The sequence below is a fragment of the Manacus vitellinus genome, unplaced genomic scaffold (genome assembly GCF_001715985.3).
Source record: "Manacus vitellinus isolate BGI_N305 unplaced genomic scaffold, ASM171598v3 scaffold_5_pilon, whole genome shotgun sequence".
Classification (NCBI taxonomy): Eukaryota; Metazoa; Chordata; class Aves; order Passeriformes; family Pipridae; genus Manacus; species Manacus vitellinus.
The window spans coordinates 32,260,174-32,321,121 of record NW_021940682.1 but is presented as its reverse complement, the minus strand read 5'-3'; the positions used below and the strand labels follow the sequence as shown (position 1 = coordinate 32,321,121).

The 60,948-nt window shown below is 40.1% G+C and overlaps 2 protein-coding genes across 4 annotated transcripts; one reads left to right on the top strand and one right to left on the bottom strand.

Annotated features, from left to right (window-relative positions):
- Positions 1-3,620: 3,620 nt before the first annotated feature.
- MDM2 (MDM2 proto-oncogene) lies at positions 3,621-20,717 on the top strand. Of its 3 annotated transcripts, XM_018080401.2 has the most exons (11): positions 3,621-3,796; positions 3,888-3,960; positions 6,650-6,724; positions 7,083-7,216; positions 7,375-7,424; positions 8,686-8,753; positions 8,904-8,997; positions 11,266-11,426; positions 12,411-12,566; positions 13,836-13,913; positions 15,328-20,717. In XM_018080401.2, exons 2-11 carry the CDS (start codon positions 3,892-3,894, stop codon positions 15,895-15,897), a joined length of 1,455 nt encoding a protein of 484 aa, XP_017935890.1. In that variant the 5' UTR covers positions 3,621-3,796; positions 3,888-3,891; the 3' UTR covers positions 15,898-20,717. The 3 variants fall into 3 exon arrangements, with proteins under 3 accessions (XP_017935890.1, XP_017935891.1, XP_017935889.1); XM_018080402.2 differs by lacking the exon at positions 3,621-3,796 and having other exon boundaries at positions 3,853-3,960; positions 11,269-11,426; XM_018080400.2 differs by lacking the exon at positions 3,621-3,796 and having other exon boundaries at positions 3,853-3,960.
- A 1,372-nt stretch (positions 20,718-22,089) lies between these two features.
- Positions 22,090-54,772, bottom strand: CPM (carboxypeptidase M). Its single transcript, XM_029963383.1, has 9 exons — positions 54,688-54,772; positions 54,392-54,542; positions 35,766-35,863; positions 27,539-27,711; positions 25,869-26,053; positions 25,448-25,618; positions 24,479-24,631; positions 23,313-23,461; positions 22,090-22,628 (listed from the first exon to the last, which is right to left on the bottom strand). Exons 1-9 carry the CDS (start codon positions 54,703-54,705, stop codon positions 22,395-22,397), a joined length of 1,332 nt encoding a protein of 443 aa, XP_029819243.1. The 5' UTR covers positions 54,706-54,772; the 3' UTR covers positions 22,090-22,394.
- Positions 54,773-60,948: the final 6,176 nt, after the last annotated feature.

The following is a 60,948-nucleotide window of genomic DNA, read 5'->3' as shown; positions in this document are numbered from 1 at the left end:
TCAGACCATCTTTTCCAGTCCACCTGAAGTAATTTTACATTTTTCAAAATAAAAGGTTGCTCTGAAGTTATGGAAATGTAGGAAACTGCCGATCTCATATGCAAAGCTCCCACATGGTACATGGTGTGATTCTTGGGGCTGTTCTGTGCAGGGACAGGAGTTGGACATTGATGATCCTTTTGGGTCCCTTCCAACTCAGAATATTCTGTGATTCTTTGATGAAACACTGCAGGTAGTTGAGCCCAGGGTGTGCACACAGGTGAAGCTGCAGAACGCCTACTGTGCCACCCAGTCTGAAGTCGCTGGGTTGTTGGGAAGGGCAGTGCAGCCAGGGGCAGCTCAAATACACGGCTCCTGCACACCAGAAAAACACAAGTTGAACAGCAAAGTAGAGCTTGGTGTTCCCTGTTAAACAGCTGCAATAGCATCGCATATGGTCTTTGGGTTCCCACTGCTGCTGTGAGCTTTGCTCTTGATTCCTGTCATTACTCTCTCTTCAGATTTGCCCCCAGGAAGGCTGCATTCCCTTTTCATTTAGTAGATTTTGGGTAGCATTTATAGTAAGAAGTTTCTGGTACTGACAGACCTCTCCACTGGGATAGGTATTAGCTTATAATTTCCCTGCATCGAATTTGTGATTACTGTCCTGAGGATTTCTTATCAATGTGCTTTTTCTTACACAACAAAGCAGAAAGCAAACAACAAAATTCTCTCTCCTGTATTTGTACAGAATTGTATTGGCCCACTGTCTGGCACATGGGGTCACAGCTGCAGCAGGCAGGCCTGGCAGAAAGTCCCATTAAGCCACACGTGCCCCAGCTGTGTTTCAGCATCCTCGTTCCTACGTCCTTTCATGTTGAGGTGCCTGACAATCTGTGGCACATAACTGATCACAGGTTTATGTCATACTAATAGAGATTGTGTCTAAGGCTTCAGAAAGGATACATCAACACAGTGTAAGGCCCCAGAGGCTTGCTTTGAATTTTTTTTTTTTTATTTTTTTTGTGTGTATGTGTTTGGGAGCAGTTCATAGACAGCACATGAGATTAACCTATCTGATAGCTAAGGAGCAGCAAACTGCTTGGAGATGAGACCTGACAAACCCTGGCCATGTATACCTCTGATCAGCATCTGGCAAGGACCATTTCGTGTATGTGCTGGATGCTTAAGAGACAGCTGCCAGTAAAGGGTAAGTAGGACATGTTGGGGGAAAAAAAAAGAATTACAGTGAGGAACAAGAATCTGAAATCGAACATTTAACAGTCCATCCACTCACCTGAGTTGGGCACCCCTGCAGCACAGAGACCCTTCTTGGGTGGGTCTTTCCTCTGGCATATGACCCTATAGGTAGACCAGATCCATCTCAGAAAGTAATTTAGCTTGCAAGCATTTAACAGTGAAATGTCTATAATTAGAATCTGAATTTATATTAAAAAGGGTGTCACGTTAGTTAACCACAATGTAAAGTGATTATCTCCAGTTAAGGCAGCTGGGCTGCATCTGCTCCAGATATTTTCTGTGGCATTGTAAGTAAAATACACAGGTGGGCCTTGCTGTAGTGATTTCTCCTTTTCTTTTTACAACTTCAAATATTGGGGAAGTCAGCTCTCATAACTATACACGTTTATTACTCGCCCTTCAAGTATTTGTCCTGAATTATCAAGCACAAGAAAATAATTATGCATGTTGATGACACAGCATGTGCTGTACGAGTAGCAAACAGAAGTGTTGCAGCACTGCATGTCAGAAAATATCCCCCTCTCTTCCCAAGCAAGCACAGACAGCATATTTTACCTACCTTCAGCCTCCCCTTACTTGAGATTAGTCTGTTGGAGAAAAGAGAGAATATTGTCCTTGAAGACTGATAAAAATTCTAGGCAGAAATTGTTGGATTTTTTTATAGTTAGCAGTTAATGAATCAGTAAGGGAAGTTATTATTTAAATAATTCCAATTTAATCTGAAAGTCATTTGTCACAAGATGCCCACTGGTAGAGAAGTGGAAAAAGAAAGTCATAGATACCAGTTTGATAAGTCTTGGACTGTAGAAAATTTATTCCTAATTTTAAAAAGCTCCTTAATTTTCCACACAGCCTTAGCAAAATTGCAATGTGCTGAAGACAAGGAACAATAATGTGATAGCTATGTAAACACTGGATTTGTTTTGCTTCCGTTCAGTAAAATGCATTTTGCATAAGACTTAAATAGTTCTCATGCCACATGAGAACACGATTGAGCATTGGTAATACAGCTGTTCAGTAATACGTATCAATTGAATGTAGCCATTTGATTCCATCCTCTTGTATTTTTGTGTAGACAGAATTTTCTCCTACCGATGAAGTTAGCTAGCTAAGGATCTCAGGAATTGGGATGCTGGGTGGAAAGGAGAAGATCTGATGAAGGACATTCCACTTCAAATAGATTTCTGTTTGCCTTGAAATCCCGGTACTAACAGGAGGTGAGCATGCTTTGCAAAATTCTGGCAGCTTCTCAGCTGTCCCTCACTAGACCTTGAGCTTTATGCTCTAGAATGATAACAAAGTCATCCTGAAAATCCATCATCACACAAATATCTAGATTTAAACTGTTGCTGGAATTTTTACAAGGTGCTATGGTTGCTGAGAGTCTGTATTTGGCCAGCAGACAAGTCCAGGCAGTTATCCACTACTTGTTTGGACAAGTTAGTTGTCATGGAAAACTAGCATTACGCTCCCTCTGCTCTAGCGTATCTTTAAACACTGTCTACAGCTCTTATGTTCTCTAACAAGTCTTTTCACTCTTCAAAAATAATTTTAAAATTTCACTATGGACAAAGAAAAAACCTGAGAATTAGAAAAGGCAGCCAGATTAAAAACTAACTAGTTCTGCTTGAAGTGTAGCAACTACTAAGTCCCTATGAGAGTAACATACTTCCAAATACCCTACATTTAAAAGATACACAAAATTATAGAATGAGAGATGACAAGAATATAGGACAACAGCATCCAATTCTCTTTGTGTGTAAAGTTTTCTCCTCATTTCATCTCTTAAATATCAGTGACAAAACAACTTAGAAGACACAAACGACCACTGCAAATCAAAACGGTATCCAAAGGCGTGGTTACCTATTGGCCAGGCAACCAGCACTTGTACTCGTGTGTCCCTGAATTTAAGAGCGACCGCAGGAGCCTTTGCCTTTCCTGCCCCGGGAACAAAGGGGCCGCCGCGCAGCCGCTGCCAGGCCCGAGCGCGGTTCTCCCTCCGCGCGGGCGCCGCCGTCAGGGGGCGCTGGACACCGCGGGCCGCGAGGCCAACATGGCGGCGCGGGCGCGCACGGCGCGGCGGGCCGCGTAGAGCTGCGGGGCAGATCCCGCGCGGTCCTGGCGCGCCAGGCTGCGGAGGGCGGCGGCTGGCGGTGCGTGGGGATCGATCGCGGCTCGATCGGGCCGGGTGGGGGCGGGGCTCTCGCTTGTCGCTCGTGCGGCCTCGGCGCTGGGGAGGGGCTGCGGCGGGGGCGCGCGGGCGGGGCGGGCGAGGGCGCGGGGCCGGCGCTGTTCCCCCGCCGCTGTCCCTGTGCCCTGCCGGCCCCGCGTTCGGCGGCGCGGTGAGTCAGCGCCGGGCCCGTCCCGCCGTTCGCCCCCGCGGTGACTCGGTGGACGGCGCTCCGGGTCATGCTCAGGCATGTCGGGCCGGGCCGGGCCGGCGCGGAGCTAAGCCCTGACTTGCCTCCTGCTGGCAGCGCTATATAAGGCCCGGCCCAGCCCGACTCGACCCAGACACCGCCGCTGGAGCCCAGCGCGGGCTGTACGGGATACCGAGGTGAGTGGGCTCTGCCGGTGTGGCGGCTGCCGCCAGCCCGGGTTGTGTCGCTGTGTGCCACGTTCTGAGCTGGTTCTCCCCTCAATTGCAGGCAAATGTGCAATACCAAGATGTCCTCCCTTACGGATGCCTCCGCTGTCACCGGTTCGGAGCAAGAGGCGCTGGTCAGTAGCTCTGTTGGATGCGCGAGTTTTTTAATGCTTTTTACAGAGTTTTAGCAGCTAATTTAGAAGGACCACTTTTTGCAGCGAGCGCCGGTTGCAGAAAAACCAGGAAATCCGGTGAAGGTGATGTCTCTGATCCTGTAATTGTGAAGCAAATGTTATTCATGGTTGAGAGTTGAGGGTGATGGTTTAGGTCTAGACTCTGTTTCCTGGAGATCTACCATGGGTTTTGCTTTCTTTTAATAAAAAGGATCTTATCATCCGATTTGATCGTGGTAAGTATTTCATGGTGGGAGTTGTTAACAGATCATAACTGAAGAGTTGTGGAAGATCTCCGTTGTGCGAACTGTACTATTTGTGAAATAATCTGAAGGTTTTCTACTTTCTCCTCTATTGGAATTCATAAGCAAGTTGTAAGAAGAGTCTTTATTTGTTTTTATGGCTTTACATATCCAGAGTTTCCATGATACAGTGGCAGTTCTGCTGCCCTGATTTTGTGCATAAGTTTTCCTGAGAATGGAAGGCTGTTATACCTGAAAGACGAGTTAAAAACAGCACATGTGCAATGATGTTTGGACGGGGCTGCCCTGTGTAGAAGGGTAAAGCTTAAAAGGGTAGACTTACAGTAGTATTTCAAAAAAGCAAAACAGCAGAACAGCAAAAACCGTTGGTTTTTTTTGTTTGTTCTTTTTTTCCTTTTTTTTGTTAAATCATCATATCGTGATGCTACTGTCCACTGTCATATCTGAGAGGCCAAAGAATTCATACTTGGAGGAGTCAGGAAGAGAAGGCTGGGGAGTAGAAATGGGCTTAGTTGTGGATTCAGAGATCTGAAACTGTCTTCCTATGCTTAGCTGTCAGTAGTGCTTTAATAAGTTTCTGTTTGCTTCCTTTATGAAACTGTAATATGTTCCGCATGTTCTAAATAATTCCACCCTTAGGAAGGGGTGAATAGACATCTAATGTTGTCCATAAGCTTGATTATTGTTTTTATTATGTGTAGTTCTTGCAACTAATCTCTTGTTAATACACTAACACTTAATGTTGGTTTTAGCAGATCTTTAAAATGAAATGCAGGGAAGTTCCCCTCCTCCGCCCTTCCCTTAAGCATTTATTCCTTGTCTTGTGATATTTTGTTCACACTTCCCTGTATTTTCTTTTTTTTACATTCAGTATTTTTTTTTGTATATTTTATTTTATGGACTATATCAGGATAGCTAAATATTAGCCTGTTCCTAGAATGGTTATGCCATTGTTAAAGGGGCAACCCTGCAATATACTGCACTGGTTCCACAGTGGTTCCACAGGCACTTACTTTGAAGTTATGGCAGCCCTGCATCTGGTTCTCATGGGCTGCGCTGGTGCTGGCACAGCTGTGTGGAACAGTGCAGTGAACTGGATCAGGACACTGCTCTGGCCAGAAGGAAAAAAAAAAAGGTGTATGTATGGGGAAGTGATTTTTTTGTTGTTGTCGTTGAACTTTTCCATCCTCTGCCTCAGAAATTGTCACAGCCTGGCTGCAGATAAAACTGCTGGCACAGCAGATGGGTGGGAGGCCATTGTGGAGGTAGGCATGAGTCAAGTATGATGGGGAGGACAGGGTGTGCTTGTCCCAGCTACGAGAGGTCTTCAGAGATAAAGCAGCCCAGTTGGCAAATGTAAAACCAAAACCCCAGAAACTGTCACAGAAAGAGACAGAAAGAGCTGGACCAGTATATTGCTTTATGACTTGCACTCTGGACCTGACAGTCATGAAGGTGCTTTGCCTTCCTCCCTCCCCTTTGGGAGTCATATAATGGTTAAAGAAGTGAAGCCAAATTCCCCAGGACCCAGCCCTGTACTTGGAACTAATAAACAAATCCAGTAGCTCAAATTAAGGAATCTCTACTTACCAACATGTTGAGGTTTAAGTGCAGCCAGCAACTCAGTAGCACAGAGCTGCTTGTTCCCCACCCCACCTTGGGACGCAGTGGGATGGGGGAGAGAATCAGAAGAAAAGGTAAAACCTGTGGGTTGAGATATGAACAGCTTAATAATTGAAATAAAGTATATTAATAATAAAGAAAAGGGAGAGCAATAAAATCCGAGAAAAACAAGTGAAGCACAATACAGTTGCTCATCACCTGCTTACTGATGCCCAGCCAATCCCCAAGCATCAATCAGTCCCTCACGACCAACTCACCCCATGACATTTTGTGGTATGTTCAGATCAGCTGAACATACTTTGGCCAGTTCAGGTCAGCTCTCCTGGCCATGCTCCCACACAGTGTCTTGTGCACCTTCTCACTAGTAGAGCACGGGACACTGAAAAATCCCTGATTTAGTGTAGCTACTTAGCAACTACAGAAACATCAGTGTGTAGTCAACATTATTCTCCTGCTAAATCAAAAAACACAGCACTGTACCAGCTACTAGGAGGAAAATTAACTATCCCAGCTGAAACTAGGAGACAACAAAAGACGGGTTTGAGCTAAGATGTACGTTTGAGCTAAGGTGTATGAAAAGTTGAGTATCATTTTGTTCATGTTATTTGCTTTTTAACTTTGCAAAGTGAAAAATTTGATTGTGAATTTGTTTTCATATAGTTGTGTGTTTGCATGTCAGATTAATACAGAAGGAGGAACGTAACCTGTATAAGTTATGTTTTCTTGGTGGATAATTGGTGCTGTTTTTCTACTTGCCCACACAGGTTAAACCAAAGCCACTATTGTTGAAGTTGTTAAAGTTAGCTGGTGCAGAAAAGGATACTTTTTCTATGAAGGAGGTGAGAACTTTTAATCACTAAAGGTAGACTACAGTGAGTACAGATACATAGTTTTGTTTTGGGTGACTGGGGGGCAGTGTAGTTCATAGCTTATCTAGAAATTATTGAGACAAGATGTGTTTATTCTCCTGCTGTAACTAGTTATTTAGCTAGTTTCTCAAAAACGTGAACAAAAATTTCTGGTGATTAGAATAGCAGTGTTCTTGGGGAATGATAGATGAAAATCTGTCAGCTCAAAGGGAGTTCTAGGCATTCAGAGTTTGAAGAGCAAATTTCAGTGTATTTAATGTGCTTGTTCTCTTAATCTTGAAACAACAACCTGGGTGTTTAATGTCTGTATATTTCATTTATTTTACAGGTAATATTCTATATTGGACAATATATTATGTCTAAACAATTATATGATGAAAAACAGCAGCATATTGTACACTGTGCAAATGATCTCCTGGGGGATTTATTTGGAGTAACAAGCTTTTCAGTAAAAGAACACAGGTAAAATGAGATTATTTTCTGAGAGTCTGGTTGGGAAATAATGAAGAACACAATGCGTATGGCCTTTTTAAACTCTTTGCATCTTTGAAGATGGTAAACTCTCTTCTATGGTTCCATGTAGCTAACTTGCAACGATTCTTTCTTTATTCCCATTTAAGGAGACTATATTCGATGATTTCCAGAAATCTGATAGCAATCAATCAACAAGGTAAGCTAGTTTAGGAGGCCATTTTGTTTTGAGAAACAGCAGTAGGGAAAATATATAATACATCTTGCAGGTAGTGATCAGATAACGGTGATCTGTCCATTATTAGATATTTGGCTTTACCCACTGCTGTCCAGAGCAGTCATAAATAGTGACTCAAAGCAAACACTGTTTCTTCTGTGGGAGAAAAAAATTCTGAGCAACATTTGGGTAATTTTGTTGACTAAAACCAGAACAAACACAATCAGAGCTGAACAAAAAGAGTACTAAATTGAAAACTTAGTCATTTGCTTGTGTTTGTTACAGCTAAAGTCCTCAACAACATAAAAAATTTTAATACGAAAAACTAGCTTCTTGAACTTGTGCCAGCAATAAAGTCAGGGCCAGTGCTGTTCATTTTTTTCTGTTAAAGTTCTGTTTTAATTTTCAAAACTGAATGTGGAATGTATTTAGAACTGGTCATCCTCAGCTACACTGAGTCTTGTTTTAAAAGATCTGTATACTTTAAAAGAGCTTTGTGATAACTGTGCATAGACACTCTTTGAATGAAGAATTGTTATATACAGTCATCTGTCCTGCAGTATAAAAATGCTCAATATAGCTGTAATTTTTGCCTCAGACAGGGTGTGAACCAGAAGTTAAACAATGGAAACCATTTTGTAAATTGGCTTCTAAATCTGTATTAAGACACCCTTTGTTTCTGATTCTTCCTAAAGGCAAGTTCAAATACTGAAGATGGGAAACATGCTCTCTTTATTATCCTTATTGTTATGCTTGCAGACTAAAATTTATCTCTCAAATTTCTTTTTAAGAGTCTTTATTAATTCAGGGTCTGTCTGGTAGTAAGCATATACCATCAACAACAGCTATTTTTTCTTCTGTTAATTGTCTTCTTAATTCAGTGTTCCCACAACATGATAGCTAGGAGAAAGCACTTTGTAGAGGAAGAAGTGTATTGCATTTCCTGCCTGTATTCTTTCATATCTGCAGAATCACAGCTCATGCACAGCCTTCATTTGAAGCCGTTTATAATGAAATTCTGAGCTGCTTTTCGGTTGACATTTCTTCTTTCTCTCCACGTTCCCACTTCAGTAATGTTACAGGGAAGGTGCTGCACACACCTGAAAAGCAAAGGAGCAGTGTGGTTTTTTCCATTGTTCCAAAATGTCTGGGGGTTAAGTTCTATATAGAATTTACTTTTTGAACCTGAAATTAATTTTTTCTGCTATGTTGTTTTACGGGTTTTGGTTTGGTTTGGTTTCAGACTCTACACTTGGTGGCACACCTGAGGATGATGCCGGATCTCAGCTTGAAGAAGAAAATGTTCTTAAGGTGATACTTTAATTTTATTTTAATAAATGTTCTGAGTTGTAAATTCTGTTTAGTTTGCATGATAGTGTCAATGGTTTAGATGTAATTAGTTGATTCTAGCCTTTTACTTCACATTCTTGCTCAGGTTTACTCATTATTTCTGTTAATCAGGAGTCTATGCAAGAGTTAGAAGAGAAGCAGACTTCATCGAACGTGACTTCCCGACCAACTACATCTTCTAGGAGGAGGACACACAGTGAATCTGGTATGTGCAGATTTATGGTGCAGAGCTTTCAGTAGCATGAACACTTAGGGGAAAAAGTACATTCTGTTGCCTTGATGACTGGAAAGATGCTGACAGACAGTAGTATTCATGTTTCTCTGCTTATCTAAAACAAAATGTTCAGCCTCAAAAGAAAAACACGATTCCTTGCATCGCTCCAGTGTCATGTTACAGTGACTTTGGATATGTTTAGGTAACTGATTGTTCATTAAGCACTTATTAAAACATCTGGTAACTTAAACATCATATTTGTCTCCTTTTTGTCTTTGCTGTGGTTATTCAATAATCACTGGCAAATACATTTTCAAAATATGAAATGTTTCTTTTTATAATTAGCAATAACAAACCAGTCAGCATAAACCTGAATAAGTTTCTCAGTGGAAGTGTTCTCTACAGTTCTACTTAAATACTATTTTGTGGAATTTCTTACATTAGTTTGTTCCATCACTTGTCTTACCTCACGACTTGGTGGTAGTAATTATCTGGGCAGTGATAACCTGTCGCTGCATAGAACATCTTCAGTTGCTTGGGAACATTTTTCAGTTCCTCAGCTTTTGAGTAGTATTTTTTGTGTTCCTTGTAGGCCAGTGTTATGTCAGTCAGTCAAAAACTGTGCTGCGTTGCTGAGCGGTTTGCACTAAATTAAAAGATCGTTTTAATGTTGTAACTAAAACTAGTGAAAGGATGGAAAGCCTCGGTTAAATAGCACAACCTGTAATATTTAGGCATGACCCAGAGCACATGAGGTGCTGTGTTGTGCTTACTTATTGTAGGTCTGTTTATTAACTCTTGTCTTTACATCCATTTATTAGTTTGTTACAACTTTAAAACTTCTTTTAATATAGTGTTTTTATACACTTTTTTTCTAATTTATAGGAAATCTTCCTTTTAAACCACTATTCTTGTTAAATTGGGATAGTAGCGGCTCCTTTGGAGCCCCTTATATAGTGTATAGAAACCTTGTGGTGATACAGTATCAGTACGGCATGGAGCCATGACAACTAAATGAGGACAACGATGGACAGGAGCAACCCTTGGGCCTGGGGGCTCCAAGTTTGGTGGGGCTCTCAGGGCGGAAAAAAGAAAAGAGAGGGGCTGAGCCAAGAAGCACCAAGGGAAAGTAAGAGAAGTCTCAAAGTATGTACAAGTGTTTTGTTCTCTTTTCTTTTACAATGAAAGATTCAAGACTTGAAGACTCATGGATTGTCACAGTGTGTTCTGCAAGGCAAGGGAGAGGCTGGGCAATAGAGGGTGGGTGCAAAAGGCACCTGTGGCGGGGCAGCAGCCTCATACTGAGGTCTGTTAAACCAAGTTTTCAGGCATCTTGGGGGGTCTTCACTCCACTGCACTTAAATACTGAGTTTACAGCACATTTTTTAATAGTTGTTTCTTACCAAACACTCTAAAAGTCAGTGGAACTGAATTTTGACTTACCTATCCCTAAAATGCTGCACTCCAACTCCTTATATGCTGCTTCTGGTGGTTGTTTCAAAATGTGATGTATTTAAAAAGCATTGTCTTTTTGCCTTCAAACCAAGCATACTTAATAGGCACAACATAAAGCAATGCTCTCAGAGTTCAATTTTTACGTAGTATATCTTGAAGATTTTTTTTGCTAGTGTGAGTTGAAAGTTATAACAGATTATTGCAAAAATCTTGTTGAGTGAATACAATTACATATAGTGGAACTAATCACTGGTAAATTTGTTCAGATGTCTGAAACTTGAACCTGAACTTACCTTGCTTAGTACAAGGAATTCCGTATGCCTGTGACCTGGGAGCTAGTTGCTCTGTCTCCCTACAAATTCTGGGATGGACTCAGAAGCTCTCTGAAAGTGCCCTTCTGTCTACTGACTGTAGAGGGAGCAAGGACAATTAAGATGTATTTCATAAAAGTAGGAGGGGTATAATGTGTCATGTGTGGAGTAAAAATTCTTCCAAATTTGTGATCATTTTATTTCCTGCATGTGGATACTGCTATTCTCAAGCTGTACTGATGGGACAAGTGGGGAAACCCAGCCCCTGAAATACTGGCTTCAGGAATGTTTCACACTTTACATGTTTATCAGTGTTATTGTGTCTTTTTGAATAAGTTTTGGTGCCTTTACTTTTTTCCTCAAGAAATAATACTGAGTTATCTTATTAGATTTCTTTATAAGTAAATTATATTTTAAACTGCTGTTAAGAATATTCAAAACTGCACATTGCATAGATGTTTTTGGAGTAATAAAAATTCTTGAATATGCCCAGAAGAAAATTCTTCAGATGATCTGCATAGTGACAGAAGAAAGCGACACAAGTCAGACAGCATTTCGTTGACGTTTGATGAAAGTCTCTCATGGTGTGTAGTCAGTGGTCTGTGCCATGAAAGAAGCAATAGCAGTGATTCAACAGATTCTCTTTCCATTCCCGTAAGTCAAAGTATAAATATAACATATCTTTATGGTACAAATTTTGCAAATGCCACAAGTGCAAATATGCATCTGAAAACATCATGATCTTAATTAAAAGCAGCAGTGCCTCCAGTGCTGTGAGAGGAAGGAAAAGAGGATGAAAGAAAATATAGTGGGTGGGTGGGGTCTTTCAAAGATCTGCTGACAAAGCTGAAGGGAAATTTTTTTAAATATTAACTTTGAGTTTTCTTTAAAACCAAGACCCTTACTGCTTGGCACAGCGTTGAAAAAACTGTCAGATATATTTTGTGTTTTAAAGTAAGTGTTAAGAGAAGAAAAGCAGTCACAGATGTTCCATAATTCAGAATTAGTTGGTAGTTCTGGTACAGCCTGGGTAACTGTACTCAGTAGCATGTATGTTGATGATACACTGTATTCATTTTTCAAGCCTCTACTGTTTCATATTGTTGTTTTCAACAAACACCAAGGCAAGTTACCTGTGATGAGATTAAGCTGTGAAGAGCTAAACTAACAGTATTCCCGGTCACATACTGTATTCTGAATTGACAGAACTAATACCGTATCTTCAGTCTTCCTGTTTTATAGGAAGACTGTTTAGCCACAGTCTCAAATTAAAAGATTAGCAGAGTTGATGAGAACAGAGAATTTAATGACATGCAGCCAAAAGACAGCATCTTCCTGTATCTGTTCTTTCACTTTTTAGGAGAGCCTATGTGAAACAGTAACTGCAGTCTTCAAGCTGACTATAGGCTGACTGCAGCCTCTTATTACAGAGTCAACAAAAGGCTTTCAGATCTAGCTTTATTTTTACCTACCTATAATTTATCTCATAGAAGATGTACTGTCTAACAGCCACTGGTCTTATTTCTTCCATAGCTAACTAAACTGAGTAGCACAGTTTTATCTTAAGAGCTGCTTTAACAGTAATGGTTATGTATATGGACTGGTGAGGTTGAATATGTACTTTCTCTTTTTTCCCAGGATCTTGATGCTAGTTCATTAAGCGAAAACTCTGATTGGTTTGACCACAGGTCTGTTTCAGACCAGTTCAGTGTAGAGTTTGAAGTTGAGTCCATTTATTCAGAAGATTATAGCCATAATGAAGAAGGGCAGGAGCTCACAGATGAAGATGATGAGGTACGTATTTATTTTGCTTGGGGGTTTTTTCGACCTTGGGGGGTTGGTGAGAGGGAAAATTTGCACCCAGTTGTTCCTTAAATCCAACTACATGTCAGTGCAGTTGGGTCACCATTATACACACACCAGGAAGTAACTGAGACGGTGCTGAGGCTTTCTGCAGGCTCTGAAACAGGCTATGTAGGAAAAGTCTGTGTTTAACTTCACTCACTAGCTGTTAGAGTCAAAGGCAGTATGCATACTTGAGTCTTTCTTTATTTTTAGTTATAGAAGTATGTGTTGACTTTGACATTACTTGATATTGAATGAAAACTTACCTAGTAACTCTTTGCAAAGGGATGCTTCCAAGTCATCTGCGTCTGTGAATACAAATGTTTCATATTGATGCTGAGCCACAGTTTTAGAAATTTTCATTAGTAGGAAGAAGACAGTAAAACTGTGATTACCATAATTTTCAAGAGATCTAGATACATGGAACGTCAGGAATTAAGTGAGAATTTATGTGGAGTTTTTTTTCTGGGTTAGTTTTCTGTTACTTTAGAGAGGTTCATCAGCTCATGGCACGATTGGGTAAGTACCAGAGGCAGAATTCACCAGGGACATACATGACTGTGGTACTTGAGAGGCTGAATGGACTGACTGTACTGATGTACACCGACTTGTAGTGTAGCGCTGCAGAGCTGCACCCCGAGATAAGACAGTAATTTGGAGAAAGAAAGGATTGGGGTGTGCTGCTGCTCCCAGCAGTAGTTTTGAGAATTGCAGAATGACTGAGATTGGAAGGGGCCTCTGAAGATCATCTTATCCCCCAGCCCCGGCTAAGGCAGAGCTGATTGCCCAGGTGCATGTCCAGATGTGTTTTGAATATCTCCAAGGATAGAGTCTTTCAGAGATGATCAGGGCAACTGTGCCAGTGCTCGGTCACCCACAAGTAAAAAGTGTCTGCTGACACTCAGAGGGAACCTCCTGTGTTTTAATTTGTGCCAGTTGCCTCTTATTCCTGTCACTGGCCACCACTGAAAAGAACCTGTCTCCCTCTTCGTATACCCTCCTTTCAGCTATTTATTTACGTTGATAAGACACCATCTACCCTGAGCCTTCTCCAGGCTCCTCTGGAGCTCCTCTAATCTGTTTAATAATCTTAGTGGCCCATCACTGGAGACTCTCCAGTAGCTCCCTGTCTGAAAATCTATAAGGTTAAAAATATTTTGGGTTTTTATTGAATGCCAGAAAACAGTTACATCATTATTTTTTTTCCATTTAAACCAGGTTTATCAGCTGACTATTTACCAGGATGAAGATAGTGATGGTGATTCATTTGATGAAGATCCAGAGATTTCTCTAGCTGTGAGTAAAAACTTGTCAAGTAAAACATCATAAATTGGATGAACTGACAGAATAGAGATCAAGTATAGATGAATTCTATTGCTACCAGTGAATTTTTTTTTAAGAATCAAATTAACTTTTTCTTATATGCTTGAAGGTTCCAATGCAATATTTTAATTATCGAACATGTAATTATTAACCTTGATTTTTTTATAACTAGAAAGCTTCCTAAAGGAAATAATTTCCAAAGGAAATTATTTGAAGCCTAAATCTGACTTTCTGCACAAAATGAAAAAATCTTGGTCATGTACATTTAAAAACTTTTCCTATAAATCAGAATACCTAGTTTTACTGTCCATCCTGAATGAAGGTATCTCTGACATACAGATGTGAAGGCAAACCTTTTTTCAGAACAGTAATATAAAATTAAGAGAGGCTTTTTCTATATTCTGTGAGACCATTTTTGAAGTTTGGGAAGAAACTTAGGGTCTTGAAGCACACAGTAGAATTAAAATGCAGGGTACCTCATTTATATTTGCTTTTCACAGTTGAACCTTAAATAAAGTTGTTTTCCAGAACTGTCTGAAGTGTTCCAGTCCCTTGATGTTGTGTAGGACTGAGGGACGTTATTCTGTTTGTGAAAGACAGGGCTGACCACCTTCTGAAAACATAGCAGTACTTGTGTGTGGTAAAAGAGGCCTGTATGTTATTTTTAGGATTTAGAATAGGTCTTTTAAGCTTTTGATGTTACTGATGTTATTCAGGACTCATCTAAATAATTTTTGGGTGATTTTTACGTTTTGATTCCCCCTAGGCTTGCATTACTTCCAAGAATTAAATGTATTTTTAACAAGATATAGTGGCTTATTTTCAGTGTAGTCTATAGAGTATCCACTGAGATGGTGATGCAAGATTTTTTTTTTCCCCCCGCTTTTTTCACTTCTGTTTTTTTATTGGCTGGTGTTTTCTCTTGTACCTCTGTGTCAGAGTGCCCTCACATGGCCATTTTGCACACCAACAGCTTAACATCCTACAGGGGAAAGGTCCCTTCAGTCCTGAGTAGTTCCCATTTCAGAAGTCCATTCTCAAAAAGAAGAGGAATGGTGACCATTTTATTAGAAGTTTTTTGTGAGGTTCTCTGAAGATTTTTGTGGTCTGGCTTCTGCAGTTTTACATAAGAAATAATAAATTGTTATTGTTCTAGTCACAAACCTACTGCAAAAAGAAAGAAAATCAAGAGTTGTTTTAAAATAACTATTGTAATCTAGAACTGTAAAATGGGGCCAAACACTGAATGGCATTTTAAAATTATAAACAAGTCAATAGCTCAACGTAATTATTATTTTGACAGTAGTAAATTGTTTACAGTCTCTGAATACTTCAGTTGTAAGTGTTCCAAGTAGCTTAAGCTGTTCCAACCTTTAATTCACTAAAGGATTATTGGAAGTGTCCTGAATGTAGCGAAATGAATCCTCCGCTCCCACGACATTGCCACAGATGCTGGGCCCTACGCGAGGATTGGCTTCCAGATGAAAAGAGTGAGAAATTGGAAAAGAGCAAATCAGAAGGTTCCTTCCCTGCAGAGTCTGAAGAAGGTTTTGATGTTCCTGACTGCAAGAAAACAAAAATGACTGAAGATAAAGAACCAGCTGTGGATGAGAATGAGGAGAAAGTAGTACAAATTTCCGAGTCCCAGGAAAGTGAAGATTATTCCCAGCCATCAACATCAAGCAGCATGTTCTGTAGCAGTCAGGAGGACTATAAGGAACCTGAGAAGAGAGAAATGCAAGACAAAGAGGAAAACCTGGAATCCAGTCTGCCTGTTACCAGCATAGAGCCCTGTGTCATATGTCAGAGCAGACCTAAAAATGGCTGCATAGTACACGGCAAAACAGGACACCTCATGTCATGTTTCACGTGTGCAAAAAAGCTTAAGAAGAGGAACAAGCCCTGCCCAGTGTGCAGGCAACCCATACAAATGATTGTACTAACTTATTTTAGTTAGGTGGATGTTGACTGGAAAGCTGCAAGAGAAACTATTTTTGTATGCTTATTGGAAAATTAGTATTTTGGGTCTCTTTACATTTGGTATGAAAAACAATTGCTGACATAAATGCACTGGCGTTGTTCAGAGGTTTGCCCAATAGTCATAAATCAACTTGGATTTTCAAACTTGGAGATTTTCAATCCTTGTCAGTAGAAATAACCAAGTTCTGTAAATCACCTCCCTCTCCAGGTGTTTAATGTTCCATGCAAGTTAGTGACGTTTCTTTTACTGTATTAAATACACACATTAAAAACCTCAGTTCAATGATTGTGAGAGGAGACACATGTTGAAGCATTCACTTATGTGAGTTCCTCATCTTAAAAAAGTAGAAGATTCTCCAGGTTCCAGTATTTGTTGCCTGGTGAAGACAACAGGCTCAATCAGACCATACTGAATAAGTCAATAAAATAAATAGTCTTGTCTTAAATTCCTCCAAGTAGGCAAATTATGGGGGAGATCTTACCAGGAAGTGGAGAAAAATGTAATAGAAGATAATTTAAGGCTTTGGAAAAAGAGAAGGGTATTGTATGTCTTTTATTTTTAGTGTGCATTGTAAACTTCAGGGCTGTGTGTCCCCCTAAGAAGTCATTGTTCCAAGTTCAGTCACACAGTTCTCTCTTAAATGTCTTAAGAAACTGACATTTTAAATGCTTTGTGAGTTTGGAGGTCTGTACTATCCCAGGTATGCTTATTATTAATTTAGGAGCATGAGAGAAGACTTGAACAGGCAAGATAAATGAAGGAGGAGTCTCATCAGGCAATATTAGGGGAATAATTTTCTGCAGTTGTTTTTGGCTTCAGCAGAACATTGACTGGAATAAAAATAGAAAAAATTCCATCTTCATCTGCAGAAACAAATAAGCTGTGCAGTTCTAGTTCACACAGACATTCTTTAAATTCAGTAGTCTTTCCAAGTCAAACTGTTCTTTTCTGTATCACAAGAATTCTGAAAATCCATTGTGGGGTGTTAGGTGAACTCAAAATTGGTCTCATTGGATCTGTCCTTTACTGCTTGTAGTTCTTGTCCCTTCACTGTACTTTGTCAAAAACTTGGTGAAACTTACCAGTTCTGTTCTCAAGGGGTCTGCTGACTGACTGGGTTCTGGGGGGTGTCCAAGATAGTTCTCTGGAGCGTGTGTAAGCTCTGGTATCTTCCTGTGGGATACGGTAAAAATCATTCGGCTCTATTTCACATGGAGAGTTTCTGTACCAGTGAGTGATGTTTATTCCTTTGGAAAACTAGATTACAAGAGGAACTGTATGATTTTAGCACCTTTTATTTTTACAGGTAGTTGCTAATCATCTGCCCAACAGGAATGGCAAATAAGCAGTCAGGGGAGTTCCAAGAATGGAGATGTAGCCTAAATGAAGAAATTGCATTGTGTTACTATCCTGCAGGCCAAGGTTCAACAGCTTTCCAATGCCACCAGTATAGAATTGCTGATGCCTGTGTGCTGGCGCAAAGACTTTTACTGCTATCATTGCCTCCAGGTAATGCCTGAAGTGCCTAGGAAAAGGACATAAAGATGTCCAGGAGAGACTTGGTAAATCCTTGGTTGTGACTTGCCTGCAGAGAAATACCTTCATAGGTAAAGTCTGAATTATTGGGATCAGTCACATTTTGTTCGTACATTTGAGCTTTTTTTTTTTTAAATACCACTAAAAGATCCTGGTGTGTCTGAAGTTCTAGCAGTTCATTTTAACTAAACAAATACAACCCCCAGGTGTATACATTTTGTCAAATTCTTAATTGCAAGTTTCTTGCCCCTTGCAATTTGTAAAGCAACAGCAGGTATCTGGAAGTTCTTGGAAGATTTTTGGTCAGCAGAAACCCTTCATGGGTTTTATGGGATTTGATAATCCTTCAGCCTGAGATGGAGAAGGCTTTTGGGTAGATATTTAATTTTTTCAAGTAGGGGTGCTAATAGAGGGCCTTAATTTACACTTCCTATTAATTTTTCTTAATTTTTGATTTTATTTATTTAGCTGCACTGAGGCTTTCAGAGGCTCTTCGTTGCATCTGCAGGTGAGACCAAACAGTGGTCTTGTTGTGGTCAGGGATCTGCAGCTGAGAGAAAACTGTAGGCATGTATATGCAGAAGGCTCAATAACATGGGGACTGTACTTAAAAAGCCTCATCTATAAAAAGCTTTGTCCATTACACTGTCTCCCATGTCTAAGGTTTTTCAGCGTGATCCCTTCTCTGCAGTCACTACCATGGCTGTGTAACTGCCATGCAGGGGGAGCAGCTGCCCTTACCCCGTTCCTACTGGGACAAATTGTACCATCCCACTCTTGTTATTCTATTACAATCAATCCCTTTAAGTGATCTCCATACTTAAAAAAAAATATTTCATCTCTCAGAAAGGGAGGTATGGCCAGAGTGGTGATCCTTGCTGTTCACAATCACTCACCTTTAGGTTTATTCTTCTAAAGCAATTTCCCAGTAACACTTTCTGTTTTGGCAAAAGATAGACTGAGACCATACAGCATAATGAATTTTCCCTTTTATGCTTTAAAATTTTACTTCCCTTACATATCTTCTGTTGTTGAGAATAGCCCTGGAAATACCCTCCAATCCATACAATGGTGAGGAAATGTGGAATTTTGATTTCTGCATCTGCAAATCACTGTGTCAAATCTTTTTACTTCGAGTTAAGATTTTTCTGGCTTAATATTATTCTTAATGACCTCTAGTGCAACTAGAATTTGCTTGGTTTGGGTGTATGCCCTACAAATCGGGGAGTGATGAGTATTGGTGTCTGTTCCAGTTCCAACCAGGGACGGAGCAGGCAGGCACGTGCCTGGGGCCCAGGGGTGTGTACGTGACACACGGACCCCAGTGCTGTGGCCCTGACCCCAGGCTGGAGCCTTTGGCTCTGCCTCCCCCTCATCGCGTGGGCACGAGCAGCGACCCCCTTGTTCATTCTGGCCTGTAAGCACATTGCTGGCCTTGGGCAGAGGCACAAAAGTCAGTAAAATTTTGGTACAAAAGTTGTTGTTGACAGTTGTTGTTACTTGGTGTTTGAGATCCTTATTTAATATCACACACATTTTAATCTTTAATTTATTGCCATTTGTAAATATTCTTGTGCTCACAGTTAATGTTTTGAGCTCTAATTTATTGAATTAGCCTACTGGCATATGTGTAGTCATATAAGTGTGCTTACTTAAGTAGATAACAAGAAAAATATTTAAGAAATGTAGCATTAAAATACAGAGAAATATTCGGATTATATTCAGATTTAAGAAAGGCACAGAAAGATTTATGGCTTTGTTTCCTTTTTTCCGTCCCTTAAAACAACTTCTGCGTTGCACTTGAACATTTATTAGAGATGGAGCTGGTGCAACATGAGCACAGTGAGAATATTTTGGTGGTGTTCGTTTTCCTTTGGAATGCTTTTGTATCCCTGAGTACAGCCAAGGAGCTGACTGGCTGCTTCTGGTGCTGGTAACATCAGGGGTGATGGTCTGGAAGATGCAGGACAGCGATGAGAGATTTCAAGGTTAATTTGCAACGGGTGGTAATGGCTTTTGCTTTTTGACATTTGACCAGGAAGGTTGCAGGGAAGGCCGGATGCTGACAGGATGCAACTACACAATTTTCAGTAATTAATTGTCTTAGTCTCTTACTTCTTGCCCATTGTCTATCTTCCTTCAGATAGACAACAGTAATGTATAAACGGTGCAAGAACTCTCATTTATTCTTTTTAATAAAGTATGATAAACCTACTTATTGTATGTACTTATTTGTTAGTATTGAAATTCAACTCTTGACCCAAGGAAGTGAAGTGCAAAGTGAGGTACTTAAGGCTGAAACCGAAGTAGTTGGGTAGGTGATTGTACTGAACATTCACACTGCAAGGTGATGCTCTTTGTTGAGCAGCACCCCTTGAGTCTTGTGTTGGTGTTCCTAAGGAGCACATGGCAGAAATGTGTGCCACGTGTGCTGTGCTGTGCCACTCCCAGGAGCAGGTTGATCTAGAAAGGATAAAAGTGCTTCAAACTGTTAATTGGTGAAAAGCATTACATCTGTTCTAACAATGTGGCACTCCATACCTGAGTCAAAGGCTTATCTTGAGTTACTTGTTGTTTAAAGGTTGCACAAGCAAAACAAAACTGAGGCCTAAGGTGTCTTTTAAAAACTTGCACTTAATGAACGTGAAAAATTGTTGCTTTTAACTAGTGTGTGGTTTTTTTTATTTTTAGCACAGATGCACTGAAAGCTTCAAGTGAATGCCTCTCTAGTGTATCTGTATCTATATTCTACATGTAAAATTTGTCAGTGATTCTTAAAAAGGTGTTGTCTCACCTTTTGAGTAAATGTTGCTTTAGCTTAACAGCCTGATTTTAAAGGACAGTTCTTGGTTGTGAGCCAAATTATTGGCTGTCTACATGATGATTACTTAACACCTAAAATACCAATAGCTTTTCTAAAACCGGAATCTTTGTTGTCTGACTACACATAGCTGGAATGACTGTTAAACAGAGTAGTTCATAGTGAATTGAAATAACTATGCAATTTTGCCACTACTCCTAGATGAACGTGCTTTCAAGAGCTTGTAATGGTGTGTACCTTTTGGCTACCCAGTGCAAGTACAACCACAGTCAGTAACCATTAAAATACAAGTATCCACTCCACTTGCACAGTGCATAGATCCCTTTATAAAAACTTTCAGTGTGTTGCATTTATCTTTTGGTTTTCAGTTGTTCCTTTTCTAGGGAAACTGAGTACTGTGTTCCATATAAAAGCTTTAAATAAAGATTTCTTTATATACTCTTTGGTGCTCTTTCTTTTTTCATGTCAGTGACTTGATTGCTGGAAGTTCTGGTACTTGGTTTTCATACCGATTCTTGTCCCTGTAAGCCAGCATGCAGACTCTTTCTGCCCTCACTCACCTGCTGAACTGTTGACTTCTCTCAGATTTCTTGGGTTTTGGGGGTTTTACACTCAAGGCATCTCTAGTTCTTTCTGCTATAAGTGACAGGATCAGAAACAACTATCAGTGGTGGGACTTAGTGGATAATTAATCACTTCTCTGACCGATAAACAACCCACAGCAGATCAGAGTGAGAAAATATAGAAAATTGAAATGGATATGATGAAGACATTAAAAAATAGTATCTTGCACATGCAGCCCTCATTCCCAATAAGCAATGCTGTTTCATGTTCTGAAGTGCATTCACACACTGAATGCAGCTGGCTGGCAGACAGGTAAGTGGCTGATGCCCAAGCTCCACAGCCCAGCTGGTGGGTCCTGGTGTGACAGACAGCAGTGCCTCAGGAAAGATTTAAAAAGGATTAACTGCATTCCTGCATTTTTTATTTACTGTATACAGGTAAAGATTGATGTTTCCAAAGATAATCTCTTCTGCTTTGCTTTTGAAATTGCGTAAGAAAATTACTGGCAGATAAAGTTTTAAAATAAACACAGGAGATGGTACTAACTGGCTTTTCTTGATAAATTTTGTGTTTATTGGACAGCTTCAAAGGGCCCGGAGGATGATTCGAAACTGGCCAGGCAAAAGGAATCTGCTAATCCTGCCTGCAACATCTCAGCCCAGCCAGGGGAGTGCTGAAACCAGCCTTTGTAACTGGATCTGGTTTGTGCCTTGCTGAGTATGCCTGCCAGCATGTGTAGCAGCAGGGCTCTGAAACTACTTAAGCAATATAAAGGTGCTGCTAAAGCTATTCAAAGAATCTGAATTATCTGTGATTGTTCCACACCAAATTCAGTTAAAAATGGACAAGGTATAAAGCTGTCAGTGACTGTTTCCACATTGTTTTCAGCAACTCTGCTGTAGGAGAACACAGTTTTCAGAGACACAAATTCCTCCCTTTTCCCTGATGGTGCAGATTATAATCCAGTTTCCAGGAGCGTGGCCCTTCAGCACATACTTACACTTCATTTCCATCTTTTTGTCTTAAAACCTGTCTGTGTTACTGGTCTTACCTCATTTGAGCCCTAAGCAGTCTCATCTGTCCAGGTAAGAAAAAACATATTTTAAAATGCCATTCCTCATTTATAGCAATGGCTTTATTATGAGAAAATAGGATTGATCTGTTCACTTACAGTTGTGTGGCACCTTAGCTGTTGGTTCAGAGAGGAACCTGAGCTTGCATAAAACATTTGCAGTACAATCCTCAACTTTTTTTTGAATTCAGGCAAAGTCTTGAGAATGTATTTGTACTTTCTGCATTGAAATTCTACAGTTATCTCCATCAGCTGTACAAAATTTCTTCAGAGTAAAATACTTACATAGAAAAATATGATAGTCTATTACAATTAAAAATATAGTCAAACATTTGATTGTCAACCCAGTATTTTACAAAATACAGTGAACGTGATTGTGAATCTGAGAATTTGGTTTATAAAAACAGACATTCTTTTGCATATACAAAGCCACATTTGTGCAGGTGGATTTTGCCTGGCCATAACATCTCATTCCTGACTTTATTTTAAAATCACAAGCAGAGCAGTCATTAAAACCAAGACATGTAGGGTTGGTTTTACTGCAGCTGAAGCCCGTGTGAGCTCTTGGTACAGGGGAATTTTGGGACATGAAGCAACTCTTGGTCTGATAGAGACCTCTGAGAAAGAGAAGTCCTGTTTTAAAGCACTGAAGTTACCAGTGTTGTCAGGTATTTCCACTGTCTTCAGCATCGATTTAAATCCTGGTACAGTAGCCTAGGAGCAAACACAAAAGTGTTCTTACTTGGTTTTGAAACATCTGAGTTCAGCTGTGAAACAACCAGAGTCTAATGTGCTTGTTTACACTTTAAATGTACAAGAAAAAATGTTCTAAATACACGTTTGGAAACATGGGATGAAAAAAGGGTAAAGTTTCCACGTTATAGCAATAAGACCTTTTGTACAGGAGAGGGCATCCTGCAGTGATGCTCAGTGTAAGCCCTCAGATGACAGCAGGCAGAGCCTACACTGCATGGATGTTCTCTAACACTTCTGTGGAGAAACCCTTTTGACACAAGGAAATAACTGTCACCAGTGGTGGTGTCAGCCCGGTGCTGCCCTTATCCACCTCCTCACCCTGAGAGCTCTGTGCTTTGTTTCAAACACCTCAAGCTCAAGTCGTTGTGCTCCAGACGCTCATCCCCACTGGCTCCACCATCAAGGTCAGATGGGTGCTTATTTCTGGACATTGAGGACTTGAGATGTTACTATATCAAAAAATTTCCTTTCTGCTGACTCACATTTAAAGGTACCATTTTCTTTTAAATCTGCTAAAGGGTCTTTACAGATCCTATATGTGACTCGAGCAGTTCAGCTCACTCCTGTCTAAGGATGCCTTCTCACTGTGCTCAGGAATTCAAGGCAATTAGAAACAATAATTTAGTAAGGCTGCACACTTACATTGATCACATACGTCCCAGGCAAAAGGAGAAGATAGTACTCCCCTTGTTCATTTGTTCTGTAGGGGCAGATATGAGGCCTTCCCTTGGCTTCCACAATGGCATTGGGAATAGGATCCCCATTCTTATCAGTAACTTGACCCTTGACACCTATGAAAAAGAGAGAGGAGAGAGATCACGATCTGTAACTGTAGTGAGCTGCCTCCTCCAAGAAAGACTGTTCTCTTGCTGGGTGCACTCAAAGGCTGTTTCACTGAGTTTGAGCACATCTAATAGTATCAGTAGTCACTTCTGTCTCACTGAAAGGAATTAAAACAGAATGTGCCTGGTTGTTGTTTTTAATAGTTTACCCTCATGTTAAGTTAGAAAGCAGCAATATAATCTCCTAAATCTCATTTGCTGAAGGCATCATATACACTTACTGTATGTGTATTTTACTGAAGGGCTTAAATCTTCAGTACTGCTTTGGCATTTTTTTGTACACACCCCTTCCTTCTCTTTTTGTAATTTAAAATAAGTCAGCCTGTTCTCTAGTACTTCCCAAAGGCAGAATAGCAACAATGTCTGATTATGAAGTACTTTCCCTTAATTCTTACACACCGTCTTTAAGGCAGCACTGGCATTAGGCAGAGATAAAACAAATATTTTGGGCAATAAAATGCAAGATAGGCAACAGATTTGTGCAAGCCTTCAACTCATTATAAAGCAGCACTGCTTCACTAAGCAGCAGCTCTCTTTCAACTGTGAAGTCAGGTCACACCTAGAAAAGTCTTTTAAAAATACAAAATCCAAGTAGCAAAAGACCCACAAAACTTGTGCGCAGGCACACATACACCTCTAAAATAAATGACTGCCCCAAGGCTGCTCAGGAAAGCAGAGTCTGTGAGGAGATGTATGGTCAGACAGCACCTGGGGCCTGTCCCTTGCTCCTGCCCCAGCACATTTTAAGCCCCTTGCACTACTGTAGTAGCACCCATTGCCCCTCACCTGACAGGCCTGAGTTCTCCTCCTTTACCCATCCCTGGCCTTGTAGCACTTCATGTTCAGAAGCTCCCAAGTTCACACCAGAGCTCCTCCTGCTGTGAGCTGTGACACTGACCCAGGCTGCTGAAGAGTTCCTGCTAACCCAGCCTCAGCTTCACCTCCCATCCCCATTCACATACCCACCTAGGTGTACTTGTTTTATATATTCAATCAGAGCAACTTTGTTGTCTCTCCAGAACTTTTCCAGCTGGTCTGCTGGAGGATATTTACAGCATGACAGCTCCAATGTAATTTCAAAACATTGTCCCCAGACATAGTTGTAATCTTGCATTCCACCTTAAAAGTGAAATAAGAGAGTGTTCAGCTACAAAGAAGCACTAAGTTCCAAGTAAAAGACAAATAGAAGAATTAAAATGTTGATCCTTGCATCCTACCAGTAAAATAAGTAAATCAGGTAAATTATTCCTCAATGCCACACTTGTATTTACTGCCTCCTGTGGAAAACAGACTTTATTACTCTAGTTACACATAGAGTGGTGTTTTCTAAAGCACAGTGGCATTTTGGGAATGATGACAATTCTGGCTGAGAAAGGATGGATCTTTGACTACAATTCATTCAAGCATTTCCAACTAAATTGTGGCAGATAAATTCATCGGTTTGCCAAAGCCATTCCAAGAGCCTTTTATATGTCTTTGAATTCAGATGGTGAAAGCAATACACAATGCCACAGCACACAGGGCCCATATTCTATTTGGCTACACATAAACAGTAATGAAAACATTTATTTCAGTGATCAAACAATTCAAAAGGATGATATATGAACAGAAGATTGGTTTTCTTTCTCAGAGGACAAGATCTTGGTGCCAAGGAGTGTGTGCACGTGTGTATAATCTATATAGCTATTGCAGGCCTTAAGCAAGAGCACGGAGGCAGCCAAACAGCAGTGACTGCCTCATTCACTTGTAATTGCTAGCTGGGAGAGACTGCAAACACCCAGGTCCTGCTCAGAGAATCTGCATGAAATGAGTTGGTTTACTCCCCTCATCAGCCCTCTACTCTGGGTAAAATCACTGTCCTTTCATCATCAAAGATGGCAGGAGAAAGTGAGACATATCAGAAGCAGCTGAATAAAATATCACTGAGATTCTTACCTTCCAACTGGTACCAAGAGTATCCATTGGTAATGCCTTCTGGAAAGGTTTGTCTCTTGTCACACCCAATTCCTTTGTACATGCTGGCATGGTGGGAAGAATAGGTTTTTGCCAGGTGAATAAAGACATCATCATCTGGAGATCTGCTATAGCCTTTCGAAGAGCCAGTAACTACAGAATGAAGACAACAATTGTTTAACTCTCATTACTGATAAAGCATACAGTGCTGGCTTACACACAGGATAAACGTCTCCCAAATAGCTACATTAGGCAGTGAATTTTTATGGGGTTTACCAAATTCTGCCCATCCCAGCTCAAAAGCTAGAATAACCTTGTAGGAATCCTTATAAATTTTGCTTTGATACAGCCAATGTTCCTAAACCAAATCAGCTGTGAAGAAGAGAATTTGTTATTAGCTTACCTGAGTTACCATTATCAAAGGTGTAACTGGCAACCAGGGCACCCCCATGCAAGTTTGCTGAAAGAACAAACGTTTCATTTTTTATCCAGTTCATTACTGCTTGAGTCTCTGGCTGAATGCTAGCATTGTTATTTTCAAAGGCATCAGGAAAATTTCTGTTCAGATCTTCTCCATTCTTGTTGTACCTTAGAGAGGAGAGAAGATATTCACATTACTGTTTTGCCTATAGACACCTCCACATCACCAGCCTCCCAAGTACTCCAGATCTGTGGCATGGTAGTGTCTTCAGGAAACAAACAAGATGATCATTTCTTATTTCTGAAGCATTAAGATGATGGATTTCAGTTTGATTTCTAGCAGCACTGGAATTTTCATAGGACACAATAAAATAATTCTTCTGTTGTATCTCAAGTGAAAACAGTGCATATTTAACATGCATATAGCATGCACACAGCTACATATATGTGAATTAAAAAAACCAGAGCCAGATCAGGAGGACGTTGTCCTTCGGTATGTGTTTTTCCCACTTGCATAGAGGACCAAGGTAACTACTGAATGGCTGTGTCCCTTGTACTGCCATATCTCCGGTCAGAGAGAAAAATTTGAGTCAAACACAGAATGTATTCTCTTCTCCCTGAACCCGACGGTCCAGCCTGTGCAAAAGCTTACTTGCTTTTTCACTCAGACAGGAGTAAAGAGGGTATCTGCTGTCAATTGTGTTAATTTTTAAAGTCGTTAGTTAAACTCTATTTGACAGTGAGGGGATTAAATATACCCCCCTCCATACAAGTCCCATCTATTTGCTGAGAAATAAACTTCTTTCCTGATAAAAGGATGGCCTACACTGGTCACCCAAAGAACTACACTACCTAAACTACCTTTTCACTTGTTTCTGATGTTGCCATGGCCAGTGATCCAAGAGAAATTCTAGCTCATGAGTTTGGTTTTCCTGCACATTCCAACTTTGTCCCTTTGGCAATTCTTCCCATTCTCTCACTCTTTCCCTATTCTAGCTTGTTAAGCTTTTCATTCCCTTTTGGTCTCTGCAATGGTTACATTAAAGAAAACAAAAGTAGCACAGGATGCAATGCTAAGTTGGTTGCATTTTCTTTTGGGTTAGTTTTTTTTCCTAGTACTACTATTAGTGCTACTATAGGTACAACTATTACCTATTATAGCCAGCTGTCACTGCGTAACTCCTCCCTCTTACTTTATCTGCATTCAACGTAATCTTCAAACACACTGCTAGAAGTCCACTCAACAAGCTTAGACACACCTTTTCTCATTAAGAAGGGTTACAAAGTTCTCCAACCAAAATAGATCCCTGTGGGTGGAGTTTTCCTTCTTTTCTTGTAGCACCCTAAAGGTGCTACAAAATAGGGAATTGTGCTTGTATTAACAATCTGGGTCTCCTGCCTAAAAGGTGAGGTCATTACGCCATTCTGACCGATTTTCTCTGGCTGCACCACATATAAACACCAGTCTGACTCAGTCTTCACAAACTCCATGTTGTTAAAGTGCGTCTTCAGAACAGCACTGGAAAAAATTAGCCCTAACATATCTTCCTAGACTATCCTCTCCACCAAGTATGATTCAGACTCTTGGCTATCTGCGATTATTGCTCCCCACCCATTTCCTTTGCTTCTCCCACCCTCATAAGCCACTTTTACCTTCCTCGTGTGTAATAACAATCAGGCACTTCTGTAGCTTCAAATCCATCAGGATTCATTGTTGGCATGATATGAATCCGGGTATTATTGAGTAACCGGGTAATAACTGGGTCATGTCTATAGCTGGTCACCAGGAAGTCTATCAAATGGAGCAGGATTTCTCTCCCAACGGTCTGTATAAAAAAACATAAGATTTTATTTTAAGTCTGCTATGGAAGATAAAGAAGAAGAAAATAACTAAAAAAAAAGACCCACCACCTTGCACTTCCAGGTTTTTCTTACTGGATTACACAGACATACAAGGCATACAAGAGCATTCTAATCAACACTGGTTTGTTTTATGCTCTCCCCTAAATACATTTTAAGCAATTTCATAGATGAAAGGAATCACTGGAGGGTTTTCACAAAGGTTTTAAACCCAGATCAACCAGAGCTTTTTGTATAATGGGAAACTGACTGTATCAGCTAGACTGCTTAAATCTGCATGGATAAGGCACAGCCTTATCAAAAACTAAAACTGCCTGATAAAGATCATGTGGGCTTGGGAACACCCCACTCTGTTTTCTCAGCCCCACTACAGTCACAGGTCTGTTCTGATGCCCAAGGAACCCTGCGTCCTGTGTAGGAGTGTCAGTGCTGTACATCACCACTTGGCAGTGATAGTTCAAAAGAAAGAAAGGAGAAGCCTACCATAATTGCAGAGCAGGCCTTTTCTTATTGATCCTCTTTTATGGAAAGTCAACTTTAATACAGGATCAAAGAGGCCCCATAGACACTTCTGTTACATTCCCTGCTACACTGCTTTATTTTAATGGCGTGAACACATGCACTGGGGAAACCAAACGTGTACATAAAACCTTAGAAAAAGACATGGAAGGACATTTGGATGCAGACTTTAATCAAGGAAAGGCAGTGGTAGAGAAAAAGCTTAACACATATTTTTGTTCATATAAGTTTGTATAAGTTGTGAAAGCTGACAGGACATCTCCCTTTATCAGATTTCAGGTAAAATAGTGGCAAGTTCTAGACCCAGAGTTATGAACAATCAATCCTATTCTACCCCAGGAACCACTGTTGCAGTGTTTACTGGACTATGCTTTCCAGGGGCACTTTCCATAGCACTGTGACCCATGCTTCAAGGGCACTATAAGGTTCCTAGGCTCTGCCTGGAATGGGAATAAACCAAGATGCGTAACTAGATGTGCTCTAGAGACAATTTATTTTTACTTTATCTCCAAAAACAAAGCTTAGTAAATCACTGCAGGCTCTATTTCAGAGCTACAGCATCTCAGTATCTTTTAGAATGAGTCTTGCACCACTAAGGTGGAAATATTGCAAAGAATTCTTTTTTCAAAGTGAGGAACACGGAGTGGCGTTACCAGATGAACCTCATGTTGCAGATACACATCTCCTTGCTTTAAGATTACATTAATAATTTTTTCACAGATATTGCACAGAACATTCTGAGTTGGAAGGGACCCGCAAGGATCATTGAGTCCAACTCTTAAGTGAATGGCCCCTGCACAGATCAAACCCACAACCTTGGTTTATTAGCAACATGTTCTAACCAGCCGAGCTAATCTCAGGTAAAAGGTAGGTAGAATCAAGCAAGGGGAAAGCAATATTTCTCCACAGCTATTTGCTGCACCCGTTATCTTGTTGAATTTTCACACTGGTGCATTTTAAGTGGCAAATTCTGCTTTTGGTGTTAAGGGAAATGGGAACACAGACACCATCCAGTAGGACCTCTGCCTGGACACATGATGGGGCAGGAGAACTGGGTGTAGCTGCTGTTCGGGTTGGGAACAAATCATGCCTTGCCAGTTAGATGCCAATTGCTGCTTATTGCAGAAGAAACAAACAAACAAACAAGGCAGAGCCAAACCTGACTCGGCTAAGTTGCAGATCACACCATTTTAAGTGTCACACCTGAAGGCAGCCGTGGTCTCTGAATTGGTACTCGAGCAATTCTGCCATGCTGTTTGCACAGGGAAAAAGGAAGAGCCCTTCTCTTCCCACCTTGCCCCCCAGGTGGGATTTGTTCTTAGGTTTTACCCCTGTTGCTGGTCTCCTGCAAGCCACCGTCAAGTAATTTGCTGGGGGAACTTAAACACATATACTATGCCAGTAACCAAGTGGTTCTTTTCGTAGACACTACAGAAAATGGGCTTTGAAAAAGGGGGGGGAAGGTACCTAATTTCCTCCATTTCCAGTAGCTTTCAAAGCAGCACCCCAGTAGGTGAAAACAGACTGCTCTGCAAGTTTGATAAATATACTCTCTGACATTTACGAAGAGATGCAATAGAACCTGTCTTGCACAGGCAGCTCTTGAACTGAGTGATAGACATCTTGGGAAGAATATAGGGGTGGGTGAAGAAAGGAAGGGAGAGAAACCAGCCAAATCATGGCCCTGGGCATGAGAGATAAAGCTAACAGACTCAGAATCAGCAAGAATGGCCCTACCGCAGAGACAGCTAAACTACAGACAAGACTGCACTGTTGTCTGGAGAAAATGGGAAAGGGTTCTTCTCCTACTGTACTTCTCTTCAGCGTCTGACCAAAAGAAAGGGTAGAGAAGCAGGAAAAGAAAGGGGAAAAAAGATAAAGAAAAGTAAAAAAAGAAGGTGATAGAAAAGGACAATATTTACAAAGAATGAAAGGTGACCAGTTTTTCACAGATGACATTCTTTGCCCTTAAAAGTTAGCCCCAGAGTTAGTTATGTATACAGTATTTTAAAAACTGACTCTATTTTATAGGAATCCTTGTATAACTATTTTTGTACCCAAGTACTCAGCACATTAAACAATTCAAATTATCTCTGTCATAAGAGAACTGGTTCTTTTATCATTGCTCTTGAGGGAAGAATATACTTATTACCATTGTTTGGGTGGGGCAACAGAGACATTTGGGTCCAGAGTACCCTGCATTTCTTGAGAAAGGACATCTGGAGGTGTCTGAAGGAGAGAGAAAGTCTTTGTTTCTGGGAACCTATAGCTCAAGTTTTGATCAAGCCCTTGGAAAGCATCTGCTGTTCAGTCAATCTCTACCGTTACTACAGAGGTCAGCTGTACCTGTGGATAAGTTATGAGTTAGTTTTACTTTAGATCTTCAAATAATGGATCTGGATACACTGAAGGTAGTTTGCTGACAGTAAAGTCAAGGACAGACACCTTAGAGAGAAGAGCAGGGGACAGCATTTATAAGCTCTGGGGCTTTGAGAAGACATAATGAACATTTGGTTTCAATTGCAGTATCCCAAGGGTGATGCCCAGGTGTTTTGTTCTGCTGCAGTTCACATGAAGGCTGAGAGAAAAGCAAAGGAAAGCCCTTTCTCCCAGCTCTAGAGATACAATTAGACATTAAGTTTCTCTGTGCACTTTCAGCTGTCAGTTCCCTCCTGTGCACCAAAGGGAGAAAGTCAGCAGGAAAGGCTATCAGTGTTCCTCAGGGGAACTCTTGAACGAAGAAGTGTGCGTGTGTCAGGACACGGATCAGCACTGTAGAAAAGGGCGTGACTGCTGTTTCTGTACACATATCCCTTAAACTTTCTGACTCTCCCCTCTGGCATGGCTGTGTCAGCACCCTGCTCAGCTACCAGAGAGCTTACTCAAGAAGCCAGTTAGAAGATTAAGGTTAGCTTCAATTGAACCCGCACTGTAATACTTTACTGCAGCACCCCTGGCTTTAGAACATTGTTGTTACCACATGATAGAGACCTACTATAGACCAGGGGACTACTGGTGGATGGACTCTGCCCATTTTTATTATTAAAATTCTTTCCTTAAATGTGGCCTGATTTTTAAGTTCAACGATGTCGAAAGAAAGATCCAAACCATCAGGTAGGACCTGTTTCAGGGCAACAGTCCTGCCAGTTTCCTTGCTTGAGCTCCAGCTGCTCCACAGGCCTAGTTCAGCATACCAGGCACAACCTCACCTAAGGAAGTGGAGTTAGAGCAGAGAAACCAGTAGTCCATCTTGGTTTCCCACTTAAATGCCACACTTATAAGATGTTATTTCTAACACTTGTACAGTGTTATACATAATTATTATGCACTGCTACAACACACTCCACTGCATTTGTCCTTCTTTACTAAAATATACCAGTGTTAAAGTGACTGTTTATGCAATTAGTTTGGCACACATACATTTATTTCTACAGCAGCAATCACTATGAAAATCTGAGAATAGCACATGTACGACAGGGAAGTGCAGTTCCTTGGTTTATCACTGAAGGAAATGGCAACACAAAGCCTGCTTTTGAACTAGTAACTGGTGTAAGTTGTTACTGCCTGGACAAATTCCACACGCTTCTCAGCACAAGGCTTCACCTGGCTGACAAATGGATAGCTTTTTCTTTTCCCACCCAGAAGAGTGTGAGAAAGATAAGGAAAAAGGTAACTGGGGCAAGGCAGTGTTGAACTGTGTTGAAACAGATCTCAGCAGCACGCAGCTTTTTTGATTGCTTTGAATTTTGAAACCTCTGGTGCTTCTGACCTTCTTAACATTACATCAGCTGATACTGAAGCCAGGTGGAAAATAGTTCACAGTGCAATTTTTTTTAATAAATATATTTTTATTTTCTAGAGCACATATTATTTCCCTGCACAGCACTTCCATAATATATTGCAGAGTACTAAGGACATAGGAATATGTGCTGAAAATAGCAGATTGTGTAGTATGTGGACACAACTGGTTTTTTGCAACTGGGTGATAAAAAAACAGCCTTTTTTTCCATAGTGGTATCTTGATAGTGTAAATGTAGCTTCCATTTATTTTCCTGGAAATAGGAGTGAGAAATTCTATACAAGAACTAGTGTGTTGTCATTTGTTTGTTGTTTAAGTTTTTTTAAGTCTCAGTTATACTGATTACAAATAAAACTACTCCAGTCCTTACTCACCTAAGCCCTAATATCTCAAAAAACTTATGTCATGCCATATCTCAGGAAACCTTATTGTGGATATGAATATGTCTATGATGACAAGGAAAATAGGATACAGGTGCTTTAACTTATTTCACAAGATAAGCCAGCAAAATAAACATCATTTCATGTAGGTTAGCTCAGACATATCAGTCCAGGCTCAGTTTCACATAATGAAAGAGGCAAAATACTATTACACCAAGAAAATAAAGCAACCAGAAGCGGATGCTTTAGGAGAAAAGGATTGGTATCAGCATTGCCATCCTGGGAAAGATGTTATCTCGTGATGGCCCAGTAACACTAGCTGCAGAAGGTTAAGAAAGCCATATACATTAAAGGGAACAAGCAGAAACACACGGGTGTTCAGACATGCTTCTTAAAGGATTTCCCTGCTGTGACATACATGGTTTAGGAACAGCCTTCCAATTAGATCCTATGGTTCAGTTGTATAGAATGGACTCAAGTCACTGGCACAGTTGGTCCAAAGGTGATAGGTCTACTCCATTTATGACTTCGGGGTATTTAGGGGTTTGGTTGTGGTCAATGTTAAGTGGAATCAGTTCTTCCCCAGGGAGGAATGTGTGAGTGTACAGACTGAGAAAGAGAAGATCTTTCAAGCAAGAGTACGAGGTTGGGACAAGAGAAGCTGCTGCCTAATTCAGAATGGGAGCCACCCCAGAGCAGGAGGCAAACTCTCCCTCACCTTCCCCAGTGCAGACTCTATTAACATTTCACAGGCTTATGCATCTTATGCAGTCTATTGGCGTCATTTTGATGAATCACTTTAAATTAGTTTTAATCTGGCTTGGGTTAAACAAAAAGTACTACTAAAGATGGTGCCCAACTTCATACAGTCACACAAAGAACAGGAGAAGTCTTTTGTTGTCTCTCTGTCAATCTGGGGCAAAAGTTCACTCTATTTGGCAATGATGAACCTAAAAGCAATTCTTTTAAATCTTGTCTGGTTATGCCCTACAGTATTAAGAAAAAAATCAGCCAGTTCTGAAAAAAACAACTCTTTTCCTAGAATTGTGTACTCACATTATTTCATTAGAACTTCCCTGTTTGGCAGCTCTCCAAATAACCTAGATTTTCTTTCAGAAGCATGTGTGAACAGCCCACACACATGCAATTCAGGATCCTTCCCAACTTTTATGTTTTAGGAGCAGCTGGCCAGCTAACTCAAAGTTAAGTGTCATTTGTGTGACCATGACAGGTTAGAAGGGCAGCATGACCAAACAACACCCGAGAACAGAACTTTTCTCATTTTGTATCATTTTTGGAAAGCGTCACTAAAGCACAAAAAAATCTGACTGGATCAATGAAGCCACAATCCCACAATTTGAATTTATGAAAGACTCTGGCACACAAATTGAAGCTTGTCATACAATTGTCATACAAAACTTATCTGCTTAGTATATTGAGGGGGTAGTCGAATCTATCCCCAGTGACTATCCGGCAGAATCTTAGATTAGGGAAAAAAAAAAATCAAATTCTCCAATGCCTCTCTATATGAGGAATTCATTTCCTGACATCTGAAATACATTTACAATCAGATAAAAAACAAACACCAACTGTGCATTATATGTACACACACAAAAAAAAAACCATTAGGCAAAGATTGTCATGAGGGCCTGAAAGGAAGAATAGCTCTATTTCCAGAATGTTCCCTAGGTACATGCTTGGTCTAGTGAACAAGAGAGAATGTAGCATGCCACATACTATATGGTACCCAGGCATCTCAAGGATCAACCCTGCTCAGACTGTCTGGCACTGTGTCTGACTTTAAAACAAAATCTTGCCTCATTTCCTCATGAAGACAATAAAAACACTTAGATCCTAGGCAGTGATCTGAGTTGCCAATCTGCAGCAACTCTCAACCCTATGCACACGCAAATGGTGCTTGTTCCTATGTTCAGAGATCTTTGTGTGTATCCAGCTGGGCAGTGATAATGGCACGGGTGTTTCACTGTGGAGGCTTCAATATATGTGGCCTTTTGCAGTGCAGCAACATTGGATACGACAGTCATGCCGTTCTGGATGACATCATATCTTGTTCTCCACCTCCTTCCCATCAAAGCTAAGTGATCTATAGCCATAGGTTTGCCATTCCCTTCATCAGAGATTGTCATATGGACCCTCAGTTCCTAGGCACCGTATACTCCCCTGCTGACACAAAACAGGTTTCAGGAGCTGCAAACCCTGTCCAGCAACACGTTTGAAACCATGAATCAGCTTCTTCCCACACAGAGTTAAATTCCAAATCAGTCAAATTTCCAGCAGCACTTTTAGCATAGCCACTGTCAAACAAGGTGAAACTAGTCTGACTTGGGGAAAATTCTTGGCACAAAACATCATAAGTGCCTGTAGGCGTGCGAGTGCTCCCACACAGTATTGTTAATAGTAATAACTTGTAATACATTGCCCTTTACACAGGATGCACTTCCTACTACACATATTTTTCCTAGTTTTGGGAATTCACAGACTAGTATATATATATATATATACATATACACATACATACACACACACTCCTGTTAAATTATTTAACCCTCACATGAAGACTGCATAAAAACATATTGAGTAGTTTAAACTTATCCTGAACATGACTAATATAAGCAGGTAAAGCTAAAGAATAAGGAAAGTAGAAAGCAAGAAAGTACTATAGAGGAGAGTGAAGCTTTGATTCTTTCTGATCCAGATTCATGTACTGCAACAGGAATGCTGATAATCACCATTCTCTTATTTATCATTACTAAGTGGGCATTCTTCCTAGAGCAAGTTATTTGCTTTGGAATTGCTTTTTGTTTTGTATTCACTGTGTTAGCTCAGGTGAATTTAGGTGTTCCTAGCTTAAGGTTTCCAAGATAAATTTTCTTCCTAAAATAAATAATTTGATGCTTCACAGTAATTATTATTTAATCTTACGATGGATTTGAAGAGATCTATCAGTCCTATTCCATGCCTAGGCAATAATAATGTACAAGCAAACTACTGAATCTGACTCACTGACAGGAAAGTTAAAGCCTCTGGGTTTTATCACTTGGAGAAGACAAAGCTCTCTACTTAAGAGATGTCTTGGGTGTAGGATTGTAGGACTCTTCACTATGATGTCAGGTCTGCTAAAGCCTTTCCACCAAAACAAGGGAACTTTATTCCTAAAATTCCTCAAGAAATACACGCATATTATGTCCTCTTTGAGTTATGACATACCTCAATAATAAGTAGCACATGCCAGAGAAAAGTTCACTCTAAACCCCTGATAAGTGTATTTGGTATAAATGACATTGCAAAAATGGAAACGTACCTCATCCCCATGCATATTAGCAACATACTTGAACTCTGGAATGCCAATCTTATGATGGGTTGGAAACCTTCCCAGAACAAGAACCCACAGGTCTCTACCTTTAAGAGGGGAAGGGGAAAAGACATTTTTTAAACAAGTATAAAATCATACAAACCTTAGAAGAAAAAGAATAAAAAGAATTGGTCATTAAGGCCACCATACAATTTCTCATATTTCATTGGTGCCCAGTCAGTCCTACATATAACATATCCAAGCAGACTGTGAAGTGCTTTTATTCTACGAATATATGCCATATTAGCTATAGGAACAAATACACTTTGCCTTCTGACCAAGTATGTAGTGAACACTGCAATTTCTACAGCATTTAGCCAGTACTAGAAAAGAAGGCTTTTTTTTTGTAATAAACATTTTTCAAATCAAATTTAGCAAACAAGATCACTCTTCCCCCCAAAATATTACACTATAAGGCTTTTCTGAAGTATATATAGCAGTCTTCATTATCACAAAGAAAGAATATCTGTTTTTGTACTAAAGATAACACAAAAAAGCTAAACACATTCATGCATTACTGCTCAGAAAACAGGAGGTACCAGGAAGAGCTGTATCAGAGACATATTCCAAATATATCAGCAGGGAAGAAATTAAGAGCTACAGAAAGAGTATTAGTTAAGACCACTAATGCTGCACAGGAAGCTGAACTTTTAAGTAAAAAAATAAACAAACATACATACATTTTGGAAGTCCTCAGTGGGGGGGGGCAATTTTTGTTATTATTTTTAGCAATACTGTGGCATTTCAGACCTCATCTGCAAAACTCTGCTTCCCACTGGTCTGTTCATTAAGGTGGAAAACTCAAGTTGCAGTAGATGGCAGCAATGAAACTGGACCAGTTCTTTGATAATAGCAGTCATAGCCTATAGATTGCTAATGCCCAGAGCTTTCATGCATGCTACCTGTCCCCAGCTCTCACACAGGGCTAGCTGGGACCCGTGAGCTGTCTGAGTCCAGCCATCACTGTTACTTACAAGAAAGAAGAACATAGGTGCTGCTATAGGCAGTACTATAAAAATCATTACTTTGTAAATCTTTGTGGATCATCAAATCTGCAGTAAACAAGCTCTGGAGTATATAAATTTCCCATTCCTCAACCCACGACCTCCATGGTCACGCACATGTCACAGCACTCTTGTTTTCTTTTCCAGCTGTGTGACTCACAGCAGTTATACCACAAGGGTCATGGCTTCAGGAATGGGAGAAAAAAATTGCAGAGGACTGAAAGAACACTGCAAGATGCACAGAAACAATTATAAGAGGTAAAACTGAAGACAGTGGTTCCCAAACTAAATTCTTACTTAACAGGTTGAATCAGTCTCAGCTTAGGAGACAGCACTGAGAGCTGACAGATTCAACAAGGAGTGATCACAGGATCCCCTGATTTTACGGTTACTCTAGAAGACATTAGTGTTCAACCCTTGTAACCATATGCTATGCACGAAGCTGTGAGATGCTGCTACTGACTCTTTCATTAAAGGACAATGTGAGAAAGCAATCTATATTTTTAAAAATAATTTAGTGGTAAGTGATCTGGCAAGGAATCTAGTTGTTTGGCTTTGTTGCATGCAGAGCCACTGCTACATAAAAAAAAAAAAAAAAAAAAAAAAAAAAAAAAAAGACAAAAGCTTGACTTCTGTAAGCTTAGACAAGTTACAGAGTGGAGAACCCAGAGATACTATCTTTCAAGCACATCCTGCTTCAAAAAGGAGAGCAAGAGAACATCTAATCCCTACCACCCTAGTCCTTCTCCCCTCCAAAACCTCTACAGGTCCCCTCCAGCCTCAACTATTCTGCAATTCTGTGAAAACACATGACAAGTTTTGCTGCAGTAGTATATATTTGGAACTGAAAACAATCTAGTTGTGAAAAACATATGCTACTGTTAGTCATAATCAAGCATGGACAACAATCTCAATTTAATTTCCATCTCTGCAATGTGTCCTTCTCTCCATGGTTGTATCCTGCAAAGAATTACCAAGGAAGGCCTTCCAGAGTGCTCCTACGAGTCTTTGTCCATATGCCCTCTAAGCCATTCCTCCCAGCTCCCATTCCCTCTACTGGAAGGAAATTTCAGACATCCCTCCTTGGTTCCAGCATGTCAGTTGCCATGTGGACTGCTGCCCCAAGTAGAACAAACCTGCTTACAGTTGAGACTGCAGCCTTCTCACCACACTCCAAACCTAGAGCTGACTTCTGCGAACCCAAACGTGCAGCTTCCCTAGTGAGGGGTTCATCAGACCGAGCTGCAGTGCCCAAGAGCACATCCAACATCTAAAAGTCAGCAGTGAAATTATCAGATTAATGTAACAAAGGACTTACATTGGAGACCTGATGGTCCCCGTTCTCCCCCAGATAAACTGTAAATTGTGTTACAGCTAAATTGTAACACACAAGGTTTCCTACAGAGGAAACCTATGCCTTCAATAAGATTATAAATTCATTCAGGTCTGAAACTGCCCATTATCAGCATGAGTATCAAGCACACAGGGTTTCAAAATATCTCAGAGCCAACAAGTTTAGTGAATTACATGTAAAAAGACTTTTCAGAGCAAGTGCCAATTAAAAGCATTACTTTCCTCAAATCCTTGACAGTTTCCTACACAAGCAAAAAGCAGTGACTTAGAAGGTGAGATGATTTAATGTCCTGAGCCTGCACTAAACTAACCAATATATTTACTACATTTATATTACCTTTCTGTACATAATTATTATCATAATATATAAAATAACCAATTGATCACAGCAACCCAGCAATGTTGTAGTCTCTAGAACACGAAGCATCTTATCTCACCAATAACCAGACGTTAAGATTAGCCCCTGGTTTTATTTGCAAGGAAGCAGATCACAAAGGCTATTTCAAATCCAGCCACCAGCAATGACAACATCCTCATCCACTGCTACAGACTTCTTGGAGTAGCTCGTGAACTAATGTAGGACAGCGTGACATTTTATAGCCACTTCCCCATAACAGTGCTAGCACCAATTCAGTACTATGTACACACTCAAGCAATAAGAGTCCAAGTACAAGTAAAATGCTCTAGATGTTTCCATCATTTGAGACTTTTTACAAATAATATTTTGTTCTGTTTTCAAATTTTAAAAAAGTACTTCTAATGGCTTGCCATGAGCAGTGCTCATTCCTGCTGCTCTCACTGTGAAATTGCCCTCATGGGAAACACAAGGAAGAGCTAAGTATAGACTAAATGTAAATTGGTCTTTCCAGCATTAGTATTTAGACTGTTTATAGTGTGTGTGAGGGCCATCTAAATGATAAACACTCCCATGAACTGAGATACCAATTATTTCCTGGCATTTCCAGTTTGTAAGAGGTATTAAACCTCCCACTAACAATTAAAATAAATTCCTAGGTCTGCTCAGCCTGCAGTACTGGATAGTGTACCTATGAGGAATGATGTAAGATTTCTTTCCATATGGTAGTAATTAACTACATATAAAAAGATTCAGCATATGGATGGTTTCCTTTAATCAGTAAAGCCTAGATAACTCTGGGTTTGTACCTGAGGTGAACAACTAAGCTTCCTCTCATGCTCTGAATCAACTGAACATATTAAAAAAACCCATTCCTCACTGCCAAATTGCCAAACTAGAACTGACATCAACTAATTAGTAAACTATATTTTGAGTAATCAAGACAAACGTATGTTTCTAACTGTGTGTCTCAGGACAAGTAACAAGACTTGTTTTGGAACAGGGCCAGACCACACAGTTTCTAGTAGAATGAGCAGTCTTTTTAACTTTTCAAAATGTTTCCTAGCATTGCCACAGTTCACAGCATAGTATCAGTATTCTAAAGAGACCTACAAAAACTAGTAATTAAAACGGGGAAGTGAAACTGATCTCCAGATCTAGTGAAAAAGAAACCAAATCAACGTGTAGATGTTGGAGTTCGGATTGTGTTCTGAGTTTTATTTCTACTTTTCTTCACTTGGTTCTTTACAGCTTCATTTATGAAAAACTTGTCATTTCAAAGAAATTCATGGGTAGGAATTGAAGTGCCCCCGACCCACTGTCAGTACCAGTCAGGCTAGGCTACTGATTCAAAAGTTTGCTGGGAGGACCACTTTGACCAAGAAAAAAATAATAATCTCATTACAGTCCTCCTGGGTTGGCCATGTGTTGGTCACTGGCTTCATGGGAAGGAACTGCAGTAATGATGATCCATGTTGAGGCAGTCCTGCCTTGAAAGGAGCAGGACAGAGAGGAGGGGAAGAGAGATTGACACTCATGAGAATGCAAGATCACAAAACAATTTACTTGTAGAAACAATCTCAGAATTATTGAACAGCCAAGGTTGGAAGGGACCTCAAAAGATCATCTGGTCCAACCTTACATGGGAAAGGGAATCTAGATAAAAATCAATCGAGCACTCTGTTCAATTGCATCTTTAAAACCTCCAGTGATAAGGACTCTACCTCATCTCTGGGGAAGTTGTTCCAGTGAATGATTGTTCTCACTCTAAAAATTTCTTTCTCATATTGAGATTAAACCTCTTCCAGTGCAACTTGTATCTGCTGCCCCTCGTTTTTTTCCACATGGCTCCTTGTGAAGAGAGAGGCTCCATCCTCTTTGTACCACCCTTGAAACACTAGAATCCTATGATGAAGTTCCCCCCAAGCATTTTCTTCTCCAGGAAGATGAGCCTCCTTCAATCCTTTCTCACAGGGCAGATTCTCCAGCCCTTTGATCATCTTTGTAGTCTTCTTTTGGATCCTCTCCAGTCTGTCCACATCTTTTTTGAATTGTGGAGGCCAGAGTTGGACACAGTACTCCAAATGTAGCCTCACAAGCACTGAGCAGAGTGGGATGATCACATTTCCATCTCAGCTAGTAATGTCCCTGTGAGTGCAGCCCAGTATCTGATTTACCTTCATCACTGCAGGAGCACACTGCTGACTCATGTTCAGCTTTTTGTTCATCAGGCCCCCAGGTCCCTTCCAGCAAGGCTGCTCCCTGGCCACGCAGATCTCACCTGTACTGCATGTTTTGGTATTCTGTCCCAGGTGCAGGATTTTTCATTTGTCACTGTTAATATTCATAAAGTTCTTGATAGCCCACCCTTCCAGCCTATCCAGGTCTCTCTACCCTTCTAAATTGTCCACCTCACCACCCAGATTGGTGTCATCAGCAAGCATGTTGACAGCTCAGTTCCATCATCCAGATCACTTATGAAGATATTAAACAGTGTAGGGTCCACTATGACCCCTGTGAGTCACCATTTGTGACAGGCTACCTGCCTGAGTAAAAACCACCAATCACTCTGGTCTGTTAACCAGTTTCCTAGCTATCTCACAGGCCACCTATCCAACCTGAATCTTGCCAGTTTGTCCAGGAGAAGGCTGTGCGAAACAGTGTCAAAAAGAGTTTACTCTGGCTCTAGATCTATAGTTCTGAACATAGCTCACACAAAAATTGCTCTGATAGTGGCTAGAAAATTGAGGGTTTAGAGTTTAGGTCCAGGCCTCAGATATGAATCTACTTGCATCCATCTGTGTTACCTACAAAAAGTACATAAAGCTAGATTATGAAAAAAAGACAACATGACATTATAACTAATCAAACTAACAACCTCAAAAAAACATACTTTCGAGATTACATACAAGACACAACAATTTCCTTTGCTTTCTATTTCACATCCTCTTCCTTAAAACTTACTAATTTTTACCCTTATTTATGCCACATTCGGCAACAAACTCTACAGGCCAAGTGGCATATTATCAGGGTGGTCTGCATACTATCCAGAAAGACAGGACCCTAAGTTGTAGGGAAGGTCACTTTAGAATTAAGAAAAGAAGATGTAAAATAAAAAGTTCAAAGAACTTAAAAGCTTTGTCATTATTCTTCAGATTGTTACTGGCTATTGATATTTCAGCAGTCCTGAGAACTCACACTATCAGGCCTTCATTCTATTGTGCTTCACACAAACTCTTAAAATGTTTGTGATCCCCAAAGTGCACCACTAAAGCACTGCAAATAAGAAGGGGGGATAAGACAGACAAGATTCTATTCAATGAGAAGATGAGAGGGTGGTGGCTATGCCTTAGGCATAGCTTGGGTCAATCCTGCTCAATTCCAGTATAAATAGAAGAGCTTCAGCCTAGATTCTATGATGAGAACACCAAGTAACAGCAGTGAAATAAAAACACACCAGCTGATTTTTACAACAGCTTCCACTGCAAAAGCAACCTCTACATAATTATGGTTTGACAGGAGAAACAATGCAAATAACTAGAATCTGCACTACTTATGCAAAAATATCGTGGGGAGATGGGATGGCATGAGAGTCACTCCTTGATAAATTCTTCTGTAGATATACCACAATTCCCACATAATCTCTCATACACTCTTTAATCCACTTTAACTATGCATACTAATATTGAAAACATTTCCCTAACTGCATTTGGCAACACATTCTGCTGTGTGTTGTGATACTCCACCGTCACTTGCTACCTGTAACACTAGTGTAAATCTATGTTCATTGTTACCATGCAAGATACTAAGGCATTTTACAGTTTTCTTTTTGCTGCAGAACTGTGTCAGAGTATCTTCCCAGCTGCATCTGACATCTATTTTCTGAGATTAAGTCAAACTATGTTCATTAAAACAGCAAAAATTCCTTATCTTGCAGGAAGAGGGAAAAAAAAAAATCAATCTCAGCTTTATCACTTATAACTTCTAAATCACATTCACAGTAAATCTTTTCCCTTGCTAACAAAAAACATTATTTGCCTTTTAATTTTTCTGATCTGTACTTGTGTTCCCTGCAGAGCTCAGTACTGCCAACATGTAACATAGGCATACAATTGCTTCCTATGTGCACACACATAGGCAAGAAGATGGAAATAGAGACATTAAATTCTCCTGTACTTCCAAGCTTCAACAGAAAGTGTTTGCTTCTCCTTGATAACAGCAGGGCAACACTGTCTTCCAGCAAAATGCTAGCACAGCTAATGGAGGACTTCAGGAGTAATTCCCTTTTGCTAAGCAAGTACCAGCAGCATCCATGCCCTGAGGCACACTGATTTGTCATCATCGATTCAGGATAGAAAATCTAAAGCCATTTTGGAACTTGTTTTCTGCAAGGGGACTGCCCAACAGCACACATGGCTTGCTTCAGATTCAAACAGAATTTGAGGTACCAGTACATTATTTGTCAGTTTAATCCAGCCAGACTTTTGAGCAAAGCCTTCTCAATATAAGCTACACACTCGAACCTGGGATCAGACAAACATCTATATGAACAACTGTAGTACATCAGATTCTTTTGAGCATTTATCCTCAATTTCACTGTACCATGTTATCATGGTCCACTGAGACAGAATGGATTATCTAAAGATTTGGCCTATAGTAGCATTGACATTAGTAATGAACAAAGTTGATATCCCAAGAAGAGCTAGGACACTTTAAGTATAAGAAAGTTTTCAAGGTATTTGAAAGGATTAAAAAGATACAGATCCATCACATACGTCAACCAGGCAAATGTGGCAATATTCAGCATGGTGCTTAGATAAGCAGAAAAAAGCCAAAAGAACTCAAGGTAACATTAGGCTGTGGGTCTACCACAGCCACTGCTTAAGGAATAGGTGGGAAGAGACCAGAAGTATTATTACAGACACCAAGCTCTTTCTCCCAAGGCAAAAAGTAAATAAAAGTAACAATTTCCCACTGTTCAATAAGCCCCTATCTACTCCCAGAGATTATACCAGCCAATCCAATTTAGAGTCAGCTCCTTATAAGCAGAACTGTTGGAATAACCAGGGACTCTTTAAAAAAACACCAGACACTGTTTATTTGTATCCAAAGCACTTGAGAAGGGAAGGGAGTCAAAAGAGTTCATGGTTCACATGCTTGCTTATCTTCCTAAAAGTTTACAAATCTTTTGTTGATTAGGACATCCATAGCTGCTTTGGACACTTTCACAGGACTTGTATCTTATGAGAACAGCAACTCTTTCTGTCCTAGGTACATATGACTCATCACTGTACCATTTCCAGTTTTCATAATCAAGCTGAGCACAAAATTATGAAATTTTTATACACAAAACTATGAAAAATTGTTAATGCAGAGAACAGTCTCTACAATAGCACCTTATAGATTATTTGAACAAAAATGAAGAAATAAAAATAAATTTGTAAAAGCCAAACAAAAACAAGACAGAGGGAATACTGTTTTCAAATTAATATATACTAACCTTATTCAGTATTGCTCACAAAGAAGATGAGAACACCACAGATACACAGAATAGACACATAGAATTAGTCTGAACAGGCTTTCCCCCCTGTTTACACTGACTGGTTTCATATTTACTCCCAGAAACCAAACAGATTATTTTTCCTTTTCGCTCTTGTTTCCATTACCACAGGGTTTTTAAACCTAGTTCTAAAAATGTGTACTTTATTTTCTGAGACAGCTGTGAAACTGGTAGGCATCTAGTAATTTTCAGGAAAGCTATTGTATACATAAAACAAATAAATCTTACCCATTCACAGTTGTACCATTGGACCATCATGAATAAAGTGATTGCTTATAACACGAGCCAGGCACAAGAAGGGTGGTCGTTTGTTTTCAATTGCGATTTATCCCAATTCAAGAGGTTTTTTGGCCTACCCTTTTGCCACCAGAGGCAGAGGAGGTCAAAACTACTTCAGCCATGTAAAGGCAAGAGAGGGAGTAGAAAACCAGCTACAGGTTGTTGCTCATATATGGTTGAGAAGTTACTAGAGCACTTTGAGGGTTTCAGTGCATTGCAGTGCCTCATTAAGAGACTTGCTATGCCTACCCCATAATATCTGGGATCTACCAAGGACTTTTGTTCGCCCCACAAATAGGAAGCTCAAAACAATGCGCATCTCAACGTTGGCAAGCAGAATCCTATATATTTAGACAGTGAGTAGCTTCCCCCCTTCCCCACTAATTTTTTTCAACCTGCTGGAAGGGGGAAAAAACAGAGGACAGACTTTTTAAAAATTATCCGGTCTCTGTCACATTCATCTATTTCTGTCTTAGTTAACTAACAAACTACATTAGCTTGACCAGTTGCTTTCCGTTTCTCTCTCAAAACAGGTAGCAAAATGTCTCTGTAGAAATATTAGTGACTGGCTTTTAGAAAAAGTAACAAAGACACGAGGCAACAACTAAATTTAGGTAGTGTTACTACCTAAAAACAGAGGAAGTCAACCATTAGTCTCTTGAACAAGCATGTTCTCATGGTGTTTATTTCTTCTTGGGATTTTGAGATCAGTATAATGAAGTTATGTATCAAAGTACGTTTTGTACTTTGACCTATTTTAGGTACCTCAATCAGGAAATATGCTTTGTTGGAAACATCCACGCTGCACATTGCTAGAAGTGCATACCAGGGAAGTGCCTGCCTTATTCCTAGAATTTTCTCTAGCTGTTCTTTGGAAAAAAAGGATACTGAACCAGACTAGACTTTCAAACTGATACAGTAGGACTATATTTCTTACTGAGAACATAGTAAACTTTTATTTTAGCTTTAGGATAAGTGCTCAAGCTCTGTTTAAATGCCCCATGTAACTGCAAGACCCATTGATGCAGAAAACATTGACTAGGGACAAAGAGGAAATGTAATTCAACTGTCCTAAATCCACTGTGAGCTCAGCATGCTACATAGCAGCTACAGTCATTTAATTAAATAACTCTAACTGCCGTGGTCTGACCTTTCCCATAACAACAAGTAAGTCCGAGATCTCAAACTGCAGAATCATCTGCTTAGAAGCACCCTCTAACCTCTTTCTCACATCTGAGCCAGTGCATAGCTTATAAGAGTGACTGTGCCAGAAGTGGAAGAGTTTATAGGGAGGGTATTCTCTCAGCTGGGAGGCGAAGAGACCTATAGCCAGTCCTATGCATTATTTGCTTCTGTAGTTCATAAAATTAATCTTCTAATTAATAAAAAGTTCAGGAAGCAGAACTTTTGGAAAGTTCAGAAGTCACATGCACATCCAGATTTCATTCAAAGAAAAATCTCTCTCATGCAAAATCATGCAGAGAACAATTGCCTAATGAACAAACGCTTCAGGGTAAGAAGGCACATCTTGCCTATCAACTAATTAATGTATTATAAGTAGGTCTCCATGTACATATGTGAACTAGCTGAACCCAATATGCCATACCATAGTAAATTAATTGGGTAGCCCTGAGAACAAGCAACACTGGTAGCTCCAAGGATCTAGAGCCAGAGGTCCTAGGCAGAAACGCCATTCAGAAGGGATGCTCTTCTCCTTTTGTGGGAAGTGAATAGAGAGCTACTAGAAACACTATTCTACTAGAAAGCCTCATCCTCTGAAGGGAGGTAGGAGGGATGTGTTACTGCACTCTCCTCAAGCTAGAAGGAGAATGCAGACATTCACCAGCTGGGTCAAACCGAGGCATAGGATAAGAGTTTAATTTCTATAAGTAAGTTTGTGATCACGATCATACTTCATTTACATGGCTAAAAATTTATGCACTGTGCTCTAAAACACAGAATCCTACAAGGAGTGAGGGGGGGAAAACATTAATTTACATCCATTGTGTATCACTGTTAGTATCCTAAGATTTATCTTTTAGCTGGTTTAAAAACAAGCAATCAAATGTCCCAAACACAGAATCTCTTACATACTTACTTTCTCAACACCAGAAAAGGATATGGCAACAGACAAGAATCTAACTGCATCCCCCAGCTGCAATCGCTGATTCTGTCACACAAACTCCAGAGCATTGCTAACTCCACTGGTGTGAATTACAATATCCAGTTGTCAATTCTCTCTACTTCTAAACAAACATGGAAAGCTGTAAAGCCTCGCTGATGGGAAACAGGATGGCTGCAGGCTTAAGATCTTTATATCTCCGAAGAAAAGCTTAACAGATATATTCTGCAACTAGACAACAACAAAGAAAGGGGTAGAAAGTAAGGAGGAGGACAGATTTTTTTCTTGTAAGACTGGTTTTAAATAAATGCTGCTCACACAAACAGTGGAGTATTTCTAAATAGATCAGATCTTTCCATTCTGAAGTTACAACGTAAAGATTTCACTACTAGATAACAGTTTATGTATGAGAAATGTTTGATCTATGTTGCTCGGATAGGTTCCCTTCACACAGTTGTTTGACTTTATTTATTTATTTAGGCTGGGACAGAAATGTCTGACATGCCACATTTCCCAGGAAAAAAAACCAAAACTAAAAAAATCCCAACCAACCAAAATCAAATCTTTCCCACAAAATTTTCTGCAAGAAGTGTATTTAAGTAGCAGAGAACATAGAAGGCGAGAAAAAAATGATTGACCAATTCACAGCAAGCATAAAGAAGACTTAAGCAAATTATTCTGCTTCCACTGCAAGAGAATACAAATATGCTCAGAGTCAGTGACTGCACCTGCAAGAATAATATCTTAACTTATCAACTTTCTAAACATCTGATGCTTACCAAACCACACATTTTTTATAAATTATTTGCGTAAAAAGCATTGTCATACTGACAGGAAAGCAGTGTTAATCTAGTTATCATCAGACAAAATACTGGTATTTGGCTATTGGAGGACTGATTGCACACAAACTACCTGTGTCACATTACTTGAGTCAAAGAGCTAGAGGATGCAGTCAGATGATATATTAAACAATATTTTACCTTTTAAAGAACTTTTAGCTTCAGTTAGGACAAATAAGCTTAGAATTTGAAGCTAATATAGTAACAGTGAGTTCTATTTAAACACAGGATTTAGAGCAAAGCTCAGTTGATAGCTGAAAACTTTTTAAAATCCAGGCTAATACTTTTTGGTTTTAAAGTCATGATTTAGCTTTGACTAGACAAACCCTGAAGGAGCCAGAACTCCTCCTCTTTTTTTTTCCCCTTCCCATCACAGTGACTCACATAATATGCTGCAAATAGAGTTTACAAGGCTGTTAAGATCAAGCCCATCCACGAAGCCAAACTTTTTCAATAATAAAACGAACATGTAAACCTACCTAGAATCTTGTTAACATACATTTATATGCCACAAGTACTGCCAAAGACTAACAAAAATGGTTGTGAGGAAAGATACCAAAAAGAGCAAGTGGTACATTAGAGGAAAAAAAATTCAGAAGAGGAGCAGGCAAGCATGGGTAAAAGTTTAACTACCGTGGTAAGTTTTAAATGATTTTTACGTGAAACTCTGGACTGGAGGCAAGTGACTTTAGTATGATTTGCACAAGGCCTTTGGAATGGAAAATGTCTCAGTCATTCTTGTTTCTAAAAATAAGCATCGAAAAGCCTCAAACCTTATATTATCTATACACACCATGCTTGCATGATGAGCCTAATTCACAGTACTAAGGAAATTTGTGGGGTGGGAGATGAGGAAGCAAGGGAAGAGTAGACATTATCAAGGATTGGAGACAGGAGGAAAGCCATCTGCAGCAATCAAATGGAACAAAAAGAAGGTAACACTTCTACACAAATATACCTCACATCACATAACCACGGAAAAAGATAACTGTAATATTGTTTTTAAAGACATCACATTCCCTGTGAATTTTTCTCTAAACAACTTGTTTGTTTTCCAGACAAAAAGAATCCTCTCTATAGCATTTGATTTCATTCTTTTAAAAAACACTGGTACTAGTATTTAGTTTGTACAAACATTTAATCACAGGTAACGCTGAGAAACTTACCTCAAACTACACTGGCATGTATATAACCTTCTCATTCTGTTTTGCAGAGTGTCAGAATCCCTGAAACTAACCTGATAATAATTCCAATAGAATACAAACATTTTATGGATACGTATTTCAGCTTTGTTTTCTCCAGCAATAAAACTTGTTTTCTAGTATTTTAAACAAAGTAAAAACATCCAGAATATAAGTGTCTTTAATTTAAATTCAATAAAATTTACAATGCACTTTACTACTGATGGTAGTAACCCAGGCTTCTTCCATATTGTGTCACAATAAGTAAAATAAGTTCCTAATTTTTCCCAGGTAGACATAATTTTTCCACTACATACCCAGACTATTAATATATATATATATGAGACAAATACAATACCTAGTCTTCTATTATTAAATATTCTCCCTGGAGGGCAGTGAACCTGAAGTTAGCACTCCCCTGTTCAACAGTCACCCATAAACCCCTAAAGGTATCAATCATGCTGTAACACAAGAGTCAGGAGATTTAAATTGGTCCCTGGCACATCCTGGGGACACGTTCCATTGATGTTTGTGCAGAATGATGTCATGGACAGGTTAATTCCCTAGGTTCTCTACTAACTGCATTACCTGGCACATGATTCCTCCAGCACTACCTGAGTCCTAATCCCAAGCATGCCCTTTTGCTGAAGTCACAGCTGCTTATCAGATCGAAACCAGGGCATGCGCCATTCCCTTCTGTTTTCCACAGAGGAAAACCCATGAATGCAGGCAAGAAGGAGACATAAGGAGACATAATGAGTTCCAAAGGCACCTCTTTGGAGTCACTGGGAAATCTGGCCTGCTGGGAGCTCCACTGAGAACACCCTCCCTGTAGTACATAGTATTATCTGTGCACTCAGCCATGGGCAAGTCCTCCAGGAACTTTAAAACCCACACAAACCATACACCCCCCCCCCTGCATGTTTCAGCCTCTCCACTTATAGAGCAGGGGTAGCAGAATGCTAATAAGCAATATTCACTAATTCACAAAATAAAGAAAATAAAAAAATCAAAGTTAGCAAAGTGCTTAAGATTAATGGACAGAATGTGCCAGGCCAAGGGCAATAGAGAGAGCAATTGAATACTAAGCATCAGAATAGGATGACTAAACCACATAGTTCTCACCTAAATAAGCTTTAGGACAGTTTTTTGCAAGATATTTCTGAGAATTTCTGGTGGAACCAGAATTAAATCTGGTCAGTTTGTTTTAGTTTTTGACTCTCCAATGATGGAATCTGCCAGACATGTCAATCTATGAAACCAACTTTGAAACTTCACTAGGTAAAGACAGAAGTACTTTAACCAAACATAACTTTTTGCTCAGTGAGGAGAATCTGGCCTAAGGATGTTTACAATTGTTCCAAGTTGACTGGAATTCCAAAAATGCAGACTGGCCTCCAGAAAATCTAGATCTAAACCAACCTATAATTGGCTTTATCTGAATCCAGAGAGTATTTGAAAAGAGTTTTTAAAGAGTGTGGATCTATTATGAAAGTCACTTGGCTCTTTCAAGAGTTGCTTGTCTTTGTCCTCCTAAGAAGATCATCAGGTCTGTTAGAATCCTTAAGTCTGCTTCCCACCACCTTCATTTTCTTTTCAAAGGATCACAAGAGCACTGTATCTTGAACAATGAAAAGCCACAGATCACATGCATACATCAAATATTTTCTTTTTGCTAATGGACTCTAAGATTTGCTTGCTGAAGAGTCAGTCTGTTTTTCACTGGAGTGGCATTAGGCAGGACAGGTTAATATGATTACATCAGGTCACATTCTCCAGATTGATGTAGCTCTGCAGCTTCCTCTATTATTATACAGAGCACATGCCGTTCTGAGGTTGGACGTATTAGAAAACAGAACTCCTGCCAAAGATCTTTTATGAGTTTATTCAACAACACACCTGAAACAATATAAAAGAATTAAGATATTTTCTGGGCCATCACACATCTCTGCCTACTGGCCGCTAAGACCATATCAAGTCTCTCACAAACATGTAGATCGCCTACGAGTCTTGAAGGATTTGAGGATGCTCACTAAATTAGATCAAACACATAACACTCAGTTTTGTCAGCCAATGGGCTACATCTTTTTAAGCTCCTTTCCCCCCTTGCTTAAGGATAATAGCTTAGCAGAGAAGATGCATAATTAAATATCATAGCTTCCAAATGTGCAAACGTGGAGACTGAACAGGTCATAGCCAGTCTCAAACACATTCTTCCCAGTAATCTGTCAGAGGGGAATTTCTATATGGCGATGCAAACCATCACAAAACAGACTGAGCTTCTTTCAGTTTGCGTTCCATTGAGGATCTTGGTACTGTTTTTTCTGCGTACATTGCTGTCTACATACATCAAATAAATCCACTTTGTAAATTTCACCTAAAATTTATCAATGACAAATCATACTTGACTGCTTAGGTTTTATGCAGAAATGACTGACTTAGTGGGAAAGAGGAAAGCACCCTATCTCTTTAGTCTTGACCTTAGCAAGGCTTTCAACAGAATCACAGGGTCAGTTGGATTGGACCTTCAGAGGTCACCTGGTCCAACCCCCCTGCTCAAGCAGGGCCTGCTACACCCAGAACTGTGTCTAGACAGCTTCTGAATATCTCCAAGGATGGAGACCTCATGACTTCCCTGAGCAGCCTGTTCCAGTGCCTAGTCACCCTCACAGTACCTTCGAAAACAAGATGGGAACATACGGAATAAAGGAGTAGACTACAGTAAGGTCACAGGCTGGCTGAACTGAGCAGCTGGTGGTTCAAGAGACAGCAAATCATTAGCAACATTCCTCAACAGTCAATACTAAAGCTGATACTGTTTAATATCTTCAGGAAGGCCAGGGCTACCATTCAGAGGGGCGTTGGCAAGTTGTAGGAACTTTTCAAAAGAAAGTTCATTAAGTCTGACAAATGTAAATGCAAAACCCTGCACCTGGAATGAACCACATTTGGATCATGAACCCAAGAAAATAACCCCATGCTTGTACAGGCTGTAGATTGGTTAGGTGGCAGCTGTGCAGCCTAGAGGCTGCAGGATGTGGGATCAATGCCCAGGTAGACAAGATAAATGTGAGTCATTAATGTGTTCTCACAGCAGAAAAAAACGTCTGTGTGTTGGGGTGGGTGCATCAGCAAGAACTGAAACCAGTATCTTGAGAGAAATTAATATTCCCCTCCACTCAGCATTATTAAAGCTACATCTGGAGTACCATGCCCTGCTATGAGTTCTTGGACACAAGAGAGACAACACCACATCAGAGGAAGTCCAGCAGAGTGTCACTGAGATGATCACATTGTGTCTGAGGAGAGGCTGGGGTAGGTCAGTTTATTTAGCCTGGATACAACTACAATCTTCCAGTAAATAAAGGGACATTACAGAGAGACAGAGCCAAACCTTTAGAGGCACACAGCAAAAGGACAGTTAACATTACTCATAGCAAGGGAAATTCTAATCAGAAAAAGGAAAACATCTGCACAACAAAGGTAGTTGACCACTGGATCAGGTACTCAGAGACCCTTTAGAATCTCCATCTTTGCAGATATTCAGAACTTGAGTGGAGAGGGCCCTGAGCATCATAATCTAACTCTCAAATTGGCCTTGCTTTGAATAGGAGCTCAGACTAGATGGGCCCCAGACCTAAACTGTAGGATTCTGCAAGAAGACTCTACACCCTGGCAGAGCTCTGTGTCTACACACGGAGTAGTCAAACATTCTTCATAATCCAAATCTAGATGGTAGAATAAAATACTAGATTATTAGATAAAATTGTAGTAAACCCTAGATTAACAAATAATATGGGAACAGTAGCCATTTATGATAACAGTAAAATTATGTCTGTTGGCTTTATAGACACTACTTTGATCCATGGGATTTTGTATTCATCATCAAGAATTTCCATATCAGGAATGTCAATTTACTACATTGCATTGATCTCAGTTTTATGCTATTGATAACGAGAAGTGGAAATTAATTTAAATAAGTACATTTTGCTATCATGATTTAATGCTAATTGGCAGAGACAACACTAGTAAAGTAAGTGCATGCACATACAGTCTTGTTTGTGTCAGCTTAACTGAGAAAAGAGGAATAGAACTTCAGCCCATTGACCAAAATAGAAACTTCATTTTCACCAAAATTAAATAACCACTGTTGTCATAAAACTTTTTTTTTTTTTTTTACTGAAAGAAATGAAAGGAAATTAGACCCTAATTCAGTACCATCCTCTGCCACATTCCAGGGGACTCTGAAGGCACATTTCTTAACACAGGTAGAAATCTCTTAACATTTACAATGAGATAAAAGAGAAGCACTGAACATTTTTCACTACCATTCTGCTTTACATGGCACTGAAAAACTTTCCACTGCCCACCTATTCCATTCAGGAAAACACTGCAGGCACAGAGTCATGAATCATGACATGTAGTTGGCAGAACAAGGAAAGCCCACACAATTCTCCTCTCACTAAGTTTGGCAAAGCAGAAGGCAATGTATCAAAATCTGAATGAGGTTTCAGTGCACTGCTCAGTCAAAAGCAAGAGATGATGAATTTCCAGTTTCCATCCTGATGGAACAAAGACAAGTTGAACACTTCATGTTATCAACTTTAACGTATCTAGATATGTAAAAGCCAGAGTTTCAATCTCTCAGGTTGGATGAAAGGTTTTTTCCTACCTGCATGAAGATAAGCCAGCAGAGTTCCTGGCAGAAAAGTCAGGATCTATTCCTATCATCAGAATGTTAGCTAAGTTCCCTTAAGGTAGGAAAATGAGGATGTGGGTAATTGGTAGTTTGTACTGGAGGGAACTATACTCACAGGAACTAGTCTTCTCTTGCGTGCATGAATAACACAATCCAATCTAATTCTGCCTTTGATGAAACCAATACCAACACAGTTTAAATAACTTTACATTCCTTGTCTACTATGATATACATGGTAAAACAAAGAAGTAAGCAGGAAAAGGAAATACTAGCATTCATCATGATTATCTACCAAGTAGAATACGGATTTTTTTTTTTTTTAAACTCAAGCACAGATTTGATAATAGAAGCTACAACTGTCTCCTTCCAGTGGTATGAAATGGGATTAGAGGAACAGATGATGTTTCTAAAGAAGGAATTCTCTATCTAGTTTTATACCTCTTATCAAAGTAACTTAGTTTCCTGAACTGGAATCTACTAAAGTGGTTTTTATTTGCTAACAAAACACTAATCTTTCGAATATCTTTAAAAAAAAATAGAAATTCTTCCCCCTCCAATAAATTTATGGTAAGAAAGTACCAGTCATAGAGAGACAAAATCAAATATTTATATAAGGCCAGAAAGGTGATTATTGATTTCAGTACATTTTTCTGTAGGGTTTGAGACTGAAGTCCCATTCTTCATTTAAAGCACAGAACCTTGTATCAGTACGGAATTTGAAATCCTTTTTCTAGTCAGTCCAGATTTACTGGAATAATGGATAAAGTTAAAATCCAAACAAACAAAAAAGAAGGTATTTTTAACAAAACCACAAGTTAGAAAACACAGTGTCATTGCAGTCCCACGTAGAACAGGCACTTGGCAAGTGGGTCCTACACATTTTAAACTCCTTAAAGACAGCCCTCTTTCTGAAACTGCCACTTAGGAGGTTTCCAATTCTCAAAGACATGTAGGTGTTGGGAGAACTTTTACCCCGATATACCCGTCATACGAAGACTCTTCAGCCAGAGTGTGTTATTCACGCTTAAGGAAGAGGAAGAGGAAACTTGACAGAGATTTGTTAGAGCAGCCCCGCCGCCAGCAAGCGCCCACGAAACGCTACCACAGCCACCTTTACCCTCACCTGTCCCAATTTAATTAAAACAAAAAGCCTTCTCTCCCCTCTCCGCTCCCCCCGCCTTACCTTCCACCGATCGCCCGATGCTGTGCAAGTGGGTGAGGGAGGGGTACTCGGCGTGAACCCCCTTCAGGTACTTCTCCAGCTCCTCGGCGTGGTGGTACTTGAAATCCAGCGTGGCCGCCACAGAAACCAAGCACAGGATGCCCACCACGTCCTAGAAAGAAAGGGATGAACCGAACAGCGCTGGATGAGCCTCCCTCCGCGGGACTGTCGCAGCGGCAGCAAAGCCGAGATAGCGACAGTCCCGCGGAGGGAGCCCTCCCGCCTGCCTCGCAGGGAGCAGGTGCCTCCCGCCCTACCCCGGCGGCCGCCCGCATGGTGCCGCCGCTCCTCCACGACTGCAGCCCCGCACCGGGCGGGGGACGCCATCCCCCGCCGCCGGCCTCGCCCTGCCCCTGACTGACGTGAGACCCATCCACTCAGGTCCCCCCGGCCCGCCCCAGGGCCGGGGAGAAGGGAGACATCCCTCTCCTTGTCCCCTCCCTCCTTCCCGCCCCGCCAAAAGCTCTCACCTGCGCGGGGCGCGACTCCGTCCAGCGCCGCGGCGGGCGGCGCAGCCCTCACTGTTATCCTCTATTGATCAATCCCTGATGGGTTCTTCTCGTTTTTCTTACCAGAGGGCTAAAAGAAAAAGTAAACAAACCAAACTCAAAACCGTCCGGGGGCGCAAAAGTTCACATTCTGATTTTGGGTCGTGTTTTGATTCAGAAGAAGGGTTGTTAAAATAAATCTCCTCAGCCCCTGTATGTTCCTGGTGTGTGATCAGACGGCAGCAGACAAAACCTTCTGCATGCATAGGGACTCGTGAGAGAATTTATCTGCAAATCCAACAAAATCTGTGCTTAGCGGGTTTTGTTATTGTTTTGGTTTACGATGAGTTTTTAATAGGGTTGTATTCACTTACTGAAAGGACTGGATTCTATCTACAGAATTAAATGCCTTTCTTCGTTCTGCACTAACCACATTGCCCTGGGGATATCTCAGTCTTGGGATTCACCACAAAGACTTTTTCATCACCTTTTATTGTCTTTAAGATTGAAAAGGGCTAAGAGAAAGAAAGTGAAACTGGCCTCCAGCAACAAAAACTAAGACAGTGTTTATGTTTATTTCAAAATATAAATGTGGATATAGCTGAGTGTTAGAATGTAACTGTTGTAAATGCTGTATAATTTTTATTACAAAAAAAATTATAACCAGCAGTGGGATTTCATCTGCCTTCTTCTGAAGTTTACTATACTGGTCAATGTCAGAAAAGGATGTTGAAGGAAGGGAAGGTATGAGCCAATCCCAAATAACAAGTCCTGCATTCCAAATAGAAGACACTGTGTTAATAAAAGTTCTTATTAAACAAAAAGTTACCATTAAATTAAAAAATACCATTTTTTTTACCCAAAAACTTTAAGAAAAAAAATCTTGAAACTATATTTTAATACAAGTATATGTAGTATCCCAATGTAGGAGAAACATATGTGAAAATGGAAGATATCCACATCCAGGCCCTTCTTAGTTCATGGGAGGGACTTACATATCATATATGACATGGGATGTATGCAAAGTACAAGGCTACTTGGTTAAAAGAGATATATAATGTTATATTTCTGTTGAACTATGTGCCTTCTAGCATGGTATTCTAGGGGAGGGGAACAGATCTAGAGCCTTTCTCCCATGCACTGACTTCACCATGTTTTAACTCTTATAATTTGACAAGACTTTCTCTCTCTTATCATTAAAGAAAATTCTTGAAAGACCTAAATATGGATGTCTTTTACCTTCTTTATTAAAAAAAAAATGTTGATCGTTTATTTTGGTTAGAGTTACCTGCTATGTGGAATGGGAGGAAAACTGTGGGGTTACACTGCAAATGTGTCTGCTGAGAAGCAGGAGGAAGGAGTCAATATGTGAACTTCATGTTTGAATTTGTTCGACTTAAATATACATATTTATATGCTCCTTGAAAGATGACTGAGAGACACCACTTGAATAAGCAGGGAAGAAAATAGGTGGTAATCCAACAAAAACGTACTTGGAAACCTTCCCGAGATAATCACATGAAATCAGACAACTCTGACTCCAAGGCAGAGTAGGTGTTGGCAACACAGCAAAAATCATAGGGAGTGTAAAATCTTTATCTCTGAAATGACTAAATTCACCTTCGATACTATATAATCACACGGCGTTATCTCATTTGGAAATTGCATCACCCTTTAATGTAGCCAGGATAGTCATCGTTAAATGAGAGTATTATTGCATTTAGGAGTGTTCAAAATGATAGATTGTTTCCATTTCAGGTGATGCGAGTTAAGGCAAGTCCGCCTGTTTGGCAATATTTGAGTAACATGTGACTGAATAAAAATTTTTCTTTTTTTTTTTCTTTTTTTTTCCCCAGCCTATATGGAACTCGGATACCTACTGCATTTGAATCACTTTTCAGAAGGTCAGTTTAAGCAAACACGGACCAATAATATCCTGGTATACGCATTTGTGGGTAAAAATCAGTACCAAAGACCAAATCCTGCCTGAAACCAAGTCAGTGATAAATCTTTCATTAGCATCAGAAGTTCAAAATCAGGGACTACGTGTCAAAAACTGATTGCAGTTGTTCTCAGCACTGCAGCGGGCAATGATCCCTATGAGGAAGTGGCATAAACAGAGAAGTCAAGGTTTCTTGCTGTAAGCAACATCAGTCTCCTCTCAGTGTCATTCTGGATCGTCGATTCAAGAGTATTCAACAAGTAACTATCAAAGTTAGCACCCGAGCATGGGGTTTGTAGAGAAAAAATTGCAAATTTTTGCGTGAACTTCGCACCGGCAGATCTCAGCAGGGAGCTTCTTGGGAACTCATCCGAGTGGTGTGATGATGTGAGCAGCTGCGTTGCCCTCTAGTGACAGGTACAGAAATTCCTACCACAAGCAACAGGTACGAACAATTCTTCAAGCAATAGTTAGGTAGCACCGTAAGACTGACACTTTACGGACACATTTGAAATAGGTATCAGCAGCATAAGAATCTTGTGGAAGCTTTTGTGACTTTGGAGAGCCATTCACTGAGCCGGTCATGGAATTTGAAATCTTAATTGTTTTGTCGTTGTTGAAACAGGATTCTGCACTTTCTGAAGATTAGTAAAAAAAAAATGAGTGCACTACATTATAACTGAAACATCAGAATATTTTTGGCAAGAAATACAAAGATATCACCAAAAAGGATTAAGTTTTTTAAGGATCACTGCTGCTATTAAAGCTGTCTTGTCTGAAATCATGTCCCAGGTATGCAGACAACAGCTTCTTGTTCTTTTACATCAGTGGATGTAACAATCAGATTGTTACAGAATCAATCACGGATCTGACAATCAGATTTCTCTGTGGGAAAAACACGAGATAAAGGCTTTCTCAAGTGAGATGGAACAGAGGAGTGGATTCAGTACAAATTACAACAGACACACGAAGCTAATAGGACAACACAGTCCTGGAAAGCATAAACAACTATACGAAGCATCAGAATAAACAGCAATGAAGCCTTTCTGGTGTATAATACCTGCACTGATCAATTAATGAGCTGCTATTAGTAGGGCAAAAGGTAGATTCCCTGCAAGAAAGAACACAAAAGCACCAGAAAGCTCTCGAGCATTCACCAACAGATTAGTTGTCTCTACCACGCTGGCAATTCTCAGCTTAGGCTTGCATATTTGGTTCATAAATCTTCTCCCCTCCATCCCAGCACAAGGACTATCCCAGAAGAAGGAAAGGATGCCCTGCTGTGTCTGGTAATCTGAAATCAAAAGATGATCCCGGGGGGACTGTTAGCAGCTGCTATTGTTTAGAGCTGTCCAGACAAACGCTGATTTATCTGGGGACTCTGGAACAGCAACTGCGTGTCTGACAAGCCTCTCACTCATCCCATCTTGCAAACAGCAAAATCTGCATACAGCAGAGATTCTGAGCTACCATATGACAACATGTGCTATGGTAGAACAGGTCAGTTCTGCTCCATGGGGGGTTGAGGCATGAGAACATGATCTCTTTCAAGACAAAGGTTTTGAGTGTTGTGTATTGTAATATAATTGTAAATTTTTTCGGTTTTATCTTTCTCCTTTTAAATTGGCTTATACTTGCCCTTTCAGCAGTTTACACAGAATTAGAGGTAATTGGAAAAGAAATTATCCTTGGAGTGGCAGAACTTCATTTTGCACCTGTAGTATAATGTGTCCCCGAGTAGGTGAAAGCACAGGACTAAGAACGGGGAAAGGCATGAAGGTTTGATGGGAAGTTCATCAGCCCGTGGACTGATGCATTTCAGGGAAGTAAACGGGAAGAAAGAAGGTGAGAAGTGTCCACAGAGGTCTTGAGGAGGTGAGTGGAGGCTGGAAGGTGGAAGGACTATAGGTACTGTGGTTGAGAAAAAGCAACTGAGAGGATTCAGCAGGGGAGTTCATATGAAAAAGGACAGAGAGTAGTCTTTCTACACATTAACATCTTGATAATCTGACCTCAGGGTAAAAAAATTTGAGAGATTTAAGATGTTGGCATAGCATCTTGTCAGGTCTGCTAATTTGTATATGAAATGCATTGCAGTTAATACCATGGAAATTACAGAAATTCTTCATAGCTGATTTCTTGTTGATATTAAGCAATATTTTTGAATAATCTGAAATGTATCCCAAGAGCTGGACTCATTTTAGTTTTCCTCATTTGGAAAATTTGTCAAGCTTTGGAGTAGCGTTTTGCCCTTTTTGCTAATTACCTTCAAATCAAAATACATTCCTAATTGTCATTTTCAAGAACAATACAACACTCTTACTCACAATGACAGCAAGTCTGTCTCCTTAAAAAAAATTCCTCCAGGCCACGTAATGTATCTGTTTCAAGTAAACAGTGGTGCCACTTCCTGAACAAGGAATTAAGACCTTTTTGGAAATCTTCATTGTGTAATAAAACAATCCTCTATTTCTCTGGACTGATTTATGCATAGTGGGCCTCTTCACAGACAACCCAGTAAACAGTATGTGCTGAAATCTCCTATCAGTGAAAAGTATACATTGTGATGTTTTGAACCAACCTTTTTCTTTTGGGAAAGAAAAGAAAAGTGGGCTTTCTAGATATACAATAGCTATGAATTTGCTGATTGGCAGTTTAAAAATGAATGTTTAGTGGTGCAATAAACAAATATGCCACTTGCTTGACCTCACTGAAAGCAGCTGGCAAGTCTTTTCTTGGATTAATCTGTACTGGCTGTGTACTGGTTAGGCTGTCATTTATTAAACCATAGGATCCATGCAGGCTCCTTTTCTCCAAAGATATGGGTATGGTTTTGTGGCCAGCTAAAAACAACCCAAAACTGAGCTGTCCCTGAGAGAGGCATCCCTTTACCCAGCCTTCCTGCCTCCCTTTCGCCAGTGGTCAGTTGTTTGCAGTTGAATAGAGGAACTGGTGTATCTGGAAGCTATCCCAAACACATACACACACACACACACACTCTCTCTCTCTCCAAAGAATCTCTTTATTTTCACCTGGCTCGGCTCCCTGATCCAGCCCATAGAAGCACTGGCCTTGGCTGGGGGAGCAGAAGAGCTAGACAGTCCATGGAGAGTGAAAGTGAAGTGAGAGTGAACTGCTGGCTAGGAGGAGGTAGGTGTGGGTTACCACAGGTCAAAAGAGAATTTCTTTGGAAGCATGAGCTGAGCTCAGAAGAGAGAGACTATTGTTCAGTGCCTCACTTCTGGCAATGGCTTGTTCCTTAGAGATAGGCTGGATGTGAAATCCTTTTACCTCTCCTACTGTGCTAATGATACGAACTCATTAACACTGAATTTAACTGTAGATTAATTAGGGCTTGTCAAACAGTCTTGTAATGTCAATTAGACAGAAATTTGAGAAAGAAAATGCTCTTACAAATATGGGAACCTCTGCTACCCTTACTCTAATACTGTTGATTGCTCTGTAGAGAAAATTATAATATACGAATAGTTCCTCCAGTCACAGAAGCCTTCCAAGGCAACTTGTCATGACAGAAAGCTTATTAAGGTAATCTCAATACAGTCAGTATTTTATGAACATGACAGCCTGCACAAAAGAGCACTGGAAATAATAACTTTTATTCACAAATGCTTGTAAGTCCACAAAGAAAAGCTGCTCCCATGGTGGCTATGGAGGCTGGCTAAAGAGCAGCCCTTACTAAGACACAACCTGGAAAGAGAGAATCTTTCAATACTCAGGCTTTGAAGGTGGATTATTGAAGGTCACACATAACTTCATCAGCAAATTAAAAATTAGAATGAAAAAAGTTGTTTGGCTGACAGCAGAGAATTTTTCCCCACTAGTTCATCTTTCACAGAATTATTAGAAAACTATAAAAGTGGTCAAGATTTGATATGAAGTAAGAAAGACCAGGTAAGCTTTAATTCTGTCCTGGTCCATTAAATTTGTATGTAATTAAATTTTTGACGTTACTTATTTACAAGACTTTTAAGTGAATTCTTGCCTTTAGGATGCTTTGTTCTTAAACTAAGTCATGTAAGAATAAACATTTTGTTACAACAATGCTTCCCTAAAAGTGACCACTCAGC

What these genes read in the sequence shown, in the direction of transcription:
- MDM2 (XM_018080401.2), top strand. Translation starts at nt 3,892, where the DNA reads ATGTGCAATACCAAGATGTCCTCCCTTACGGATGCCTCCGCTGTCACC. An exon ending in GTTCGGAGCAAGAGGCGCTG is followed by an intron (nt 3,961 to 6,649) that starts GTCAGTAGCTCT and finishes TTGCCCACACAG; the next exon opens with GTTAAACCAAAGCCACTATT. An exon ending in GAGGACACACAGTGAATCTG is followed by an intron (nt 8,998 to 11,265) that starts GTATGTGCAGAT and finishes GAATATGCCCAG; the next exon opens with AAGAAAATTCTTCAGATGAT.
- CPM (XM_029963383.1), bottom strand. An exon ending in CATCGGGCGATCGGTGGAAG is followed by an intron (nt 35,864 to 54,391) that starts GTAAGGCGGGGG and finishes CCCCTCTTAAAG; the next exon opens with GTAGAGACCTGTGGGTTCTT. An exon ending in CTAATATGCATGGGGATGAG is followed by an intron (nt 27,712 to 35,765) that starts GTACGTTTCCAT and finishes TTTTTTATACAG; the next exon opens with ACCGTTGGGAGAGAAATCCT.